Here is a 72,089-nt window from a genome sequence, read left to right as displayed (position 1 = left end):
GTGGAGGAGGTGTTGTTGCCTATCCTTACTGATTGCGGTCTGTGGGTTTGGAAGTTCAGGATCCAGTCGCAGAGGGAGGAGCCGAGGCCCAGGCCACGGAGTTTGGAAATGAGTTTCTGTCTATCTCAAGTCTGTCTATCTGATTACCCGCAATCCCATGTGCTTTAACTTTGCAGAGTAATCTGCTATGCGAGACCTTGTCGAAAGCCTTCTGAAAGTTTAAATAAACCACGTCAGTTTGTAAACCTCGTCTGAACCGTCTCCTGCACATTTACATTCTTTCTTCAATAAGGGGAACAAAACTGCTCACAGTCTTCCAAATGTGGTCTCCCCGATGCCCTGCATGACTGAAGCATAACATCCTCACTTTTATGTTCAATTCCTCTCATAAGAACAATGTGGAGATGCCGGCATTGAACTGGGTTGGGCACAGTAAGAGGTCACACAACACCAGGTTCTCTCCAGTGTATGTCTGCAGGAAACACACTCACACACACACACTCACACTCATACACACACTCACAAACACACACTCACACTCACACACACACTCACACACACTCATACACACAAACACACACACTCACTCACTCACACACACTCACACACACTCATACTCACACGCACTCACACGCACACACACACTCACACACTCATACACACAAACACACACACACTCACACACACACACACTCACACACACTCATACACACAAACACACACACTCACTCACTCACACACACTCACACACACTCATACTCACACGCACTCACACGCACACACACACACTCACACACACACTCACACACACACACTCACACACACTCACACGCTCACTCACAGACACACTCACTCACACATTCACACACTCACTCACATACAAACACACACTCATACACACACACTCACACACATGCACACACATTCACACATACACTCACAAACACACATACACACACACACACATACTCAAACACTCGCACACACACACACACACGCATGCACACACTCACACACACACAGACACGCACACGCACAGACACTCACATACTCACGCGCACACACACACAAACACTCACACACTCACATGGACCCGTACAGAACAGGGAGGAATTGTAGTTTTCTACATAAGACACAGGAGCAGCATTAGACCCTTTGGCCCATCGAGCCCACTCTGTCAGTCAATATGGCTGGTATGATCAGAGCTGCAGCTACGCTTACCTTCCTGTCCCCCACAACTCTATATCCCCTTGTCGATCAAACATCGGTCTGTATCAATTCTCGATATACTGCAAGTATCTGCGACTTAAATCTGCAATGAATAATATTTTCCAAGTTGATTTAATCCGTTTCATTCCAAAAGTGAGAATAAAAGCCACCACACATACTAACATATATACACAAACACACACACACATACACAAAGACACAGACAGATACACACACACATACATAATACACACATGCATACAAACATGCACACACATAAACACATGTATATACAAAGACACACACATACACGCATACATACACACATACACAAAATGCACACATGCATACAAACATATACATACATACATGCATACATAAATACACACATAAACACACACATACACACATGTACGCACAAACACATACGGCACGGTGGCACAGTGGTTAGCACTGCTGCCTCACAGTGCCAGGGACCCGGGTTCGATTCCCGGCTTGGGTCACTGTCTGCGTGGAGTCTGCACATTCTTCCTGTGTCTGCGTGGGTTTCCTCCGGGTGCTCCGGTTTCCCCCCACAGTCCAAAGGTGTGCAGGTTAGGTGAATTTGTCATGCTAAATTCTCCCTCGGTGTACCCGAGCAGGCACCGGAGTGTGGCGACTGGGGGATTTTCACAGTAACTTCATTGCAGTGTGAATGTAAGTCTACTTGCGACTAATAAATATACTTTTAACATACATACAAATATACACGTGCATACATGCATTCACAAACACACACACATATACCCATGCATACATGCACAAAGACACACACAAATACATGCAAACATACACACACATATACAGGCATACATGCACACAGACACACATGCATGCATATGCACTCAGACACATATGCACACTTACACACACAAATGTCCACATACATTCATATATACACACACACACACAAATATGCATATATTCACACCCATCATACATCCGCACCTACACACCCACACATATACACATATATTGACATACACACATACACCCACACATACACGCACATTCATACACACGCCTATTTCTACGCAAAGAGAAGGGAGGAAAAAACAACAAAATAAGCCAATTTTATATCGTCTTAATGACATTACCCTCAATGCAATAACACTGATATGGTGTAAGATTTCCCCATCGTTAATAAATACAATTTATTGACAATTTGTGCATTTTTCTGGTGTGATTTCGCTTGTCCGTTTTCCCCTCGACTTCTAAGATAGTTGAAATGATAAGGATTAGTTTCCCCAGTAATTAATTTCCCCCTTCGAATTGTTTGGGTATTCTGAACACAGTGCCCCCCGAATTTACAGTTCTGTGCGCGCTTTAAAACAGGAGATTTATTCGTGCGTCTGGGAATCCCAGAAACATCCGCATATCGCGCGGGTCCATTGAAAATAAATCCTTCTTGCACAGAAGGCTTGGAGCTTACAACACAAGGGGTCGCCAGCGAACACCTCCCCCACCCACCCACTCACCCACCCGCTCCCCCTCCCTCTGCAAGGCTTCATTGAGAGAATGAGAGGCTGTTTTTCTCACTGAAGACTCAGTCTCATTCATAGAGATTGAGGGTCATTCAAAAAAAAAATATCCGAGATTATTCATCCCATTCAACCTGGAATGTTTCGTACGTAAAAGAAAAAGGTTGTCTGTCCCTTTTAGACTGTATTTAACCGCGGCTTCTTAATTATCACCCTGTTTTAAATTCACAATTAACATTATTACAACGGCAGTGATTTTGAACACTGGCTTCTCAGGAGGTTCCCTGACACTTTCTCCTCCAAACCCCTCTTTTTAAAGCCCTCCCTCCCAACACTCACTAATGATCCCAAAATTCTTCCATCGCTCCACATTTTATCAGTCCCAGTTATGAATTTCTCCCCCAATAGCCGGCGGGAGTGCTGAAATGTAAAAACATGTTGGAGCTATCCGAGAGCTGTGGTGCTGAAAGCTGTCTGGGACTGTTTGCTGCCGCAGCTTACTGTGTCTCCCCGAATGTCTTTGTCCCTCTCTCTCTCTCCTGTGTGTCTGCTTTGTGTGTGTGTCTGTTGTGTGTGTGTCTTTCTCTGTATGTGTCTGTGTGCCTTTCTGTCTGCGTCTGTTGTGTGTGTGTGCTTTTCTGTGTGTGTATTTTTCTGTGTCTTTCTATGTGTATGTCTGTGTGTGTTTTTCTATGTATGTGTATTTCTGTGTGTGTGAACCTTTCTGTCTGTGTGTGTGTGTGATTTTCTGTGTGTCTATATCTTCCTGTATTTGTGCGTGTCTTTCTGTTCATATGTGCCTGTTTCTGTCTGTGTATTTTTCTGTGTGTGTGTGTCCTCTGTGTGTGTGTCTTTCTGCTCATGTGTGAGTGTTTCTGTCTGTGCGTTTTTCTGTCTATGTGTTTTTCTGTGTGTGTATGTCTGTGTGTGTGAGTCTTACCGTGTGCATGTGTGTGTGTGTGTGTCTAAATCTTTTCACATTTTTCTCTCTCTGGCTCTGGGTGCCCCTTTTGTGTCTGTATGTGTCTGTGTGTGTTTCCCCTATGTGTGTGGGTGTGCGGGGTGGAGGGGAGGGGCGTTCTTTCTCGTTTTGCGTGTTCCTCCTGTGTGTGTGTGGGGGGGGGGGGGTCTGTCTGTCTCTATCTCTCCAGATATGTGTGTGCATGTTTGTCTGTGTGTTTGTGTGTGTATATGCTTCCCTGTGTGCGTATCTCTCCGTGTGTTTGTGTCTAAGTGTGTTTTTCTCTCCCCCACTCTGGGTGTTCCTGGTGTCTGTGTGCATATGCCTGTACATGTACTTGCTCCGTGTGCGTGAATATTTCTCTTTCTGTGTCTCCCCCTCTCTTAATACGCATACTACTACACTGTGAGCATACGTAGCTTTAAAACGCTTATTTCTATATAAGGAAAGTAGACTTTGCAATGGTGCAATGGGAAATTCCATATCCCTGCTTACACACACACTCCAAGAAGGCGGATAACAGTGCAGGGAAAACCCGTCTCAAGCGGTTTGCAATCTCTTTACCCTCCACCAATATCTATACTCACAAAGCAACTCTCTGCACACGATTGCCTTCACTGGATAGGGTGCTCTCTCTCTCTCTCGCTCTCTTAGGGGGCTTTTTCTCTGTTGCAAATCACACATTTTCTCAACCACGACTCTTAAGTTGACGCTTTGGCAAATATCAGGGTGGGGCTAATGAATAAATCTGAACGGATTTGAGTGAAATCCAGGAGCATCCGTGTCCAATCGCCTCTTCTGGGGCTAGGGTGGGGAGTTCGTCAAACGCTGTCTTGTCTATCCTGTTGTAATGCTTGTTGCAAAGGACGGGTGGTGGCCTCAGCCCAGCCAGCTTGGTGTTCTGTGTAATACCCCTTCATTCAAATTTGGGTTGAACCCCTTTGCAAACTGAAGGCGACTAAATTCCAATATCGCGTTGCTAAAAAGTTTATTTATTAGTCACAAGTAAGGCTTACATTAACAGTGCAACGAAGTTACTGTGAAATTCCCCAAGTCGCCACACTCCGGCACCTGTTTGGGTCAATGCGCCCTAACCAGCACGTCTTTCAGACTGTGGGAGGAAACCTGGAGCACTCGGAGGAAACCCACAGTCATGGGCGAGAACGTGCAAACTCCACACAGACAGTGACTCAAGCTGGGAATCAAACCCGCGTCCCTGGTGCTGTGAGGCAGCAGTGCTAACCACTGTGCCATCCATAGAACCATAGAACCATAGAAAATTACAGCTCAGAAACAGGCCTTTGGCCCTTCTTTTCTGTGCCGAACCATTTTTTGCCTAGTCCCACTGACCTGCACTTGGACCATATCCCTCCACACCCCTCTCATCCATGAACGCGTCCAAGTTTTGCTAACCATCGTGCTGCCCCACCTCCTCCCTGAAAGAACAAAGGTCTATTGGCATCTACTCCAATTCACTAATGACACTAATATCTTTTTCGTTAATATCGATATGCTCTTATACATACAAGACCTACACCAGCCCCATGATATACTCCAATGGGGAGAATAATAGGGCTGCACGGTGGTTAGCACCACTGCCTCACAGCACCAGGGGCCTGGGTTCGATTCCCAGCTTGGGTCACTGTCTGTGTGGAGTTTGCACATTCTCCCTGTGTCTGCGTGGGTTTCCTCCGGGTGCTCCGGTTTCCTCTCACAGTCTGAAAGACGTGCTGGTTAGATGCATTGACCATGCTAAATTCTCCCTCAGTGTATCCGAACAGGCGCCAGAGTGTGGTGACTAGGGGATTTTCACAGTAACTTCATTGCATTGTTAATGTAAGCTGACTTGCGACACTAATAAATAAAAACGGGATGATATCAGCCCTTCAAACTCCCTGATAATCCTATTTTCCCGAAATGATGAGGATCTGAGGTTAGAATGACTATAAATATATATTTATTACAGATTGATAGATGAAGCACAGACCAGAAATAAACAAGTATTTTTAAAGTTTAATCTATTCATTATTGTCACAAGTAGGCTTGCATTAGCATTGCAGTGAAGTTACTGTGAAATTCCCTTCGTTGTCACACTCCTGTACCTGTTTGGGTCAATGCACTTAACCAACATGTCTTTTGGACTGTGGGAGGAAACCGGAGCATCCAGAGGAAACCCACACAGACACAGGAAAAACGTTCAGACTTCACACACACTGTGATCCAAGCTGGGAATTGAACCCGGGTCCCTGGCATTGTGAGGAAGCAGTGCTAACCACCATGCCACCGTGCTGCCCCAGCAATAGTGGCACAGTGGCACAGTGGTTAACACTGCTGCCTCACAGCGCCAAGGACCTGCGATCAATTCCCGGTTTGGGTCACTGTGCAGAGTCTGTATGTTCTCCCCGTGTCTGCGTGGGTTTCCTCCGGGTGCTCCGGTTTCCTCCAACAGTCCTAAGATGCGCGGATTAGGTTGATGGGCCATGCTAAGTTGACCCTAGTGGCAGGGGGATTAGAAGGGTAAACATGTGGGGAATAGGGGCTGGGTGGGATTGTGGTCGGTACAGACTTGATGGGCTGAATGGCCTCCTTCTGCACTGTAGGGGTTCTCTGATTCTAAAATGTATTCATCCCTTCAAAATCTCTGATAATCCAACTTTTCCTGAAATGATAAGTGTCTGAGGTTAGAATGACTATATATATATATTTATTAATAGATTGGTAGGTGAAGCACAGACTAAAAATGAACCACTATTTTTTAATGTGACTCCCAAATATTTATACCAGCTACATTCTCATCAATGCCCCTTCTTACTCTCCCCCCAGAGGAAAAAAATGTCTTGAATGGAAATGGTTTGTGACATACACGGAGCTGGCAGAACACAATAGCCTCTCCTTAATCCCTACTTTACTTCGCTCCATCTACAACAAGAAAGCCCCTGTTTGCATTTGTTGCTACTGACATTTGAGACACCAACGCAACATTCAAGAAAGAAGCTGTGGAAGGGGTGAGCTGTACGTTCACGCGTGAGATTTTAACTCCTGCACTCACACAATCATTGCAACAGCGACGGGAGAAACAGAAAAAACAAAATAACGCAGCCAAGGCAACCGTTTACCCATCTGGCTGTGAGTGTTTTAGAAACGGCAAGATCAGGACACCACCCTTGTTAGAATTGGGGGTTTAACAGAGGGAGGGTTTACTCTCCTCTACCTTCCTTCACCACCAACCCCCCCCCCCCCCCCCCACACACACACACACACTAATACCACGGAGGATTTGAGTCTTGATTACATGGAGCAAAACAAAATCCATGCAAAACACAGATGTGTGAGCGAATTGAGTAAGAGTTTGAGAAGCTTGACTGAGTGTGCTAAGGGAGAGGGGGGAGGCGGGGGGGGGGGAGGGTTTGCAGAGAGTGGCAGAGTCTGTGATGGGAGAGGTACCTCCCCCTCCCCTGCCTATTTGACCTCTATTGACGTCAAGACATCATTAGCCTCGCCTAGAAACAGCGATTTTAAAAATAGCAACACATTAATCCAGTGCTGAGAGAGTGGGGAAGGAAAGAATGGAGGGGAGGGGGGGGGGGGGGTGAGATAAAGGAGCCAGGGAGGGAGGGGGGAGAGAGAGAGAGAGAGAGAAAGAGAGAGAGGGAAAAAAAGAACCCTAGGAAAGGCAGGGAGGATACAGAGAATGGAGAAAAATAAAGAGATTCTCTTCAACACAGGAGATTGAGCGGAACCCAGATGAAGGAGGGCAGAGAATAGGGCTGGGGGTTGATAACAATTGAGGGGAGGGGAGGCGGTGGGGGGGGGGGGGGTGGATGGAAGAGGGAAGACAGAGGAATGAAATGATGGAGGAAATGGAAAGGAGGAGGGAGCAGAAGGGAAGAAATGACAAATAGAGAAAGAGAGAACAAAAAAACACGCACGGACACACACAGAGAAATAAATGGTTGTACGGTGCAGAGAAAATGAGAGCAAAGGCAAAATGTGCCAAAGGAAAGGAGAGTGGACAGTCTGGGTGTGGAGTGAAATCATTGGCTGGAGTTTTACCGCCCCGCCAGTCAACGGGAATTGGAGCGCACGAGAGGCGGTCAATGGGAATGTGTTTGATTTGATTCGATTTGATTTGATTTATTATTGCCACATATATTGGGATACAGTGAAAAGTATTGTTTCTTGCGCGCTATACAGACAAAGCATACCGTTCATAGAGAAGGAAAGGAGAGGGTGCAGAATGTAGCGTTACAATCATAGCTAGGGTGTAGAGAAAGATCAACTTAATGCCAGGTAGGTCCATTCAAAAGTCTGACGGCAGCAGGGAAGTCAAATCTTTAAGAGATTGAATTAGAGTGTTGTTAGGGAGTTAGAATTAAGTTTTAGAAGCATCCGTTGTCATCAGGCAGATGTTTACGGATTTGGGATGAGTGAGGCTGTAAAAACCCGCCCATTGACTCCAGGAGTGACCCCCATGTGTTGATCTTATCGAATAGCAGAGAAGGCTCGAAAGACCGAATGGCCTAGTCCACCTCTTGATTCTGCGTATTGGCTCTGTATGGGGACAGAGGACTGAATGTTCCTGGTCCACTGGGGTTGGGGTAGGAGGTTGGAGGGCTGACAAAATGGTAGGGGTATGGGGTGGGGGGTGGGCAGAGGCACTGAGAGGAGAGCCCAAAGTTTTCCAGCCCCCATGCCATCTTGTCAACAGCAGAAACCTTGGCAACTCAGACATCTACTGGCTGGACAATTCATCTCCTTAAGTGAGCAATGAAGGGCCACTTCCTACATCCATGGGTATTTTGGGGCGGCACAGTGGCACAGTGGTTAGCACTGCTGCCTCACAGCGCCAGGGACCCCGGGTTCGATTCCCGGCTTGGGTCACTGTCTGTGTGGAGTTTGCACGTTCTCCCCGTGGGTTTCCTCCGGGTGCTCCGGTTTCCTCCCACAGCCTGAAAGACGAGCTGGTGAGGGGGCATTGACCCGAACAGGCGCCGGAGTGTGGCGACTAGGGAAATTTCACAGTAACTTCATTGCTGTGTTAACATAAGCCTTACTTGTGACTAATAAATAAACTTACTTACTTACTTGCCCATGAATGAGAGAGAATGCGCTCTCATATAGGGAGACCACCAGAGTGCTCTCCTTGATGGGGACGCTATGGCCCATGGTTGCAACCATTTGCCCTCAACTGCAATGCCACCATCAGTGTTCCATATCCACCTTGGTAATCGCTAGGGCCTTCCTGCCAAGTCTTGGCTTCCACCAGCCACATTAGCCAGTGTCAGAGGTTGCCCCACCATGGAGGTGCCCTCTCCCTAGTAACGGCCACCATCAGCGGTGGCACCGCAGGGGATATTGTACTGTTGGACCTCTTTGATTGGACCAGCTGCTCTTGTGGGAGTGGGGGGCACTGTCTTTCATTGCTGGGTGGCTGCAGCAGTGGCATCTTCATTGGCCAATGTGGGTAATATGGTGCCTAAGGTCCTGCTACCAGCTGAAGTTCGGGTGGTGGGCTATCACTGGCAAGAACTCAGCCTGGAGTAACACATACCCAGAGTGAATTAAATTCCACTAGGTAAGAATGAGAGAGAAAAAGCAACGCTAGCTCAACTGGCAAATCAGGTTAGGAGACAAGTCAGAGAGATGATGTAATGACCAACATTTAAAGAGATATTTCAGAATAGACACCCTCGAGTGAGAAAGAAACATTCCACCAGGAAAACCCAACATCCATAGTTAACTGAAAAAGTTAAAGACAGTGTCAAACGTCACGAAAAAGCATTTAACTCCTCAAAGACTCCTGGCTCAAAGGAAATAGGTTTTTCGGGGCTGCACGGTGGCACAGTGGTTAGCATGACTGCCTCACAGTGCCAGGGGCCAGGGTTCGATTCCCGGCTTGGGTCACTATCTGTGTGGAGTTTGCACCTTCTGCCCGTGTCTGCGTGGGTTTCCTCTGGGTGCTCTGGTTTCCTTTTATGGTCCGAAGATGTATAGATTAGGTGGATCGGCCATGCTAAATTGACCCTTAGTGTCCCAATCTCTCCCTCAATGTCAGTGATAGTCATCAACTTCAGGAAGTGTAGTGGAGGACATGCCCCTGTCTACGTCAACGGGAATGAAATGAAAATGGTCGAGATCTTCAGGTCTCTAGGTGTCCAGGCCACCAACAACCTGTCATGGTCCCTCCATGCCGACACTATAGTTAAGAAAGTCCACCAGCACCTTTAATTTCTCAGGAGGCTAAGGAAATTTAGCATGTCCGCTACGACTCTCCAATTTTTACAGATGCACTATAGAAATCACCTTTTCCAGATGTATAGTTTTAAGTTAATTTATTAGTGTCACAAGTATATTAACACTGCAATGAAGTTACTGTGAAAATCCCCTAGTCGCCACACTCCAGCGCCTGTTCGGGTACACTGAGGGAGAATTTAGCATGGCCAATGCATCAAACCCGCACGTCTTTGGGACTGTGGGAGGAAACCGGAGCACCCGGAGGAAACTCACACAGACACGAGGAGAATATGCAACCTCCACACAGACAGTGACCCAAGCCGGGAATCGAACCCTGGTCCCTGGCGCTGTGAGGCAGCAGTGCGGACCATTGTGTATCACAGCTTGGCATGGCTCCTACTCTGACCAAGACGGCAAGAAACTACAAAGGGTTGTGAATGTAGCCCAGTCCATCACCAAACCAGCCTCCCATCCATTGACTCTGTCTACACTTCCCGCTGCCTCGGAAAAGCAGCCAGCATAATCAAGGACCCCACGCACCCTGGACATTCTCTCTTCCACCATCTTCCGTCGGGAAAAGACATAAAAGTTTGAGATCATGTCCAACCGACTCAAGAACAGCTTCTTCCCTGCTGCCATCAAACCTTATATGAAGTTGATCTTTCTCTACAGCTTTTTCTATGACTGTAACACTATATTCTGCACCCCCTCCTTTTCTTCTCCTCTATGTACTCTATGAACAGTATGTTTTGTCTGTATAGCACGCAAGAGGCTCATCAACTTCTTGAAGAACAAACAAAGACCAAAGAAAATTACAGCACAGGAACAGGCCCTTCGGCCCTCCAAGCCTGCACCGACCATGCTGCGCGACTGAACTAAAGCCCCCTACCCTTCCAGGGACCATATCCCTCTATTCCCATCCTATTCATGTATTTGTCCAGATACCCCTTAAAACTCACTATCGTATCCGCTTCCTCTACCTCCCCAGGCAGTGAGTTCCAGGCACCCACCACCCTCTGTGTCTTCTGGGACAATAAGTTAGGCTGGGTCACTGCCAAGATATTGGGTTTCCTCCTGAAGGAGGGCGGTCAGTTGCCTTCACACCAATGTGGGGGGCTTTCTATCTTCAGACCCTGCAGCGATACCTCTATGTTGAGCCCCCACCTTGATGGTATGTGCTGGCGACGTATTTCTTCTGCCAGGTGCACGGTCTCAGCTACGACCTGCAGCCCCTGTTTATAGATCTGGGAGGTCTCTATACCTCCTTCTCCTTTCACCTGAAACCAATCAACTTCTGGAACATGCTTGATTCATCCTGGAGCTCTCTCCCAACAGGAATAGCAGCTATTGTCTGAATGTTTGTATGGCTGGAGGAAGAGACGGGGAGGATGCGCAACAAGAACTCGCGTTTGTGGATATCTAAAGGCCAGAACTGCCCAGAGCCCAAAAACCACGGCGCTTGGCCCCAACTGCACTCGAGGTGTCGAGGCAGCTTAAACATGTGATGGAATCCCATCTGGACTGTCCAGACATGGGGAGAATGTGCAAACCTTGCACAGACAGTGACCCAAGCCAGGAATTGAATCATAGAATAGAATCATAGAATCCCTACAGTACAGAAAGAGACCATTCGGCCCATCGAGTCTGCACCGACCACAATCCCACCCAGGCCCTACCCTCATATCCCTACATATTTTACCCACTAATCCCTCTAACCCACGCATCTCAGGACACTAAGGGGCAATTTTAGCATGGCCAATCAACCTAACCTGCACATCTTTGAACCCGGGTTCCTGGCGCTGTGAGGCAGCAGTGCTAACCATTGTGCCACCGTGCCACCCCTGTGACAGTAATAAAAATAAATAATTTAAAGAAACAATGAAATTACTGTGAAAATCCCCCAGTCACCACACTCCGGCGCCTGTTCGGGTGCACTGAGGGAGAATTTAGCACCTAACCAGCACGTCTTTCGGACTGTGGGAGGAAACCAGAGCTCCCAGAGGAAACCCACACAGAGATGGGGAGAATGTGCAAACTCCGCACAGACAGTGACCCAAGCCAGGAATCAAACCCGGGTCCCTGGCGCTGTGAGGCAGCAGTGCTAACCACTGTGCCACCATGCCATCCTGAGGGGCTGCCAACTTGTTCATTTGTTAACTGGTTGATTTGTTAGTTAGTTTATTTGGCGAAGTAGACTGCGCAATTTTAGGTGGTGTAAGAAGAGAGAGACTGGGCGTGTTTGGATATGAATCCTTGGAACTATGAAGGACAGGCTGAGAAATTTGTTAAAGAAGCCTATTGTTGCCTTGGCCTCATTTATAGACATAGGCTGGAATATTCCGGTCCTTTGATGGTGACGCCCCCCCCACCCCCCTCAACCCCCACCACCGCAACCCTCCCACCCCCCTCAACCCCCACCACCGCAACCCCCCCACCCCCCTCAACCCCCACCACCGCAGCAGGTTCCCTGTTTTCGGAGGATATGAGCCACAGAAAAAGCCGATGACTTTGGCGGGACTGGAAAATTCCGCTTCCCGCCAATGGCGTCCCAACTCCTCCACTGCAAAACACACTAGGGGGTGGGGGCTGGGTCATAAGTTCCCACACATAACGAATAAACGCCATGATGGGGGAGACGGTGGGAATCTCACCGGACCAGTAACCCAGAGGCCCCAGGCTAATGCTTTGGGGAACACAGGTTCAAATCCCGCTGGTGGAATTTAAATTCAATCAATAAAAATCCGCAATAAAACAGTGCCCATGACAAGTATCAATTGCTGGAAAAACCCCATCTGGTTCGCTAATGTCCCTTTAGGGAAGGAAATTTGCCGTCTTGACCTGTCTGACCTACATTGACTCCAGACGCACAGCAACGTCCAAGGATGTGGGGGGTTGGGTGGATTGGCCATGGTAAATTGCCCCTTAATGTCAGGGGGATTAGCAGGGTAAATACCTGGCATTGCAGGGATCGGGCCTGAATGGGATTGTTGTTGGTGCAGGCTCGATGGGCCGAATGGCCTCCTTCTGCACTGTCGGGTGTAGAGATTCTATGACTCTTAACTTTCCTCTAAAGGGAAACAATGGCCCAGTGGTATTATCACCGGACCATTAATCCAGAAACTTCAGCTAATGTTCTGGGGACCCGGGTTCGAATCCCGCCACGGCAGAATTTGAATTCAATAAAAAATATCTGGAATTAAGAATCTGCTGATGACTGTAAAACCGTTGTCATAAAAACTCATCTAGTTCACTAATGTCCCTTTAGGGAAGAAAATCTGCCGTCCTTACCCGGTCTGGCCTGAATGCGGCTCCAGAGCAATGAGGCTGACTCTGATACTAATAAATCAAACTTTACTTTTACTTTAATACCTGGGATTGAGATGTTAGAATGATGACAACTTTGTATCGGATGTAATAAGTAAAAAGTAAAGTTTATTTATTGGTAAGGCTGACATTAACATTGCAATGAAGTTACTGTGAAATTCTCCTCGTCGCCACACTCCGGCAGCTGCACTCGGATCAATGCACCTTAACCAGCACGTCTTTCAGGCTGTGGAAGGAAACCGGAGCACCCAGTCACATGTATTGGGACCGGAAAATCCCACCCGTAAGGTTCTCAGGGGCATTGACAGGGTAGGTGCTGAGAAGTTGTTTCCCCTTGTGAATTGATTTGATTTGATTTATTATTGTCACATGCATTGGGATACAGTGAAAAGTATTGTTTCTTGTGCGTTATACAGGCAAAGCATGCCGTTCATAGAGAAGGAAAGGAGAGAGTACAGAATGTAGTCATAGAATAGAACCCTGCAGCGCAGAAGAAGGTCATTTGGCCCAGCAAGTCCCTCTCCCCTCAACCCCATGCATTTACCACAGCTAGTCCCCCTGACACTAAGGGGCAATTTAGCACGGCCAATCCACCTAACCCGCACATCTTTGGACTGTGGGAGGAAACCGGGTCACCCGGAGGAAACCCACGCAGACACGGGGAGAACGTGCAAACTCTGCACAGACAGTGACCCAAGCCGGGATTCGAACCCGGGGCCCTGGCGCTGTGAGGCGGCAGTGCTAACCACTGAGCTGCACATCACCACTCATAGCCTAGGTGTAGAAAAAGATCAACTTAATGCAAGGTAGGTCCATTCAAAACTCTGATGGCAGCAGGGAAGAAGCTTTTCTTGAGTCGGTTGGTACGTGACTTTTTGTATCTTTTTCCCGACGGAAGAAGGTGGAAGAGAGAATGTCCGGGGTGCGTGGGGTCCTTAATTATTCTGGCTGCTTTGCCGAGGCAGCGGGAAGTGTAGACAGAGTCAATGGATGGGAGGCTGGTTTGTGTGATGGATTGGGCTACATTCACGACTCTTTGTAGTTTCTTACGGTCTTGGGTGGGGCAGGAGCCCATACCAAGCTGTGATACAACCAGAAAGAATGCTTTCTATGGTGCATCTGTAAAAGTTGGTGAGAGGCGTAGCGGACAATGCCAAATTTCCTTAATCTTCTGAGAAAGTAGAGTAGGTTTGTGGTGGAGTTACTGAGTCACTCTTGGTGATGGACATTGAAATCCCCCACCCAGAGTATATTCCGTGCCCTTGCCACCTTCAGTGCTTCCGCCAAGTGGTCTTCAACATGGAGGAGTATTGATTCACCAGCTGAGGGGGGGAGGTACGTGGTAATCAGCAGGAGGATTCACTTACCCATGTTGAATTGGTGCAATCAGACTTCATGGAGTCCAGAGTCAATGTTGAGGAACTCCCAGGGCAATTCCCTCTAACCTGTATACCACCGTGCCGCCAACTCTGCTGGGTCTGCCCTGCCGGTGGGACAGGACATTCTCAGGGCGGGTGATGGTGGTATCTGGGACATTATAGGCAAGATATGGTCCTTAACCTTGACTCTTGTCAGGCTGCGGCTTTGCTGGTCTGTGAGACAACTCTCCCAATTTTGGCATTAGCCCCCAGGAGTTAGTAAGGTGGACTTCACAGAGTCAAAAGGACAAGGCTTGTCGTTGTTGTTTCCGGTGCCGAGGTTGATGCCGGTTGTCCGTCTGGTTTCATTCCTTTGTGTGTTTTTTGAAACAGTTGGATACAACTGAGTGTCTCACTTGGCCATTTCAGAGGTCATTTAAGAGTCAACCACATCACTGTGGGTTGGAGTCACATACAAGCAGACATGTGTAAGGACAGCACATTTCCAGGTAAGGTGGCATGGTGGGTTAGCACCACTGCCTCACAGCGCCAGGGACCCAGGTTCGATTCCCGGCTTGGGTGACTATCTGTGTGGAGTCTGCATGTTCTCCCCGTGTCTGCGTGGGTTTCCTCCGGGTGCTCCGGTTTCCTCCCACAGTCCAAAGATGTGCCGGTTAGGTGGATTGGCCATGTTAAATTTGCGGGGTTGCAGAGTGGGGTGCTCTTTTGGAGAAAAGCAAATTACTGCGGGTGCTGGAATCTGAAACCAAAAGAGAAAATGCTGGAAAATCTCAGCAGGTCTGGCAGCATCTGTAAGGAGAGAAAAGAGCTGATGTTTCGAGTCCAGATGACCCTTTGTCAAAGCTTTGTCTGGACTTGAAACGTCAGCTCTTTTCTCTCCTTACAGATGCTGCCAGACCTGCTGAGATTTTCCAGCATTTTCTCTTTTGCTCTTTTGGAAACTCAGTGCAGACTTTAAAGTTTACTTATTAGTGTCACAAGTAGGCTGACATTAACACTACAATGAAGTTACTGTGAAAATACTGTGTACAGTTCTGGTCACCCCATTACAGAAAGGATATTATTAAACTAGAAAGAGTGCAGAAAGGATTTACTAGGATGCTACCGGGACTTGATGGTTTGAGTCATAAGGGGAGGCTGGATAGACTGGGACTTTTTTCCCTGGAGCGTAGGGGTGAGCTTATAGAGGTCTATAAAATAATGAGGGGCACAGATCAGCTAGAAATTCAACATCTTTTTCCAAAGGTAGGGGAGTCTAAAACTAGAGGGCATAGGTTTAAGGTGAGAGGGGAGAGAAACAAAAGGGTCCAGAGGGGCAATATTTTCATTCAGAGGGTGGCGAGTGTCTGGAACAACTGCTGGAGGCTGTAATAAAGGCGGGTACAATTTTGCCTTTTAGAAATATTTTAAAAGTTACATGGGTAAGATGGGTTGGGTATAGAGGGATATGGGCCAAATGCGGGCAACTGGATCTAGCTTCGTGGTAAAAACTGGGCAGCATGGACAAGTTGGGCCGAAGGGCCAGTTTCCATGCTGTAAACCTCTATGGCTCTATCCCCTAGTCGCCGCACTCTGACGTCTGTTCGGGTACACTGATGGAGAATTTAGCATGGCCAGCGCACCTAACCAGCATGTCTTTCAGACTGTGGGAGGATACCAGAGCATCCAGAGGAAACCCACGCAGACAGGGGGAGAACGTGCAGACTCTGCACAGAGTCCGGCCAAAACCAGAATTGAACCCGGATCCCTGGTGCTGTGAGGCAGCAGTGCTAACCGCTGTGCCACCGTGCTGAATGGCCTCCTTCTACGCTGCAGAGATTCTATGGTTCTAAAAATCATTCGTGAGGCAGATGGGTCTGTACGACAATTGACAATGGTTTCACGGTCATCATTCGATGTTTAAATCTAGATGTTTGGTTGAGATTTTTAAATTCCGCCATCTGCTCTGGTGGGATTCAAACCCGGGTTCCCAGAGCATTAGCCTGGATTACTAGCCCCGTGACAATACCACAATGTCACCGCCTCCCCCTAAGTTGGGAAGTTGATTTTGTTTTTTGATGATAAGTGACGAGGAACATTCATACCACACAAGTGCCGGGCAATAACCACCTCAAAGAAGTGAGAATTTGGCCATTTCCCTGTGACTATTAATGCTGTTACCATCGCTGTAACTCATAGAGTCATAGAGTTTTACAGCATGGAAACAGGCCCTTCGGCCCAACTTGTCCATGCCGCCCTTACTCCTCGGAGCACCAGGGATTACCTTTGGCCAGAAACTGAACTACACCATCCATGTAAATAGTTTTATTTATTCGGAGGATGTGGCAAGGTTAGCATTTATTGCCCATCCCTAACTGAATACGCTACAAGAGCAGGTCAGAGGCTGGGAATTCTGTATTGAGTAACTCACCTCCTGACACCTCCAAAGCCTCTCCACCCTTTACAAAGCACAAGTCAGGAGTGTGATGGGATACTCTCCACTTGCTTGGATGAGTGCAGCTCCAACAACACTCAAGAAGCTCGACACCATCCACTGGTGCATCATGGCTGACGTGTGTGCCATCTCCAAGATGCACTGCAACAACTCGCCAAGGCTCCTCCCAACCTTGGACCACTGCGTCCTAGGAGGACAAGGGCAGCAGACACATGGCAACACCACCCACCTACAAGTTCCTGTTGTGCCTGCCGCACAGTCTATTTTAACCTTTATATGATGGACAAAGAATTGCAAGTAGATTTCTTGTTAGTGCAACCAATATTTATTTAAAACACACAATCAATAATCACCCACCCAACCAACAATAAGTTATCTTACAGAAATACTAAAGTTCAAGTCCAATACGAGACCTTGACTTGACTTTGCGTGACTGGCAAGTACCCAAGCAGATATTGGCCTTTATCTGTGCGCTGGTCTCGGTAGTCCTCTGCGTAGTCTGGTCCTTTGGTCTGGTCTGGCACTCTGGCTCTGGTCTTCCTTCCTTCTCGGGTGTGGTGGCTCTCCTCGTGCTGGTCGTTGCTGGCGATGGTCACCGTTGTTGTAGCTCGTTCGTGGGGTCAGAGAGAGAGAGAGAGAAGGGAAGAGAAAGAGAGCTCCTTCTGTTGTGCAACAACTTTTATCCCTCCTTGCTTTCGTGTCCTTTTGGGTGGTCTCCTGATTCTTGTTAATCAATCGATCAGGGCTTGATCACCCTGATCGGTAGAATCCAATCAGGTGCTGCCACACCGATCTCTGGGTGTGTACACAACATGATGTGGAGATGCTGGCGTTGGACTGGGGTGAACACAGTAAGAAGTCTCACAACACCAGGTTAAAGTCCAACAGGTTTATTTGGTAGCAAATACCATAAGCTTTCGGAGCGCTGCTCCTTCGTCAGATGGAGCGGAAATGTGCTCTCAAACAGTGCACAAAATCAAGTTACAGAATACTGATTAGAATGCGAATCCCTACAGCCAGCCAAGTCTTAAAGGTACAGACAATGTGGGTGGAGGGAGCATTAAACACAGGTTAAAGAGATGTGTATTGTCTCCAGACAGAACAGCTAGTGAGATTCTGCAAGTCCAGGGGGCAAGCTGTGGGGGTTACTGATTGAATGGTGGAGTGGACTCGATGGGCCGAATGGCCTTACTTCCGCTCCTATGTCTTATGGTCTTATGGTCTTATAATGTGACATAAATCCAACATCCCGGTTTAGGCCGTCCTCATGTGTGCGGAACTTGGCTATCAGTTTCTGCTCAGCGACTCTGCGCTGTCGTGTGTCGTGAAGGCCGCCTTGGAGAACACTTACCTGAAGATCCAAGGCTGAATGCCCGTGACTGCTGAAGTGCTCCCCCACAGGAAGAGAACAGTCTTGTCTGGTGATTGTCGAGCAGTGTTCATTCATCCGTTGTCGTAGCGTCTGCATGGTTTCCCAGTCATGACTGTCCACTCTGTCCATGCCTCTCATAATCTTGTAGACTTCTATCAGGTCGCCCCTCAACCTCCATTGTTCCAGTGAGAACAAACCAAGTTTCCCCAACCTCTACTCATAGGCTAATGCCCTCCCTGCCAGGCAACATCCTGGTAAATCCTTTCTGTACCCTCTCCACATCCTTCTGGTAGTGTGGCGACCAGAATTGAACACTATATTCCAAGTGCGGCCCAACTAAGGTTCGATAAAGCTGCAACATGACGTGCTGGTTGGGTGCATTGGCCGTGCTAAATTCTCCCTCAGTGTACCGGTGTGTGGCGACTCGGGGATTTTCACAGCGACTTCACTACAGTGTTGACGTTAGTCTACTTGTGACACTGATAGATAAACCTAAAACCCTCTCGCCTGCCCCCCACCCCCTCCCCCCCACCCCCCCCCACCCCCAACCCCCCCCCCCCCCCCCCCCCCGCCCCCCGATGTGTCAACAACGACTATCCCTTGAGAGCAAAGGTCAAGTGAGGGGAGAAACAACAGCGGGGCATTCACTCGTGACATTGCTGTTTCTTGCTCTGTTTCGAGGTGAGCTGTCCCTTTCCAATGTCAGTCACCTCGCTGCCTTTGCCTGATATTTTCAATGCAGTCTAATTATTGCTGGATAGGTGCAGCGCGAATCCAGTGCACATTAGGATGCAGGGCCGCTTCCAACTGCTGAGCGTGAGGAACTAAAAATAGAAGCTTGCTACCTCTTTGCACCAAGCAGCAGTCAGATATTTATAGAATGACTGACTCCCTCCCCCTGACTCGAACTGTTTATCCACCTGCCTTTGTCCCTCACGCTTTTCCCCCTCTTTGCAAATTCCTTTCTCTTCCTCTGTTCCCCTCTCTTTTTCTTTCCCTGTATTCCTCTCCCCTTTCTAACCTCTCCCTTCTGTGCAACGCACACATTAATTTTGGCGTCGCCCTTTACTTTAATCACACCCCACTCCGGGGTAGTTACTTGTGACGTGACAGCTCCCTCTCTCTCGAAGCAATCAGGCTGGTCTGCAGGGAGCTGACGGGATTGCAGATAAAGATGATTCAAGTTGTGGGGGTGGTGGAAAGGACTGGGGGAAGTGGGGAGGGGGGATGGGGGGGGTGGTGCAGAGTGAAGGTAGACGAATCGAGAGGGGGAGAAATGAGCAATACAACGACGCTTACAGTTTAAAAGAAAACACCCCCAAGAAGTATGCGCGTCCCAAGACAGGGAATTTCAAAGTAACTTCATTGCAGTGTTAATGCAAGCCTTACTTGTGACTAATAAATAAACCCTAACTTTACTTTTACTTTTCATTGGACTTTATCAAGCAAAAACAAACACACAAACTGCTGGGGAAACTCAGCAGGTCAGGCAGCATCTGTGGAGAGAGAAACATCACTAGTATTTCGAGTCCATATAGCCTCATTACAGGAAGGATGTGGAAAAGATTGAAAGGGTGCAGAGGAGATTTACAAGGATGTTGCCTGGATTGAGTGGCATGCCTTATGAGGATAGGCTGAGGGAGCTCGGTCCTTTCTCCTTGGAGACTCGTAGGATGAGAGGAGACCTAATAGAGGTATATAAGATGTTGAGAGGCATAGATCGGGTGGACTCTCAGAGGCTTTTTCCCAGGGTGGAAATGGCTGCTACGAGAGGCTTGATGCTCTCTCCACTCACATTGTTTGTATCTTAAAGACTTGATTAGCTGTAAGTATTCGCATTCCAACCATTGTTCATGTAAATTGAGTCTGTGTCTTTATATGCCCTGTTTGTGAATAGAATTCCCACTCACCTGAAGAAGGGGCTTGGAGCTCCGAAAGCTTGTGTGGCTTTTGCTACCAAATAAACCTGTTGGACTTTAACCTGGTGTTGTTAAACTTCTTACTGTGTTTACCCCAGTCCAACGCTGGCATCTCCACATCATGCTACGAGAGGACACAGGTTTAAGGTGCTGCGGGGTAGGTACAGGGGAAATGTTAGGGGGAAGTTTTTCACACAGAGGGTGGTGGGCGAGTGGAATCGGCTGCCGTCAGTGGTGGTGGAGGCAAACTCAATAGGGTCTTTTAAGAGACTCCTGGATGAGTACATGGGACTTAATAGGATGGAGGGTTATAGGTAGGCCTAGAAGGTATGGATATTATCGGCACAACTTGTGGGGCCGAAGGGCCTGTTTTGTGCTGTAGTTTTTTCTATGTTTCTATGTTTCGATATGGTCTTTTCTTCAGATATTAACTTTTCCAATTTACTTGTGGGACACGGGCGTCATTGGCTGGGCCAGCATTTATTGCCCATCCCTAGTTGCCCTTGGAGGGCAGTTGCTGTGGCTCTGGAGTCACATGTAGGCCAGACTGGGTAAGGACGGCAGATTTCCTTCCCTAAAGGGACACGACTGAATCAGATGGGTTTTTCCCGATAGTTTCATGGTCATCAGTAGATTCTTAATTACAGATACTTTTTTTTGCATAGAATTCAAATTCCACCAGCTGCCGTGGCGGGATTCGAACCTGGCTCCCCAGAACATTAGCTGAGTTTCTGGATTGATAATCCAGTGATAATACCACTCGGCCATCGCCTCCCTTCATTAAATGTTAAGACAAGGGACATAGAATCATAGATCCCTAAAGTGCCTTTCGGCCCCTCGAGTCTGCACTGCAATCCCACACAGTCTCTATCCCCATAACCCCATGTATTTATCCTGCTTATCCACCTGATACTAAGGGGCAATTTAGCATGGCCAATTCACCTAACCAGCACATCTTTGGACTGTGGGAGGAAACCGGAGCGCCCGGAGGAAACCCACGCAGACACGGGGAGAACGTGCAGACTCCGCACAGACAGTGACCCAAGCCGGGAAATTCAAATTCAAGTTGTCAAGGCAGCGGGAAGTGCAGACAGAGTCAATGGATGGTTTGCGCGATGGACTGGGCGACATTCAAGACCTTTTGTGGTTCCTTGTTGTGACTTGTGTCACTAATAAATAAACTTGTTAAAAAACTGGGCAGGTCGACGGGACCACAGCTTAATTCCTGATTCCAAAAATAGCACCTTGGTTGTACAAGATCATAAGACCATAAGACATAGGAGCAGAAGTAGGCCGTTCGGCCAATCGAGTCTGCTCTGCCATTCAATGAGGACATGACTGGAATCCTCTGGAATTCTCTGCCCCAAAGGGTGGTGGAGGCTGGGTCATTAGAAGTATTTAAAGTGGAGGTGAATAAATATTTGACAGATCGTGGGATAGAGGGCTATGGGCAAATGGTACAGGAAGGGAGCTGAGGTCAGAATAGGTTATATTGAATGGCGGGACAGGTTTGAAGGGCCTGGTAGCCTATTCCTGCTTCTATTTCTCACGTTCTTGTGACTGGTCTGATGTGATAATCCTCAACGCCACTTCCTGTTTTATCCCCATAACCCTTGATTCCCTGACTGATTAAAAATCTGTCTGTCTCAGCTTTGAACAATCTTAATGGCCCAGTTACAATCCTCTACAGTAAAGAATTGCACAGATTCACTACCCTCTAAAAGAACCATAGAACCATAGAAAATTACAGCTCAGAAGAAATTCCTCCTCCTCTCCGTCTGAAATTAGTGACCCCCTTACTCTAAGGTTATGTCCTCTGATCCAAGACTCTCCCAAGTAGAGTTCTGGGAAATGAGCCCGGTCAGGTCGTCAAAGTTTCGGTAGGGGAGCATGTGGCAAATAGTGACCACAACTCTGTTAACTTTAGGATAGTAATGGACAAGGATGAGTGCTGTCCTACGGGCAGGGTGCTAAATTGGGGGAAGGCTAACTATAGCCGGATTAGGCAGGAATTGGTGGATGTTGATTGGGAGAGGATGTTCGAGGGTAAGTCCGCGTCTGGCATGTGGGAGTCTTTTAAGGAACTATTGATAAGGCTGCAGGATAGGCATGTGCCTGTAAAAAGGAAAGATAGGAAAGGTAGGATTCGAGAACCGTGGATAACCAGGGAAATTGAGGATCTGATTAAAATGAAAATTAAAAACCTGTTGTTTAAGAAGGGTAGCAGGGATAACCCAGGAAATTATAGGCCGGTGAGCTTGACGTCCGTGGTAGGGAAGTTGTTGGAGAGGATTCTTAGAGACAGGACGTATGTGGATTTAGAACGGAACAATCTCATTAGTGACAGACAGCATGGTTTTGTAAGAGGGAGGTCGCGCCTTACAAATTTGGTGGAGTTTTTTGAGGAAGTGACAAAAACGGTTGATGAAGGAAGGGCCGTGGATGTCGTCTATATGGATTTCAGTAAGGCATTTGACAAAGTCCCACATGGCAGGTTGGTTAAGAAGGTTAAGGCTCATGGGATACAAGGAGAAGTGGCTAGATGGGTGGAGAACTGGCTTGGCCATAGGAGACAGAGGGTAGTGGTCGAAGGGTCTTTTTCTGGCTGGAGGTCTGTGACCAGTGGTGTTCCGCAGGGCTCTGTACTGGGACCTCTGCTATTTGTGATATATATAAATGATTTGGAAGAAGGTGTAACTGGTGTAATCAGCAAGTTTGCGGATGACACGAAGATGGCTGGACTTGCGGATAGCGAAGAGCATTGTCGGGCAATACAGCAGGATATAGATAGGCTGGAAAATTGGGCGGAGAGGTGGCAGATGGAGTTTAATCCGGATAAATGCGAAGTAATGCATTTTGGAAGAAATAATGTAGGGAGGAGTTATACAATAAATGGCAGAGTCATCAGGAGTATAGAAACACAGAGGGACCTAGGTGTGCAAGTCCACAAATCCTTGAAGGTGGCAACACAGGTGGAGAAGGTGGTGAAGAAGGCATATGGTGTGCTTGCCTTTATAGGACGGGGTATAGAGTATAAAAGCTGGAGTCTGATGATGCAGCTGTATAGAACGCTGGTTAGGCCACATTTGGAGTACTGCGTCCAGTTCTGGTCGCCGCACTACCAGAAGGACGTGGAGGCGTTAGAGAGAGTGCAGAGAAGGTTTACCAGGATGTTGCCTGGTATGGAGGGTCTTAGCTATGAGGAGAGATTGGGTAAACTGGGGTTGTTCTCCCTGGAAAGACGGAGAATGAGGGGAGATCTAATAGAGGTGTACAAGATTATGAAGGGGATAGATAGGGTGAACAGTGGGAAGCTTTTTCCCAGATCAGAAGTGACGATCACGAGGGGTCATGGGCTCAAGGTGAGAGGGGCGAAGTATAACTCAGATATTAGAGGGATGTTTTTTACACAGAGGGTGGTGGGGACCTGGAATGCGCTGCCAAGTAGGGTGGTGGAGGCAGGCACGCTGACATCGTTTAAGACTTACCTGGATAGTCACATGAGCAGCCTGGGAATGGAGGGATACAAACGATTGGTCTAGTTGGACCAAGGAGCGGCACAGGCTTGGAGGGCCGAAGGGCCTGTTTCCTGTGCTGCACTGTTCTTTGTTCTTTGTTCTTTAGAAAGGGTGGAGAGCTTCAAGCTTTTAGGTGTCCAGATCACCAACAACCTGTCCTGGTCCCCCCCCATGCCGACACTATAGTTGAGAAAACCCACCAACGCCTTTACTTTCTCAGAAGACTAAGGAAATTTGGCATGTCCGCTACGACTGTCACCAGCTTTTACAGATGCACCATAGAAAGCATTCTTTCTGGTGGTATCACAGCTTGGTATGGCTCCTGCTCTGCCCAAGACCGCAAGAAACTACAAAGGGTCGTGAACGAAGCCCCGTCCATCATTCAAACCAGCCTCCCATCCATTGACTCTGTCGACACTTCCCGCTGCCTCGGCAAAGCAGCCAGCATAATTAAGGACCCCACACTCCCCGGACATTCTTTCTTCCACCTTCTTCTGTCAGGAAAAAGATACAAAAGTCTGAGGTCACGTACCAACCGACTCAAGAACAGCTTCTTCCCTGCTGCCGTCAGACTTTTGAATGGATCTACCTCGCATTAAGTTGATCTTTCTCTACACCCTAGCTATGACTGTAACACTACATTCTGCACTCTCTCATTTCCTTATTTATGAACAGTATGCTTTGTCTGTATAGCACGCAAGAAACAATACTTTTCATTGTATGTTAATACACATGTGACAATAATAAATCAAATCAAATCAAATAAAAATTCGGCATGTCTGCTACGACTCTCACCAATTTATACAGATGCTCCATAGAAAGCATTCTTTCTGGTTGTATCACAGCTTGGTCTGGGCTCCTGCTCTGCTCAAGACCGCAAGGAACTACAAAAGGTCGTAAATGTAGCCCAATCCATCACGCAAACCAGCCTCCCATCCATTGACTCTGTCTACACTTCCCACTGCCTCGGCAAAGCAGCCAACATAATTAAGGAACCCCACGCACCCCGGACATTCTCTCTTCCACCTTCTTCCATCGGGAAAAAAATACAGAAGTCTGAGGTCACGTACCAACCGACTCAAGAACAGCTTCTTCCCTGTTGCTGTCAGACTTTTGAATGGACCTACCTTGCATTGAGTTGATCTTTCTCTACACCCTAGCTATGACTGTAACACTACATTCTGCATTCTCTCATTTCCTTCTCTATGAACGGTATGCTTTGTCTGTATAACGGGCAAGAAACAATATTTTTGTCACATGTATGTGAATACATGTGACAATAATAAATCAAATCAAATCAAAATCAATTCACAAGGGGAAATAACCTCTCAGCATCGACCCTGTCAATCCCCCTGAGAACCTTATGGGTGGGATTTTTCGGTCCCGCTCACCCTAAAGCCAGAATATCCCACCAGAGGTCAACGGACCTTTGTATGTTCTGTGTCCCGCCCACTATGATTCCCATGGTGGGCAAGATTAGAAAGTTCCCAATATATCTCAAAAAGGTTGCCTCTCATCCTTCGTGCCATGGGGTGGCACGGTGGCACAGTGGTTAGCACTGCTGCTTCACAGTGCCAGGGACCCGGATTCGATTGCCAACTCAGGTCACTGTCTGTGTGGAGTTTGCACATTCTCCCCGTGTCTGCGTGGGTTTCCTCCGGGTGCTCCGGTTTCCTCCCACAGCCTGAAAGACGTGCTGGTTCGGGTGCATTGACCCGAAAGGGCGCCGGAGTGTGGCGGCTAGGGGATTTTCACAGTAACTTCATTGCAGTGTTAATGTAAGCCTAGCTTGTGACTAATAAGTAAACTTTAACTTTCTGAACTACACTGAGTACAGGTCTGACCTACCTCCCTTTATAAGAAATTCCCTCCATCCCCAGGATCGATCTCGTGAACCTTCACTCGACTGCCTGCCCCACTGGCCGACATTTAGACTAAGGGTGGAGGGGAGGAGGAGTGCGTAAGATTGAGGAACAGAATTCCATCTGGGTTCCCACATGCCCTGACCACACAGTGGGCAAAGGCCTTGGTCCAAATTAAGGCCCTCAAGTGGCCAATTATTGGCCAGTTAATGACCGTTTCTCACCCGTTCTCAATTTTCAGGGGAGGTGGGGTGGGAAGATTTGCCTAGCTTGGGGAAAGCCCAGGACAAAATAGGCGTAGATCTCAGGCGGTAAGGTGGGGGGGGAACCCTCCGTCAGAAGTGACTGTGGACACTCCCCAGTGTGAGGTCAGGTGACCTGTGGACATTCCAACCCCCCTCACCATCCTTTCCACCGATATTCTCATCACCCTCTTAGTTCCTCCAACAGTGGTCTTCCCTATCTTCCCCGCCCCGGGAGCCCCAGCTTGAACCTACTTTGCCCTTTGCTCCCGGGACGTAGGCCCAGCACCTTCTTGAAGTTTCTCCTCTGCCCCCACAGCTCCCGTTGCTGCAGGGACTGGACAGCCAATCAGATCAGCCGGCAGCTCTCTGAGGCGGGACGTTTTCTCCCGCGTGAGGGGTGGGTGTACCGCCGGCGACCTCTCAAAACTCATTCAAGTGGCTGCGGGGTGCTGGGAATCGGCAAGAATGTGTTTGGGGAGGGGAGACCCCAAGGTCAGAAAAATTCAGGCCCATTCAAAGCCCTGCTTTAACTGGAAATTGACCTGTCTGAGGTGGCTCGGAATCCAGTTCCCCCATTTTTGACCTCATCACCCTCTCTTCCTAGCGCCCTGTGGGATTAAATTACTCCCTTCCCATTCTCCCGTCCCCAGTTTCTCCGATCCCTGGAAAGAATGCAACAGCAAATCGTTACGCAGGTGTAGGTCACCCTCTGGTGGCCACACAACACACTACACTGCCAAGACACACACAATTCATAAAGACAGCCCTTCGAATCTGCTCCACAATCTGGTGTGAGCGTCTGAACACTATTCACTCTTCTCAGCTTCTCAAATAACCCTTACTAAAGAAATCCACAAATACCGGAGCCAAGCTCCAGTGCCTGGGCCTCGGCTCCTCCCTCTGCAACTGGATCCTGAACTTCCGAATCCACAGACTGTAATCAGTAAGGATAAGCAACAACACCTCCTCCACGATCGTCCTCAACACTGGTGCCCCGCTGTGTCCTCAACCCCCGACTATACTCCTCTGACTGTGCGGCCAAATTCCCCTCCAACTCCATTTTCAAGTTTGCTGACAACACCACCGTAGTGGGTCGGATCTCAAACAATGACGAGACAGAGTACAGGAATGAGATAGAGAATCTGGTGAACTGGTGCGGCAACAATAATCTCTCCCTCAATGTCAACAAAACAAAGGAGCTCGTCAGCGACTTCAGGAAGTGTAAAGGAGAACATGCCCCTGTCTACATCAATGGGGACGAAGTAGAAAGGGTCGAGAACTTCACGCTTTTAGGTGTTCAGATGACCAACAACCTGTCCTGGTCCCCCCCATGCCGACACTATAGTTAAGAAAGCCCACCAACGCCTCTACTTTCTCAGAAGACTAAGGAAATTTGGCATGTCAGCTACGACTCTCACCAACTTTTACAGCTGCATCATAGAAAGCATTGTTTCTGGTTGTATCACAGCTTGGTATGGCTCCTGCTCTGCCCAAGACCACACGAAACTACAAAAGGTTGTGAATGTAGCCCAATCCATCACGCAAACCAGCCTCCCATCCATTGACTCTGTCTACACTTCCTGTTCCATCAGAAAAGGGCGCAGGACCCAGGTTCAATTCCCGGCTTGGGTCACTGCCTTTGTGAAGTTTGCACGTTCTCCCCGTGTCTGCGTGGGTTTCCTCCAGGTGCTCCGGTTTCCTCCCACAGTCTGAAAGACGCGCTGGTTAGGGTGCATTGACCCGGACAGGCGCCGGAGTGTGGCGACTAGGGGAATTTCACAGTAACTTCATTGCAGTGTTAATGTAAGCCTTACTTGTGACACTAATAAATAAACTTTTTACTTTAACTTTAAAAGCAGCCAGCATAATTAAGGACCCCACGCACCCCGGACATTCTCTCTTCCACCTTCTTCCGTCGGGAAAAAGATACAAAAGTCTAAGGTCACGTACCAACCGACTCAAGAACAGCTTCTTCCCTGCTGCTGTCAGACCTTTGAATGGACTTACTTTGTGTTAAGTTGATCTTTCTCTACACCCTAGCTATGACTGTAACAGTACATCCTGCACTCTCTCCTTTCCTTCTCTGTGAACGGTATGCTCTGTCTGTATAGCGCGCAAGAAACAATACTTTTCATTGTATGTTAATATATGCGACAATAATAAATCAAATCAAAATCCACTCCAAAGCTGCTGAGAGATCCCAGTTGGAAGTCGCCCAATCACAGGGTCCAAACCTTCGACCGATTCGCATTTTGAGGTAGATAGGATTCTGTGGGTGAAGAATTGCTTCCTTACATTGCGTTGACCAGAGTAGCTTTTAACAACAACTATAAGTTACATTCTGGGCGGCACGGTGGCACAGTGGTTCGCACTGCTGCCTCACAGCACCTGGGGCCCGGGTTCAATTCCTGGCTTGGGTCACTGTCTGTGCGGAGTCTGCGCGTTCTCCCCATGTCTGCGTGGCTTTCCTCCGGGTGCTCCGGTTTCCTCCCACAGTCCAAACATGTGCTGGTTAGGGGGATTGGCTATGCTAAATTGCTCTTTAGTGTCTAAGGATGTGCAGGTTCAGTGGATTGGCCATGTTAAGTTGCCCCTTAATGCCCAAAGATGTGCAGGTTAGGGTGGATTGGCCATGCTGAATTTCCCCTTAGTGTCATTGGGACTAGCTAGGGTAAATGCATGGAGTTATAGGAATAGGGCCTGGGTCAGTGAAGACCTGATGGGCAAATGCCCTCCTTCTGCACTGTAGGGATTCTATGGTTCTATGATTCTATTATGCCTGATGCATCGGCAAGTGTGACGCGAGCTACGTAAGGAGCTATTAGTGTCAGATGATAATAATGGTTGAGTCAAAGAGGAAGGTTTTAAGGAGCATCTTAAAGGAGGAAAGCAAGGTAGAGAGGTCAAGTGGTTTAGGGAGGGAATTCCAGAGCTTGGGGCCCAGGCAGCCGAAGGCATGGCCACCCAATGGTAGATGGCAATTATAATTAAGGGGTAGGGGTGGCCTAATGGTGTTGTTGTTAGACTAGTAAACCAAGCACCCAAGATAATGTTCTGGGGACCTGGGTTGAAATTAAAACTCAATGACTGTCGGTGTGGAGCTTCACGTTCTCCCCGTGTCTGCATGGGTTACCTCCGGTTGCTCCAGTTTCCTCCCACAATCAAAAGATGTATAGGTTAAGTGGATTGACCATGATAAATTGCCCCTTAGTGTTCAAAGATGTGCAGGTTAGGTGGATTGGCCATGCTAAATTGCCCTTTAGTGTCCAAAGATGTGCCGGTTAGGTCGACTGGCCATGCTAAATTGCCCCTTAGTGTCCAAAGATGTGCTGGTTAGGCGGATTGGCCATGCTAACTTGCCCCTTAGTGTCCAAAGACAGATGGGTCAGGTAGATTGGCCATGTTAAATTCCCCTTTAGAGTCCAAAGATGTGTAGGTTAGGCAGATTAACCATGATAAATGCGCAGGATTACAGGGATGGGGCAGAGGGGAGGGCATGGATCGGATACTCTTTTGGAGAGCCAGTGCAGATTAGATGGGCCAAAAGGCCTCTATCTGCACAGTCGGGATTACGTGGTCGTATGGTTCCAATGGTGACCAAGAAAGCATTGTCGATTGCCATAGAATCCATCCGGTTCACTCATTTCCTTTTTATTCATTCCTGGGACATGGGCGTCTCGGGCTGGGCCAGCATTTATTATCCATTCCCAGTTGCCTGAGGACAGTTGAGAGTCAACCAATTGCTGTGGCTCTGGAGTCACATGTCGGCCAGACCCGGTAAGGATGGCAGATTTCCTTCCCTAAAGGGACATTAATGAACCAGATGGGTTTTTCCGACAGTCGACATTGGGTCATCAGTAGATTCTTAATTCCAGATTTTTTTTACTGAATTCAAATTCCACCATCTGCCGTGGCGGGATTTGAAATCGGGTTTCCAGGGCATCACCCTGGGTCTCTGGATTAATAGTCCAACAACAATACCACTACGCCACTGCTTCCCCAATGCCCCTTTCGGAAAGGAGATCTGGTCTGGCCTACATGTGACTCCAGAGCCAAAGCAATGTGGTTGTTTCTTAACTGCCCTCTGAAATGGCCTAGCGAGACACTCAGTTCAAGGGCAATTAGGGATGGGCAATAAATGCTGGCCCAGCCAGCGATGCCCATGTCCCATGAAAGAACTTTCAAGAGAATTCTAATTGCCAGAGGTGGGTATTAGCGGAGGGCAGATATCGTGGAGGAGTGTGAGGGCTGGAGGAGGCGACAGAGATAGGAAGGGGCGAGGTCTTGGTGGGATTTGAATAGGGGGTCGGAAACCTTGTGTTCTGATGTCCCAGGTTTGGTGAAGGGTGCAGATGTGGAAGTGCTTTCCTCTGTGGAGGGTATAGCTGGGGTCTCTGAGACAAAACCCCTCCGCTGAATGGATTCTGACAGGGAAAAGCAGGTTCAGTCGGCGTAGACAGCACTGTGGTCTCGGGAAACTTGCTGCTTTCATTTGGTTGGACCACCACGAGCGGGGATTTGAGGGATGCATTCTGCTTTGGAATGAGTGGATTATAAGCATTAGAAATTTCAAAATTTCAAGCATCTTCTTCCTAAATAATCGAATCACAGAATGGTTACAACACAGAAGGTGGTCATTCATGTCATATTGTCTGTAACATTGTCTTAAGGGTGGCACAGTGTTTAGCACTGCTGCTTCACAGCGCCAGGGACCCCGGTTTGAATCCCAGCTTGGGTCACTGTCTGTGTGAAGTCTGCACGTTCTCCCCGTGTCTGCGTGGGTTTCCTCCGGGTGCTCAAGTTTTCTCCCACAGTCCAAAGATGTGCGGGTTAGGTGGATTGACCATGCTAAATTACCCCTGAGGGTCAGCTAGGGGAAATCCATGGGGTTATGGGGATAGGGCCTGGGTGGTCAGTGCAGACTCGATGGGCTGAATGGCCTCCTTCTGCACTGTAGGGATTCTATGATTCTATGAGGGTTGATCTCATTGAAACATACAGGACTCTTAAGGAGCTTGACAGGGTAAATGCTGAGAGGGTGTTGGTCCTTGTGGGAGAGTCTCGAATGGGAGGGCACAGTCCCAGAATAAAGTGGCACCAATTTAACATTGAGATGAGGAGGAATTTATTTTCTCTGGGGGTTGTGAGTCTTTGGAACTCTTTGCCACAGAGAGCTGTGGGGTGCAGAGTCCTTGTGTATATTTAAGGCTAAGAGAGATAGATTTTTGCTCAGTCAGGGAATCAAGGGTTACGGGGAAAGGGCAGGAAAGTGGACATGAGGAATGTCGGATCAGTCATGATCCTATTGATTGTTGAAGTGTTCCCCGACAGGAAGAGAACACTCCTGCCTGGTGATTGTCGAGAACGCCATCCATCAGGTACACGGTATCTACTCTTGCAACTCGGCCAACGTTGTCTACCTGATACACTGCAGGAAAGGATGTCCCGAGGCATGGTACATTGGGGAGACCATGCAGACGCTACGGCAACGGATGAATGAACGCCGCTCGACAATCACCAGGCAGGAGTGTTCCCTTCCTGTCGGGGAACACTTCAACAGTCACGGGCATTCAGCCTCTGATCTTCGGGTAAGCATTCTCCAAGGCAGCCTTCACGACACACGACAGCGCAGAGTCGCTGAGCAGAAACTGATAGCCAAGTTCCGCACACATGAGGACGGCCTCAACTGGGATCTTGGGTTTACGTCACACTATCTGTAACCCCCACGGCTTGCCTGGGCTTGCAAAATCTCACTAACTGTCCTGGCTGGAGACAATACACATCTCTTTAACCTGTGCTTAACCCTCTCTCCACTCACATTGTCTGTACCTTTAAAACTTGATTACCTGTAAAGACTCGCATTCCAACTATTATCTTGTAAATTGAGTTTGTGTCTTTATATGCCCTGTTTGTGAACACAACTCCCACTCACCTGATGAAGGAGCAGCGCTCCGAAAGCTTGTGGCTCGTGCTACCAAATAAACCTGTTGGACTTTAACCTGGTGTTGTGAGACTTCTTACTGCATGAGGGAGGTGCCAGACAGCTGGAGAACAGCTAACGTGGTTCCGCTATTTAAAAAGGATTGTAGGGATAAACCAGGGAACTACAGACCAGTGAGTCTCACTTCAGTGGTAGGAAAACTATTGGAGAAACTTCTGAAGGAGAGCATCTATCTCCACTTGGAGAGGCAAAGCTTGATCAGGGACGGTCAGCATGGCTTCGTCAGAGGGAAACCAGGGAACTACAGACCAGTGAGTCTCACTTCAGTGGTAGGAAAACTATTGGAGAAACTTCTGAAGGAGAGCATCTATCTCCACTTGGAGAGGCAAAGCTTGATCAGGGACGGTCAGCATGGCTTCGTCAGAGGGAGATCATGCCTAACAAATTTGATTGACTTTTTTGAGGAGGTGATCAGGTGTGCAGATGAGGGTAGTGCAGTCGATGTAGTTTATATGGATTTCAGCAAAGTCTTTGATAAGGTCCCACATGGGAGATTTATAAAGAAGGCAAATTCACATGGGACACAGGGTAATTTGATAAAGTGGATTCAAAATTGGCTCAGTTGTAGGAGACAGAGGGTGATGACAAATTGCTGCTTTAGTTACTGGAAGTCATGATGTGGAGATGCCGGCGTTGGACTGGGGTAAACACAGTAAGAAGTTTAACAACACCAGGTTAAAGTCCAACAGGTTTATTTTGCTTTTGCTACCAAATAAACCTGTTGGACTTTAACCTGGTGTTGTTAAACTTCTTACTTAGTTACTGGAAGCCAGTGTCCAATGGCATACACAGAGATCTGTGTTGGGCCCCCTATTATTTGTCATTTACATAAATTACGTAGATGACAATGTGGGGAATAGGATTTGTAAGTTTGCGGAAGACACAAAGATTGGACGGTAGGTTAACAGCGAGATTGAGTATCTTGGGTTACAGGAAGATATAGATGGACTGGTCAAATGGGCGGCTAAGTGGCAAATGGAATTTAACCCTGAAAAGTATGAGGTGATACACTTTGGAAGGACTAATTTGACAAGAAAGTACTCAATGAATGGAAGGACACTGGGAAGTTCTTAGGGACAAAGGGACTTTGGCGTGTTTGTCCACAGATGTCTGAAGGTGGAAGGGTGATGAAAAAGGCAGATGGGACACTTGCCTTTAACAATCGAGGCATAGATTACAAAAGGAGGGATTTGATTTGATTTATTATTGTCACATGTATTAACATACAGTGAAAAGTATTGTTTCTTGCGCGCTATACAGACAAAGCATACCATTCATAGAGAAGGAAACGAGAGAGTGCAGAATGTAGTGTTACAGTCATAGCTAGGGTGTAGAGAAAGATCAACTTAATGCGAGGTAGGTCCATTCAAAAGTCTGACAGCAGCAGGGAAGAAGCTGTTCTTGAGTCGGTTGGTGCGTGACCTCAGACTTTTGTATCTTTTTCCTGAAGGTGGAAGAGAGAATGTCCGGGGTGCGTGGGGTCCTTAATTATGCCGGCTGCTTTGCCGAGGCAGCGGGAAGTGTAGACAGAGTCAATGGATGGGAGGCTGGTTTGCGTGATGGATTGGGCTACATTCACAATCTTTTGTAGTTCCTTGCAGTCTTGAGCAGAGCAGGAGCCATATCAACCTGTGGTACAACCAGAAAGAATGCTTTCCATGGTGCATCTGTCAAAGTTGGTGAGAGTCGTAGCTGACATGCCAAATTTCCTTAGTCTTCTGAGAAAGTAGAGGCGTTGGTGGGCTTTCTTAACTATACTGTTGACATGGGGGGACCAGGACAGGTTGTTGGTGATCTGGACACCAAAACTCTCGACCCTTTCTATTTCGTCCCCATTGATGTAGACAGGGACATGTTCTCCTTTACGCTTCCTGAAGTTGATGACAATCTCCTTCATTTTGTTGACATTGAGGGAGAGATTATTGTTGCCGCACCAGTTCACCAGATTCTTTATCTCATTCCTGTACTCTGCCTCATCATTGGTTGAGAAGTCATGTTGGATAAAAGCAAAATACTGCGGATGCTGGAATCTGAAACAAAAACATGAAATGCTGGAAAATCTCAGCAGGTTGAACAGTGTCTGTGGGGAGAGAATAGAGCCAATATTTCAAGTCCAGATAACCCTTCATCCAGGTTCAGATACCCTTCAGATACTGTCAGACCTGCTGAGATTTTCCAGCATTTCCTGTTTTTGAAGTCATGTTGGAGTTGTATAGAACTTTGGTGAGGCCACAGCTGGAGTACTGAGTGCAGTTCTGGTCACCGCATTATCGGAAGGATGTGATTGCAGTGGAGGGGGTGCAGAGGAGATTCATCAGGATGCTGCCTGGGATGGAGCATTTAAGTTATGAAGAGATGTTGGATAGGCTTTTCGTTGGAACAGAGAAGACTGAGGGAGCCTGATTGAGGTGTACAAGATTATGAGGGAATTGGCAGAGTGGATTAGGAGCAGCTGTTCCGCTTAGTTGAAGGGTCAGTCACGAGGGGTTATAGCTTCAAGGTGAGAGCTAGGAGGTTTTGGAGAGGGTACAGAAAAGATTTACCAGGATGTTGCCTGGTATGGAGGGCATTAGCTATGAGGAGAGGTTGGAAAAATTTGGTTTGTTCTCATTAGAACGATGGAAATTGAGGGGGGGACCTGATAGAACTCTTCAAGATTATGAGAGGCATGGACAGAGTGGATAGTCAGAAGCTTTTTCCCAGGGTGGAAGAGTCAATTACTAGGGGGCATAAGATTAAGGTGCGAGGGGCAAGATTTAAAGGAGATGTACGAGGCACGTTTTTTATAGAGAGGGTGGTGGGTGCCTGGAACTTGTTGCCGGGGGGTGGGGGGGGAGGGTGGATAGTGGAAGCAGATACGATAGTGACTTTTAAGGGGTGTCTGGACCTACACGAATAGGATGGAAATAGAGGGATCTGGTCCCCAGAAGGGTAGGGGATTTTAGTTCAGTCGGGCAGCATGGTCGGTGGAGGCTTGGAGGGCCGAAGGGTCTGTTCCTGTGCTGTAATTTTCTTTATTCTTTGTTCTTTCCAAAACACCATTGTGCTGTCATATCGAATGGCAGAGCAATCTCAAAGAGACAGTTAAGTATAAATACGGACACTAATCCTTTTCCTGATAGTTGGTTTGGTTCAGGATGCAGCAAGACGTATCACTGCCTCCTACCCTATCTTGCGGCAAATCACTGGTCCAATTCAAGTGAGGGACAAATTAAAGGGACACCCCCTTAAAGGGATACTGCCTCAACAAAAACTCAAATCGCAAATTCAACTTAAAACATTCAAACCAAAACATGATTAAGAGGATGAAGAATGCACCTCAGCCCCATGGTGTCCAGCGAGCATGTAAGGCCTCGGAACAGCCCATGAACGCCACACGCTCCCCCTCTAGGGACACCCACTTTGAATGTAGCTGTAGTAGAGTGGCGGACAGTAGAGTCAGACGTCCCTTCACTGCCTACCTACCAATATAACCCAGTCTCCAGCAACCCCTACACCAGGTGGCATGGTGGCACGGTTGTGGTTAGCGCAGCTGCCTCACAGTGCCAGGGATCCGGGTTCAATTCCCTGTGTCTGCGTGGGTTTCCTCCGGGTGCTCCGGTTTCCTCCCACAGTCCAAAGATGTGCAGGTTAGGTGGATTGGCCATGCTAAATTGCCCCTTCATGTCCAAAGATGTGTAGGTTAGGTGGATTGGCCATGCTAAATTGTCCCTTAGTGTCCAAGGATGTGCAGGTTAGGTGGATTGGCCATGCTAAATTGTCCCTTAGTGTCCAAGGATGTGCAGGTTAAGTGGATTGGCCATGCTAAATTGTCCCTTAGTGTCCAAGGATGTGCAGGTTAGGTGGATTGGCCATGCTAAATTGTCCCTTAGTGTCCAAGGATGTGCAGGTTAGGTGGATTGGCCATGCTAAATTGTCCCTTAGTGTCCAAAGATGTGTGGGTTAGTTGGATTGGCCATGCTAAATTGTCCCGTAGTGTCCAAGGATGAGCAGGTTAGGTGGATTGGCCGTGCTAAATTGTCCCGTAGTGTCCAAGGATGAGCAGGTTAGGTGGATTGACCTTGCTAAATTGCCCCTTAGTGTCCAAAGAAGTGCAGGTTAGGTGGATTGGCTATGCTAAATTGCACCTTAGTGTCCAAAGAAGTGCAGGTTAGGTGGATTGGCCATGCTAAATTGCCCCTTAGTGTCCAAAGAAGTGCAGGTTAGGTGGATTGGCCATGCTAAATTGCACCTTAGTGTCCAAAGATGTGCAGATTAGGTGGATTAGCGGAGTGTTGGGTCTGGGTAAGATGCTCTGTCAGAGCATTGATGCAGACTCCACGGGCCAAATGGCCTCCTTCTGCAGTGTAGGGAATTTATGAGTATGCTGATTAAACAAATGAACTTGTAACAAAGTAACCAATCAGTATCATCTTAAAGGGACACTGTAACAAAAGGAAAAGCTCTAAAGAAAACAGAAATAAAATTGAAACCTGATTCTTGGGGCTGATAATGCAGTCCGGCGATCTCTCCTTATTTGTGCTTACGGCGCCGAATCAATCAATAATCTCTATCTGTTTATCCTCAATGTTAATGATATAAGTAACATAACATTCACACTTTCCTGGGATCTTCTACAGCTACCCGGGTGAGCAGTTAACACTTCCGAAAGCTGGCGCGTCTGATCGTACAGCACTCCCTCGGCACTGCAGTGATGGATAAACCTAATTCCCTCAGTATCCAAAAATTTATCTGCGTTCGAGGGTGGGATTTTCCGTCCGTGCTGGCCCCAAAACCGGAAAATCCCGCCCGAGGTCAATGGACCTTTCCATGGTCCGCCCCTCGCTCGCTCCGATCCCCGTGGCAGGCGGGATGGCAAAATTTCAGCCCAAGTCTCTGTGGTCGCAAATGTTTGACTCAGAAAGGGCAGAGTGCTCCTGACCAAGCCACAGGTGATCAAAGGTCGGTGGTCACAGGCAAATGAGCAATGTCCTTATGAGTTGAAAGTTTATTTATGAGTGTTACAAGTTGGCTTATCTTAACACTGCAATGAAGTCACTCTGAAAATGTGATCCGATTTGATTTATTATTGTCACATGTATTGGTATACAGTGAAAAGTATTGTTTCTTGCGCGCTATACAGACAAAGCATACTGTTCAGAGAGAAGGAACGAGAGGGTGCAGAATGTAGTGTTACAGTCATAGCTAGGGTGTAGAGAAAGATCAACTTAATGCGAGGTAGGTCCATTCAAAAGTCTGACGGCAGCAGGGAAGAAGCTGTTCTTGAGTCAGTTGGTACGTGATCTCAGACTTTTGTATCTTTTTCCCGACGGACGAAGGTGGAAGAGAGAATGTCCGGGGTGCGTGGGGTCCTTAATTATGCTGGCTGCTTTGCCGAGGCAGTGGGAAGTGTAGACAGAGTCAATGGATGGGAGGCTGGTTTGCGTGATGGACTGGGCTACATTCACGACCTTTTGTAGTTCCTTGCGGTCTTGGGCAGAGCAGGAGCCATACCAAGCTGTGATACAACCAGAAAGAATGCTTTCTATGGTGCATCTGTAAAAGTTGGTGAGAGTCGTAGTTGGCATGCCAAATTTCCTTAGTCTTCTGAGAAAGTAGAGGCGTTGGTGGGGCTTTCTTAACTATAGTGTCGGCATGGGGGGGGGGGACCAGGACAGGTTGTTGGTGATCTGGACACCTAAAAACTTGAAGCTCTCCACCCTTTCTACTTCGTCCCCATTGATGTAGACAGGGACATGTTCTCTTTTACACTTCCTGAAGTCGATGACAATCTCCTTTGTTTTGTTGACATTGAGGGAGAGATTGTCTCCCAGTTGCCACACTCTCGCGCCTGTTTGGGTACACTGAGGGAGAATTTAGCATGGCCAACACGCCTAACCAGCCCCTCTTTCAGACTGTGGGAGTAAACCGGAGCACCCGGAGGAAACACACCCAGACACGGGGAGAACGTGCCAACTCCGCACAGGCAGTGACCCAAGCCGGGAATCAAACCCGCGTCCCTGGTGCTGTGAGGCAGCAGTGCTAACCCACTGTGCCACCGTGCCCATGCATTATGTATTAATGAAACCAGAAACTAACATCTGCAGTGAATTCTCAGTCGATCAAGTTTGGAAATTCTGAAGGTGGTCAATGGGGTTCACCATATACTGGATTTCAGGCTTGTCACTACCAGAAATAAACACCAGATGGCAGTCTCAGCCTACTCAAAATGCTTCAGTTTAAATGGGCAAATAAAGTCTGCTGGCAGTTGCACAGAATCCGCACCGTACATTCGGACCATTGAGTCCAACTGACCACAATCCCACCCAGGCCCCACTCCCGCAACCCCACATACTAATCCCCTGACACTTGGGTCAATTTAGCATGGCCAATCCGCCTAACCTGCACATCTTTGGACTGTGGGAGGAAACCGGAGCACCCGGAGGAAACCCACGCAGACACGGGGAGAACGTGCAAACTCCACACAGACAGTGACCCAAGCCGGGAATCGAACCGGGGTCCCTGGCGCTGTGAGGCAGCAGTGAAATGTTGCGTTCTAATTTCCACAAATGGGGCACATAAAAGGCAAAACAACATAAATGAGACACAAATCAGGCTAAAACCCCCATATTAAACAATAAACGCTCTGGGTTAGACAATGTGTCCAGTGTCTGCGGGATGATAGAGGGAGTTCATGTTTAGTCAAACTGTGCTGTCTCTAAATGTTTTAACTAACGGATGACCAGTCCCCGCCTGGGGTGAGCTACTAGATTATAGAATCATAGAATCCCTACAGTGCAGAAGGAGGCCATTCGGCCCATCGTGTCTGCACCAACCACAATCCCACACAGGCCCTATCCCCATAACTCCATTTACCCTAGCTACTCCCCCTGACATTAAGGGACAATTTAACATGGCCAATCCACCTAACCCGCACATCTTTGGACTGTGGGAGGAAACCGGAGCACCCGGAGGAAACCCATGCAGACATGGGGAGAACGTGCAAACTCCACACAGACAGTGACCCAAGCCGGGAATCGAACCCGGGTCCCTGGCGCTGTGAGGCTGCAGTGCTAACCACTGTGCCACCGTGCTGCCCGATCCGCTTACATCAGATACCAAAGGATCTACAGCACAGATACACGCCCTCCAGCCACCTCAAGTCTGGGCTCAAGTTCCTTCAAGTCTCCTCTCATATTTTCTTATCTTAATCTAACATCACAATCCGCTGTTCCCATCTCCCTCATAAAACTGACTGAATTTCCCCTTAAACACATTTTATTTCGAATCACTCAGGGCATTTGTTTCCCGTCCCTAATTGCCCTTACGGTGGCACGATAGTTAGCACTGCTGCCTCACAGCACCAGGGACCCGGGTTCAATTTCCAGCTTGGGTCACTGTCTGTGTGGAGTCTACACGTTCTCCCCATGTCTGCATGGGTTTCCTCCGGGTGCTCCGGTTTCCTCACAACTCGAAAGACGTGCTGGTTAGGGTGCATTGACCTGAAAAGGCACAGGAGTGTGGCGACGAGGGGAATTTCACAGTAACTTCATTGCAGTGTTAATGTAAGCCTTACTTGTGACACCAATAAAATGAACTTTAAAAACTGAGTGTCTCACTCAGCCATTTCAGAGGGACAGTTAAGAGTCACGCGCATTGTTCTAGATCAGCCACGTGTAGGCCAGACTGGGTAAGGATGGCAGATTTCCTTCCCATCATCCCTGACCTTGAGAGAGGGGTTAAATCGCCACCTGTCATCATTAGACTTTTGAATTCCAGATTTTATTTTTTATTGAGTTCAAATTTCTCCAGCTGCCATGGTGGGATTCGAAACGGGGTCTCCAGAGTATTTCCCTGGATTACTAGTCTAGTGATAATACCACTACACCACCACCCCCATGCACAATGGTTAGAACTGCTGCCTCACAACGCCAGGGACCCAGATTCAATTCCCCCTTCGGATCACCATCTGTGTGGAGTTTGCACATTCTCCCTGTACCTGCGTGGGTTTCCTCCGGGTGCTCCAGTTTCTTCCCACACTCCAAAGATGTGCAGGTTAGGTGGATTGGCCATGCTAAATTGCCCCTTAGTGTCCAAAGATGTGCAGATTAGGTGGATTAGTGAAGTAAATGCGTGGGGTTACGGGGGTGGACCTGGGTAAGATGCTCTATCAGAGAGTCAGTGCAAACTGGATGAGCCGAATGGTCTCCTACTGCACTGTGGGGATTCTATGATTCCAATGGCTTTAACCACTCCCTGTGGGAGTGAGTTCCTCATTGTCACCACTCTCTGGGTGAAGAAGTGAATTCCCGATTGGATTTCTTGGCGATTATCTTTTCTAAATGGCCTCTAGTTGTGCCCTTACCCAGAACCGGTAACATTCTCTCTGTGTCCGCTCCATCGAAACCTTTCAGAGTTTGAAAGACGTTGGTCAGATAGTGTCCCTCTCAGCATTCTTTACTCAAGAGAAAAGTGATGCAGCCTTCCAATCCGCCCATTCCTGGTATCACCCTTGTCAATCATCACTTCGCTCTTTGCAATGTCTCCAAATCTCTTTTATAATGCGGTGACCAGAACTGAGGGCGGCACGGTGGCGCGGTAGTTAACACTGCTGATTCGCAGCGCCAGGGACCCGGGTTCAATTCAAGCCTTGGGTCACTGTCTGTGTGGAGTCTGCACGTTCTCCCCGTGTCTGCGTGGGTATCCTCCGGGTGCTCCGGTTTCCTCCCACAGTCCAAAGATGTGTATGTTGCGTGGATTGGCCGTGCTAAATTGCTCCTTAATATCCAAAGATGTGCCGGTTAGGTGGATTGGCCATATAGAGAGTGTAGAGAAAGATCAACTTAATGCGAGGTAACTCCATTCAAAAGTCTGATGGCAGCAGGGAAGAAGCTGTTCTTGAGTCGGTCGGTACGTGACCTCAGACTTTTGTATCTTTTTCCCGACGGAAGAAGGTGGAAGAGAGAATGTCCGGGGCGCGTGGGGTCCTTAATTATGCTGGCTGCTTTGCCGAGGCAGCAGGAAGTGTAGACAGAGTCAATGGATGGGAGGCTGGTTTGCGTGATGGACTGGGCTACATTCACGACCTTTTGTAGTTCCTTGCGGTCTTGGGCAGAGCAGCAGCCATACCAAGCTGTGATACAACCAGAAAGAATGCTTTCTATGGTGCATCTGTGGAGGTTACCATTCTTAGCAGTGTAGAGGATCAGAAGGACCTTGGGGTCCGGGTCCATAGGACTCTTAAATCGGCCTCGCAGGTGGAGGATGCGGTCAAGAAGGCGTATGGCGTACTAGCCTTCATTAATCGAGGGATTGAGTTTAGGAGTCGGGAGATAATGCTGCAGCTTTATAGGACCCTGGTTAGACCCCACTTGGAGTACTGCGCGCAGTTCTGGTCACCTCATTACAGGAAAGATGTTGAAGCCATTGAAAGGGTGCAGAGGAGATTTACAAGGATGTTGCCTGGATTGGGGGGCATGCCTTATGAGGATAGGTTGAGGGAGCTTGGTCTCTTCTCCCTGGAGAGACGAAGGATGAGAGGTGACCTGATAGAGGTTTACAAGATGTTGAGGGGTCTGGATAGGGTGGACTCTCAGAGGCTATTTCCAAGGGCTGAAATGGTTGCTACGAGAGGACACAGGTTTAAGGTGCTGGGGGGTAGGTACAGGGGGGATGTCAGGGGTAAGTTTTTCACTCAGAGGGTGGTGGGTGAGTGGAATCGGCTGACGTCGGTGGTGGTGGAGGCAAACTCGTTGGGGTCTTTTAAGAGACTTCTGGATGAGTACATGGGATTTAATGGGATTGAGGGCTATAGATAGGCCTAGAGGTGGGGATGTGATCGGCGCAACTTGTGGGCCGAAGGGCCTGTTTGTGCTGTGACTTTCTATGTTCTATGTTCTATGTTCTATGTTGAAGATGGGTTTTTGGAACTCGCCCCGTCCTCTCTGCTCACTGGTCTTGTAACTCCGCGAAAGTAATAATATTTAAGCTTTTAAGACGGATAGAGATAGGTTGAGAGAGTTAAGGGGGATTGGCCATGCTAAATTGCCCCTTAGTGTCCTGGGATGTTCAGGTTAGAGGGATTAGCTGGGTAAATACGTGAGGTTATGGGGATAGGGCCTGGCTGGGATTGTTGTCGGTGCAGGCTCGATGGGCTGAATGGCCTCCTTCTGCACTGCAGGGATTCGATGATAAATGGTATCCTTTATGAGGAGAGAAATCAAACATTAAAGTCAAGATATTGTGCATCAGTTATTCTGGGCATTGATTGGACCACATCTCGAATACTGTGCGCAGTTTTGGTCTCCTTATTGAAGGAAGGAGGTTGGAGGCCATTCGGAGGAGGTTTACTAGAAACCATCACTGAATCCCCCACTGTCAACATCCTTGGGGTTACCATTGACCAGAAACTCAACTGGACTCACCACATAAACACAGTGGCTACAAGAGCAGGTCAGAGGCTGGGAATACTGCGGTGAGTAACTCACCTCCTGACTCCCCAAAGCCTGTCCACCACCTACAAGGCACAAGTCAGGAATGTGATGGAATACCCCCCACTTGCCTGGATGGGTGCAGCTCCAACAACACTCAAGAAGCTCGACACCATCCAGGACAAAGCAGCCCCGCGTGATTGGCACCACATCTACAAACATTCACTCCCTCCACCACCAACGCTCAGTAGCAGCAGTGTGTACTATCTACAAGATGCACTGCAGCAATTCACCAAAGATCCTTAGACAGCACCTTCCAAACCCACGACCCCTTCCATCTAGAAGGACAAGGCAGCAGATACATGGGAACACCACCACCTGCAAGTTCCCCTCCAAGCCTCTCACCATCCTGACTTGGAAATATATCGGCCGTTCCTTCGCAGTCGCTGGGTCAAAATCCTGGAATTCCCTCCCTAACGGCATTGTGGGTCAACTCACAGCACAGGGCCTGTAGCGATTCAAGAAGGCAGCTCACCACCACCTTCTCAAGGGGCAATTATGGATGGGCAATAAATGCTGGCCAGCCAGCGACGCCCATGTCCCAGGAATGAATAAAAACAAAAGATTGATGCCAGGAATGAGTGGGTTGTCTGAGGAGGAAAGGATGGAGAGACTGGGATTGTTTTCACTGGAGTTTAGGAGAGTGAAGAGGGGAAATTAATTGAAGTTTATAAGATCCTGAACAGTCTTGGCAAGGTGGATGTGGAAAGCATGTTGAGGGCGGCGGCACGGTAGCACAGTGGTTAGCACTGCTGCTTCACAGCTCCAGGGACCCAGGTTCGATTCCCGGCTTGGGTCACTGTCTGTGTGGAGTTTGCACATTCTCCTCGTGTCTGCGTGGGTTTCCTCCGGGTGCTCCAGTTCCCTCCCACAGTCCAAAGATGTGCGGGTTAGGTTGATTGGCCATGCTAAAAGTTGCCCTCAGTGTCCTGAGATGCATAGGTTAGAGGGATTAGCGGATAAATGTGTAGGGATATGGGGGTGGGGCCTAGGTGGGATTGTGGTCGGTGCAGACTCGATGGGCCGAGTGGCCTCTTTCTGTGCTGTAGGGTTTCTATGATTCTATCATTCTATGATGTTTCCTCTTGTGGGTGAGTCTGATATAGGGGGAACTGTTTTAAAATTAGGAGTCACCCTTTTGGGACAGAGACGAGGAGAACTACTTTCTGCCTGAGGGATATGCGACTTTGGAATTCTCTGGGCGGGATTTTCCAACCACGTTCGCCCCAGGACTGGAAAATCCCACCCGTGGCCAACAGATCTTTGCACGGAATGTCTCCCGCCCACTACAGTGGCAGGCGGGACAGGAAAATTCCACCCTCTGTCTCAGAAGTTGGTGGTATATTTTTAAGGCGGAGGTCGATAGGTTCTTGTCAGGCAAAGGGGTCAAAGGTTATGATGGGTCGATGGGAATGTGGAACTCAACACAACCAGATCAGCCAGCCATGATTGTACAGAATGGCGGAGCAGGCTCGAGGGGCTGAATGGCCACCTTCTCCTCCTTTTTCCTCTGTTTCGATAAAGGGAAGTCCTTCCTTTAGCACAACTTTCCTCTCCCCTTCCAGTTATTTCAGGCATTGAGCTCAGGTGTTCTATTTAAACAGTGAAGGTAGGAATTTTCCAACCCCAGTCTTCCCAAAGCTGGAAAATCCCACCCGAGGTCAAGGGACCTTTGCATGGAATGTGTCCCGCCCGCTACAACTCCTGTGGCGGGCAGGATGGGAAAATTCCACCCTTCGTGTGGGAATAGTAAACTGTCACATCAAACATTGACCCAGTAATACCACAAGGGCAGGCAATAAATCATTGAATCCCGACAGTGCAGAAGGAGGCCATTCGGCCCATCGAGTCTGCACCGACCACAATCCCACCCAGGCCCTATCCCCATAACCCCATGCATTTACCCTAGCTAGTCCCCCAAGGGGTAATTTAGCATGGCCAATCCACCTAACCTGCACGTCCTCCGGGTGCTCCGGTTTCCTCCCACAGTCTGAAAGATGTGCTGGTTGGGGTGCATTGACCCGAACAGGCGCCGGAGTGTGGCGACTAGGGGATTTTCACAGTAACTTCATTGCAGTGTTAATGTAATCCTTACTTGTGACTAATAAATAAACTTTACTTTACTTTACTTTATCTGTAAACACTAAGGGGCAATTTAGCATGGCCAATCCACCTAACCTGCACATCTTTGGAATGTGGGAGAAAACCGGAGCACCCGGAGGAAACCCACGCAGACACGGGGAGAACGTGCAAACTCCACACGGACAGTGACCCGAGGCCAGGAATCGAACCCAGGTCCCTGGCGCTGTGAGGCAGCAGTGCTAACCACTGTGGCACCGTGCCATCCCTAAATAAAGATGATGAGGGCCATTCAGCCCATCTTTATTGACCCACAAAGGCTCACCCATGTTGCCATATTGTCCTATTGCCTCAGTGTGTGTTCATACATTTGTGCTTGCATGTTTGTGTTTACAGGTTATCAGTGATAACCTGTACTAGTGATAACCTGTAACCTGACTAGGATCACTAGATCCTATATATGTTCATAGCGACTGGCTGACTGTTCCAGAGTTGCTGCCTTCATCTTTCTGTACAATCCCCGTGTCAACCAAACTTTGAGTAAAGAGCAGATTCCAGCATTCCGTTCCCACCCTGCCTGTCACTACTGATGAACTGTGACCTCTTGTCGCCCTCTGAAGCTGCAATTTGAACCACACTCCAAATAAAACATCATCATGAACAAGAATCACTCATCTGGCTCACGGTAATGACATCAGATCATCAGCAGAGGGCAATAGAAGCAAGGAAATGTTGCTCAGGATTTGATCATCTTTACTCTGTACCGAACTAACCCTGTGCTGTCCCTGTCCTGGGAGTGTTTGATGGGGCAGCGCAGAGTCGCTGAGCAGAGACTGATAGCCAAGTTCCGCACACATGAGGACGGCCTCAACCGGGATCTTGGGTTCATGTCACACTATCTGTAACCCCCACAACCTGCCTGGATGTGCAAAATCTCACTAACTGTCCTGTCTGGAGACAATACACATCTCTTTAACCTGTGGGACGGCACGGTAGCACAGTGGTTAGCCCTGCTGCTTCACAGCTCCAGCGATCTGGGTTCGATTCCCGGGTTGGGTCACTGTCTGTGTGGAGTTTGCACATTCTCCTCGTGTCTGCGTGGGTTTCCTCCGGGTGCTCCGGTATCCTCCCACAGTCCAAAGATGTGCGGGTTAGGTTGATTGGCTATGCTAAAATTGCCCCTTAGTGTCCTGAGATGATGTGTAGGTTAGAGGGATTAGTGGGTAAATATGTAGGGATATGGGGGTAGGACCTGGGTGGGATTGTGGTCGTGGCAGACTCGATGGGCCAAATGGCCTCTTTCTGTACTGTAGGGTTTCTATGATTTCTATGATTTCTGTGCTTAATGCTCCCTCCACTCACATTGTCTGTACCTTTAAGACTTGATCAGCTGTAAAGGCTCACATTCCAATCATTATTCATGTAAATTGAGTTTGTGTCTTTGTGCCTTGTTTGTGATCAGAACTCCCACCCACCTGACGAAGGGACAGCCTGTTCCGAAAGCTCGTGGCTTTTGCTACCAAATAAACCTGTTGGACTTTAACCTGGTGTTGTTAGGCTTTTTACTGTGTTTGATGGGGACAGTGTAGAGGGAGCTTTACTCTGTATCTAACCCCGTGCTGTACCTGTCCTGGGAGTGTTTGATGGGGACAGTGTAGAGGGAGCTTTACTCTGTATCTAACCCCGTGCTGTACCTGTCCTGGGAGTGTTTGATGGGCACAGTGTAGAGGGAGCTTTACTCTGTATCTAACCCCGTGCTGTACCTGTCCTGGGAGTGTTTGATGGGCACAGTGTAGAGGGAGCTTTACTCTGTATCTAACCCCGTGCTGTATCTGCCCTGGGAGTGTTTGATGGGGACAGTGTAGAGGGAGCTTTACTCTGTATCTAACCCCGTGCTCTACCTGTCCTGGGAGTGTTTGATGGGCACAGTGAAGAGGGAGCTTTACTCTGTATCTAACCCCGTGCTGTATCTGTCCTGGGAGTGTTTGATGGGGACAGTGTAGAGGGAGCTTTACTCTGTATCTAACCCCGTGCTGTACCTGTCCTGGGAGTGTTTGATGGGGACAGTGTAGAGGGAGCTTTACTCTGTATCTAACCCCGTGCTGTACCTGTCCTGGGAGTGTTTGATGGGGACAGTGCAGAGGGAGCTTTACTCTGTATCTAACCCCGTGCTGTACCTGTCCTGGGAGTGTTTGATGGGGGACAGTGTAGAGGGAGCTTTACTCTGTATCTAACCCCGTGCTGTATCTGTCCTGGGAGTGTTTGATGGGGACAGTGTAGAGGGAGCTTTACTTTGTATCTAACCCCGTGCTGTACCTGTCCTGGGAGTGTTTGATGGGGACAGTGTAGAGGGAGCTTTACTCTGTATCTAACCCCGTGCTGTACCTGTCCTGGGAGTGTTTGATGGGGACAGTATAGAGGGAGCTTTACTTTGTATCTAACCCCGTGCTGTACCTGTCCTGGAAGTGTTTGATGGGGACAGTGTAGAGGGAGCTTTACTTTGTATCTAACCCCGTGCTGTACCTGTCCTGGGAGTGTTTGATGGGGGACAGTGTAGAGGGAGCTTTACTCTGTATCTAATCCTGTGCTGTACCTGTCCTGGGAGTGTTTGATGGGGGACAGTGTAGAGGGAGCTTTACTTTGTATCTAACCCCGTGCTGTACCTGTCCTGGGAGTGTTTGATGGGGGACAGTGTAGAGGGAGCTTTACTTTGTATCTAACCCCGTGCTGTACCTGTCCTGGGAGTGTTTGATAAGAATATTTTCCTCTGATTCCCATGAGTCCTCCATTGTGTCTGAGCCTTCAGCTGTGTGGACAAGAAGCCCTGGGATTCCTTTCCATCTCTCCCCTCCTCTCTGACTCTCTCCTCCTTTAAGACGCTCCTTAAAACTTCCCTCATGGACCAAGGTTTTGGTCTCCTGTCCTCTTGTCTCTTGGTTTGGCCCAGTCATACTGTCCTGTGAAGCACCTTGAGATGTTTCCCATCTCTGTGGCACGGCGTAGGAGCAAGTCACCACTGCTGTAGTGCATGGAGCCCCTACTGGGACGTGGAGATCGGAAATGACGATGGAACTGGAAACTGCCGCGCTTCCTTCTGCAGTCAAATAGTGACCTGCCTCCTCCACTCCTTCCTAAAATTCCACAATTGCCCAGGGCTCCAAACTGAAACCTGCGGTGTCACAAGTGAGGCTTACATTAACGCTGCCATGAAGTTGCTGTGAAAATCCCCTAGTCGCCACACTCCGGCGCCTGTTCGGGTACACTGAGGGAGGATTTAGCACGGCCAATGCACCCTCACCAGCACGTCTTTCGGGCTGTGGGAGGAAACTCACGCAGACATGGGGAGAAGGTACAGACTGCGCACAGACAGTGACCCAAGCCCGGAGTTGAACCCAGGACCCTGGCGCTGTGAGGCAGCAGTGCTAACCACTGTGACACCCAGTGGTTAGGGTAGAAGGGGTGAGGGGGCGGAAGTAGAGTGGGCGAGTTTCTGAATGCGGACTGTTTAATTGTTGGAGGCTTTGTTGGGTCCATCGTGTGATGGAGCGGTCAAACCCTCTGCCCTTGCTTCATTTCCCCTGAGCTAATGAGTCAGAGAATCATAAAATCCCTACAATGCAGAAGGAGGCCATTCGGCCCATCGAGTCTGCACCAACCACAATCCCACCCAGGCCCTACCCCCACACTGCTTATCCCCCTGACACTAAGGGGCAATTTAGCATGGCAAATCCACCTGACCTGCATATCTTTTGGAGTGTGGGAGCAAACTCCACACAGACAGTGACCCGAGCCCGGAATTGAACCCAGGTCCTTGGCGCTGAGAGGCAGCAGTGCTAACCACCATGCCACCGTAAAGTAAAAGCCTAATGATGACCATGAAATCTTCGTCAATTGTTGCAAATACCTACGTTAAGGGAAGGAAATCTGCCATCCTTACCCGGTCTGGCCTACCATGTGACTCCAGAGCCACAGCAATGGGACTATGGGCGGCACGGTAGCACAGTGGTTAGCACTGCTGCTTCACAGCTCCAGGGTCCCGGGTTCGATTCCCGGCTCAGGTCACTGTCTGTGTGGAGTTTGCACATTCTCCTCGTGTCTGCGTGGGTTTCCTCCGGGTGCTCCGGTTTCCTCCCACAGTCCAAAGATGTGCAGGTTAGGTTGATTGGCCAGGTTAAAAAATTGCCCCTTAGAGTCCTGGGATGTGTAGGTTATTAGTGGGTAAAATATGTGGGGGTAGGGCCTGGGTGGGATTGTGGTCGGTGCAGGCTCGATGGGCCGAATGGCCTCCTTCTGCACTGTAGGGTTTCTATGATTTCTATGAATCTAAAATGTCCCAGCATGCCATTCAGGCCAAAGGGTAACTAGGGAAGGGCACCAAATGCAGGCCCAGCCAGCGACACCCACATCTGTTCCTTTCAAACTACCAAGCTCTTTCAAAGGCAAAGAATCGTCATGGTAACCAGGCCTAACAGGCAGGCCTGTGGCAGGCTCCCAGCAAAGGGGAGAAAGCACTTGCATTTATATAGTGACTTTTACAACTTGGGGATATCCCACAGTCCCTACAGACACCAATGTCTCTTTATCTGGCCTGGCCGGATGTCGGAAAGGAGTCACTTTTCACAGAGCAAGCTCCCACAAACAGACTTGCAATGTTGACGAAAAATCAGCTGTTTTATTCTGGTTGGTGGCGGGGTATATATATCGGCCCCAGTCACTCGGGGAGAATACCACTCCCCCAAACTCCCACCCCCTGACCCGTCACCCTTCAAGGAAAGTGTCACGGAATTTTCTAGCACTCATCTGAGAGCACAGACGTGGACCTGGAGGTCTCCCCGCAAAGGTGGCTCCTCTGACAGTGCTGCACTCCCTCAACGCTGCCCCCAGCGGCAGTGCTGGACCAGATTTACATTCCCCTCACAGCCTTCCGGGACCAATGAGGACAACGCTAAGGTTGACATTGGGGTTGGGGTGGGGGAAGGGGGGGCGGCGTGGTTGCAGGGGAGGGGAGAGGGGGGGGTGGGCGCACGGGAATCTCAGCGAACCTTGCCCCTCCTACCCCCATCACACCCCCCCCCACTAAACCCCGCTCTCCAACCACCCTCCAAACACGGGCTCCAAAGCGGTGAGACCTAAAGGCGGTGGTAGGGGGGGTGGAAGAGCTGCGCTGCCACGGAACCGCGATGCCAAGGCAAGCGGATTGCAGGGAGCCCGGTGCGTGCGAGAGGAGTTAATTAGCCGGGGGATGCTGATATGACAGTCGCCTCGCTACGGGGTTAATGAGAGCGGAGGGCAAAAGGAAAAGGGAAGCAGTTATAATTAATAAAAACATCAAACGCGCTTCTGACCTTTTCCTGAGTAATTAACACTGCGCGGTTCGCCCCTGATTAAAAGCTGCTGCAATCTGTTATTTAGCGGGAGGGTGAGATTTGTTTATCTGTGTCACGCTTGGCTGAGAGTTGGGACAACACTATCTCTAATCTCCGCCAGTCGGCAGTGCTGATGGTCCTTTCGATGGAGTTGAAGGAAAATCTCACCGAGGAATTTTTCCCTCCACAGTAGTGTAAGAACCCGGTGTGAACACTCTTCGTAGGACCGCAAACCCGTTACACTTCTTCCCTTCAGTGCCCGGAATTTCAGAGCAACCCAAAGAACATTTTCACAACTGTCTGACGCTGAATTAACTCCTCAGAGGCCAGTGCCCCTTTGGCAAATTCCCTTCATTTACAAACTTATCTCCACTCCGAAGAGAACTTTCGACTTGATTTCATTTATTATTGTCACATAGAATCATAGAAACCCTACAGTGCAGAAAGAGGCCGTTTGGCCCATCGAGTCTGCACCCACCACAATCCTACCCCCTTATCCCTACACATTTACCCGCTAATCTTCTAACCTATGCATCTCAGGACACTAAGGGACAATTTTTTCGCATGGCCGATTAACCTAATGTTAACATGTATTAACATACAGTGAAAAGTATTGTTTCTTGCGCGCTACACAGACAAAGCATACCGTTCATAGAGATGGAAAGGAGAGAGTGCAGAATGTAGTGTTACAGTCATAGCTAGGGTGCAGAGAAAGATCAACTTACTGCAAGGTAGGTCCATTCAAAAGCAGCAGGGAAGATGCTGTTCTTGAGTCGGTTGGTACATGACCTCAGACTTTTGTATCTTTTTCCCGACGGAAGAAGGTGGAAGAGAGAATGTCCGGGGCGCGTGGGGTCCTTGATTATGCTGGCTGCTTTGCCGAGGCAGTGGGAAGTGTCGACAGAATCAATGGATGGGAGGCTGGTTTGCGCGATGGACTGAGCTGCGTTCACAACCCTCAGTAGGTTCTCTTTCTTATTCAGAGCAGGAGCCATCCCAAGCTGTGATACAACCAGAAAGAATGCTTTCTGTGTGGCCCACCTGTAAAAATTGGTGAGAACCGTAGCGGACATGCCGAATTTCCTTAATGTGATAACCCCCATGATCTGCATGGGCTAATTGAATATGAGCTCCCCAAGGACTGATAATTACCCCACCAGATGGAGCTCGCATCCCAAGCCCTGTATAAAGCAAGACCCCGAGAGGATGCATCAACCGATTAGTCCCGGTTGGGACTTGTTGTGTTCACCAAAGGCTTGTGGTTATTGTTTATTGTCATAAAAGCTCGGTTTCTTCACAGCTGACTCCTGGGGTAATTATACTTAGCCTCCTGAGTAAGTAGAGGATGGAGGAGGAGGGGGTGGTGTGGGGGGGTGGTGTTGCTGTCCACTGAGGATTTATCAGTGTCCTCAAGGTTGTCAATGAACTTGTCCCAAGCGCAGTTCACTGACATGTGACACCCCGGCTGGAATCGGTTGAGGACTCTGGATTTGTACTCGTTGGAGTTTAGAAGGATGAAGGGGGAATCTTATTGAAACTTACAGGATACTGCGAGGCCTGGATAGAGTGGACGTGGAGAGGATGTTTCCACTAGTAGGAAAAACTAGAACCAGAGGGGGCACAACCTCAGACGAAAAGAGACGATCCTTTAAAACGGAGATGAGGAGGAATTTCTTCAGCCAGAGAGTGGTGAATCTGTGGAACTCTTTGCCACAGAAGGCTGTGGAGGCCAGGTCATTGAGTGTCTTTAAGACAGAGATAGATAGGTTCTGAGGGGATCAGGGATTATGGGGAAAAGGCAGGAGAATGGGGATGAGAAAAATATCAGCCATGATTGAATGGCGGAGCAGACGCGATGGGCCGAGTGGCCTAATTCTGCTCCTATATCTTATGGTCTTATGGGTTAGTACAAGAGAATATCCCATCACCCCCAGGCCCCCCCAAACATCCACCCAACATTATAAATCTCGACCACATGTACATTATGAGTGCGAGTAACAGAATGTAGTTTAATAAGCTGGATTTATAGCCCTGTTGACCTTCTGTTATTAACATAAACACAAGATAAATATTAGTTCCTTCGGAAGAGGATTACGGGTGATAATCTTGGAGCAAGTCGGAATATTACTAATGAGCATTTTCTCGTAGTTTTAGCGTTTATTACATTAAAACGTCCCAGATTTATGTTTCTGGTACGAATCAATAATTTGCTTACGGATTTTAATAAAAAGGGACATAAAATTATTTAGGAGCGAAAATGAAATGAAATCTTACGCAAGCAAAATACCGCAGCTGCTGGCATTCTGAAATAAAACAGAAAGTGCCAAAATACTTTGCAGATCTGGCAGTTTCCGTGGAGAGAGAAACACAGTTAATGGGCGGGATTCCATGGCCTCGCTCATCCCGAAACTGTAAAATCCCGACCGAGGTCAATGAACCTTCCCATTGTCCGCCCCTCACCTGCTCCCATTCCCCTGGCGGGCACGACAGGAAAATTCCAACCAATGTTACAAGCCGGAATGAATCTTCTTCAGATCTGAAGAAGGAAGAAATGCAATGAATTATATCGAATCGATATTTTTCGTTCCAATATGTTAGAGTGAGGGGTGTGGGGTATATCAGAGTGTTACAGTGAGGGGTGTGGGGTATATCAGAGTGTTACAGTGAGGGGTGTGGGGTATATCAGAGTGTTACAGTGAGGGGTGTGGGGTATATCAGAGTGTTACAGTGAGGGGTGTGGGGTATATCAGAGTGTTACAGTGAGGGGTGTGGGGTATATCAGAGTGTTACAGTGAGGGGTGTGGGGTATATCACAGTGTTACAGTGAGGGGTGTGGGGTATATCACAGTGTTACAGTGAGGGGTGTGGGGTATATCAGAGTGTTACAGTGAGGGGTGTGGGGTATATCAGAGAGTTACAGTGAGGGGTGTGGGGTATATCAGAGTGTTACAGTGAGGGGTGTGGGGTATATCAGAGTGTTACAGTGAGGGGTGTGGGGTATATCAGAGTGTTACAGTGAGGGGTGTGGGATATATCAGAGTGTTACAGTGAGGGGTGTGGGGTATATCACAGTGTTACAGTGAGGGGTGTGGGGTATATCAGTCTGTTGCAGTGAGGGGTGTGGGGTATATCACAGTGTTACAGTGAGGGGTGTGGGGTATATCACAGTGTTACAGTGAGGGGTGTGGGGTATATCACAGTGTTACAGTGAGGGGTGTGGGGTATATCAGAGTGTTACAGTGAGGGGTGTGGGGTATATCACAGTGTTACAGTGAGGGGTGTGGGGTATATCAGAGTGTTACAGTGAGGGGTGTGGGGTATATCACAGTGTTACAGTGAGGGGTGTGGGGTATATCAGAGTGTTACAGTGAGGGGCGTGGGGCATATCAGAGTGTTACAGTGAGGGGTGTGGGGTATATCACAGTGTTACAGTGAGTGGTGTGGGATATATCAGAGTGTTACAGTGAGGGGTGTGGGGTATATCACAGTGTTACAGTGAGGGGTGTGGGATATATCACAGTGTTACAGTGAGGGGTGTGGGGTATATCAGAGTGTTACAGTGAGGGGTGTGGGGTATATCACAGTGTTACAGTGAGGGGTGTGGGGTATATCAGACTGTTGCAGTGAGGGGTGTGGGGTATATCACAGTGTTACAGTGAGGGGTGTGGGGTATATCACAGTGTTACAGTGAGGGGTGTGGGGTATATCAGAGTGTTACAGTGAGGGGTGTGGGGTATATCACAGTGTTACAGTGAGGGGTGTGGGGTATATCAGAGTGTTACAGTGAGGGGTGTGGGGTATATCACAGAGTTACAGTGAGGGGTGTGGGGTCTATCACAGAGTTACAGTGAGGGGTGTGGGGTATATCAGAGAGTGTTACAGTGAGGGGTGTGGGGTATATCAGAGCGTTACAGTGAGGGGTGTGGGGTATATCACAGTGTTACAGTGAGGGGTGTGGGGTATATCACAGTGTTACAGTGAGGGTTGTGGGATATATCACAGTGTTACAGTGAGGGTTGTGGGATATATCAGAGTGTTACAGTGAGGGGTGTGGGGTATATCACAGTGTTACAGTGAGGGGTGTGGGGTATATCAGAGTGTTACAGTGAGGGGTGTGGGGTATATCACAGTATTACAGTGAGGGGTGTGGGGTATATCAGAGTGTTACAGTGAGGGGTGTGGGGTATATCACAGAGTTACAGTGAGGGGTGTGGGGTCTATCACAGAGTTACAGTGAGGGGTGTGGGGTATATCAGAGAGTGTTACAGTGAGGGGTGTGGGGTATATCAGAGCGTTACAGTGAGGGGTGTGGGGTATATCACAGTGTTACAGTGAGGGGTGTGGGGTATATCACAGTGTTACAGTGAGGGGTGTGGGATATATCAGAGTGTTACAGTGAGGGGTGTGGAATATATCAGAGCGTTACAGTGAGGGGTGTGGGGTATATAAGAGTGTTACAGTGAGGGGTATATCAGAGAGTTACAGTGAGGGGTGTGGGGTATATCACAGTGTTACAGTGAGGGGTGTGGGATATATCAGAGTGTTACAGTGAGGGGTGTGGGGTATATCACAGAGTTACAGTGAGGGGTGTGGGATATATCAGAGAGTGTTACAGTGAGGGGTGTGGGGTATATCAGAGTGTTACAGTGAGGGGTGTGGGGTATAGCAGTGTTACAGTGAGGGGTGTGGCATATATCAGAGTGTTACAGTGAGGGGTGTGGGGTATATCAGAGTGTTACAGTGAGGGGTGTGGGGTATATCAGAGTGTTACAGTGAGGGGTGTGGGGTATATCACAGAGTTACAGTGAGGGGTGTGGGGTCTATCACAGAGTTACAGTGAGGGGTGTGGGGTATATCAGAGAGTGTTACAGTGAGGGGTGTGGGGTATATCAGAGCGTTACAGTGAGGGGTGTGGGGTATATCACAGTGTTACAGTGAGGGGTGTGAGGTATATCAGAGCGTTACAGTGAGGGGTGTGGGGTATATAAGAGTGTTACAGTGAGGGGTGTGGGATATATCAGAGTGTTACAGTGAGGGGTGTGGGGTATATCACAGTGTTACAGTGAGGGGTGTGGGATATATCAGAGTGTTACAGTGAGGGGTGTGGGGTATATCAGAGAGTTACAGTGAGGGGTGTGGGGTATATCACAGTGTTACAGTGAGGGGTGTGGGATATATCAGAGTGTTACAGTGAGGGGTGTGGGGTATATCAGAGCGTTACAGTGAGGGGTGTGGGATATATCAGAGTGTTACAGTGAGGGGTGTGGAGTATATCAGAGCGTTACAGTGAGGGGTGTGGGATATATCAGAGCGTTACAGTGAGGGGTGTGGGGTATATAAGAGTGTTACAGTGAGGGGTATATCAGAGAGTTACAGTGAGGGGTGTGGGGCATATCACAGTGTTACAGTGAGGGGTGTGGGGTATATCAGAGTGTTACAGTGAGGGGTGTGGGATATATCAGAGTGTTACAGTGAGGGGTGTGGGATATATCAGAGTGTTACAGTGAGGGGTGTGGGGTATATCAGAGTGTTACAGTGAGGGGCGTGGGGTATATCACAGTGTTACAGTGAGGGGCGTGGGGCATATCAGAGTGTTACAGTGAGGGGTGTGGGGTATATCACAGTGTTACAGTGAGGAGTGTGGGATATATCAGAGTGTTACAGTGAGGGGTGTGGGGTATATCACAGTGTTACAGTGAGGGGTGTGGGATATATCACAGTGTTACAGTGAGGGGTGTGGGGTATATCAGAGTGTTACAGTGAGGGGTGTGGGGTATATCACAGTGTTACAGTGAGGGGTGTGGGGTATATCAGACTGTTGCAGTGAGGGGTGTGGGGTATATCACAGTGTTACAGTGAGGGGTGTGGGGTATATCACAGTGTTACAGTGAGGGGTGTGGGGTATATCAGAGTGTTACAGTGAGGGGTGTGGGGTATATCACAGTGTTACAGTGAGGGGTGTGGGGTATATCAGAGTGTTACAGTGAGGGGTGTGGGGTATATCACAGAGTTACAGTGAGGGGTGTGGGGTCTATCACAGAGTTACAGTGAGGGGTGTGGGGTATATCAGAGAGTGTTACAGTGAGGGGTGTGGGGTATATCAGAGCGTAACAGTGAGGGGTGTGGGGTATATCACAGTGTTACAGTGAGGGGTGTGGGGTATATCACAGTGTTACAGTGAGGGGTGTGGGATATATCAGAGTGTTACAGTGAGGTGTGTGGAATATATCAGAGCGTTACAGTGAGGGGTGTGGGGTATATAAGAGTGTTACAGTGAGGGGTTTATCAGAGAGTTACAGTGAGGGGTGTGGGGTATATCACAGTGTTACAGTGAGGGGTGTGGGATATATCAGAGTGTTACAGTGAGGGGTGTGGGGTATATCACAGAGTTACAGTGAGGGGTGTGGGATATATCAGAGAGTGTTACAGTGAGGGGTGTGGGGTATATCAGAGTGTTACAGTGAGGGGTGTGGGGTATAGCAGTGTTACAGTGAGGGGTGTGGCATATATCAGAGTGTTACAGTGAGGGGTGTGGGGTATATCAGAGTGTTACAGTGAGGGGTGTGGGGTATATCAGAGTGTTACAGTGAGGGGTGTGGGGTATATCACAGAGTTACAGTGAGGGGTGTGGGGTCTATCACAGGGTTACAGTGAGGGGTGTGGGGTATATCAGAGAGTGTTACAGTGAGGGGTGTGGGGTATATCAGAGCGTTACAGTGAGGGGTGTGGGGTATATCACAGTGTTACAGTGAGGGGTGTGGGGTATATCACAGTGTTACAGTGAGGGGTGTGGAATATATCAGAGCGTTACAGTGAGGGGTGTGGGGTATATAAGAGTGTTACAGTGAGGGGTATATCAGAGAGTTACAGTGAGGGGTGTGGGGTATATCACAGTGTTACAGTGAGGGGTGTGGGATATATCAGAGTGTTACAGTGAGGGGTGTGGGGTATATCAGAGCGTTACAGTGAGGGGTGTGGGATATATCAGAGTGTTACAGTGAGGGGTGTGGAGTATATCAGAGCGTTACAGTGAGGGGTGTGGGATATATCAGAGCGTTACAGTGAGGGGTGTGGGATATATCAGAGTGTTACAGTGAGGGGTGTGGAGTATATCAGAGCGTTACAGTGAGGGGTGTGGGATATATCAGAGCGTTACAGTGAGGGGCGTGGGGTATATCAGAGTGTTACAGTGAGGGGTGTGGGATATATCAGAGTGTTACAGTGAGGGGTGTGGAGTATATCAGAGCGTTACAGTGAGGGGTGTGGGATATATCAGAGCGTTACAGTGAGGGGTGTGGGGTATATCAGAGTGTTACAGTGAGGGGTGTGGGATATATCAGAGTGTTACAGTGAGGGGTGTGGGGTATATCAGAATGTTACAGTGAGTGGTGTGGGGTATATCAGAGTGTTACAGTGAGGGGTATATCAGAGTGTTACAGTGAGGGGTGTGGGGTATATCAGAGTGTTACAGTGAGGGGTGTGGGGTATATCAGAGTGTTACAGTGAGGGGTGTGGGGTATATCAGAGCGTTACAGTGAGGGGTGTGGGGTATATCAGAGCGTTACAGTGAGGGGTGTGGGGTATATCAGAGTGTTACAGTGAGGGGTGTGGGGTATATCAGAGTGAACAGTGAGGGGTGAGGGGTATATCAGAGTGTTACAGTGAGGGGTGTGGGATATATCAGAGCGTTACAGTGAGGGGTGTGGGGTATATCAGAGAGTTACAGTGAGGGGTGTGGGATATATCAGAGTGTTACAGTGAGGGGTGTGGGATATATCAGAGTGTTACTGTGAGGGGTGTGGGGTATATCAGAGCGTTACAGTGAGGGGTGTGGGATATATCAGAGTGTTACAGTGAGGGGTGTGGGGTATATCACAGTGTTACAGTGAGGGGTGTGGGGTATATCAGAGTGTTACAGTGAGGGGTGTGGGATATATCAGAGTGTTACAGTGAGGGGTGTGGGGTATATCAGAGTGTTACAGTGAGGGGTGTGGGGTATATCAGAATGTTACAGTGAGTGGTGTGGGGTATATCAGAGTGTTACAGTGAGGGGTATATCAGAGTGTTACAGTGAGGGGTGTGGGGTATATCAGAGTGTTACAGTGAGGGGTGTGGGGTATATCAGAGTGTTACAGTGAGGGGTATATCAGAGTGTTACAGTGAGGGGTGTGGGGTATATCAGAGTGTTACAGTGAGGGGTGTGGGGTATATCAGAATGTTACAGTGAGTGGTGTGGGGTATATCAGAGTGTTACAGTGAGGGGTGTGGGGTATATCACAGCGTTACAGTGAGAGGTGTGGGATATATCAGAGTGTTACAGTGAGGGGTGTGGGGTATATCAGAGTGTTACAGTGAGGGGTGTGGGGTATATCAGAGCGTTACAGTGAGGGGTGTGGGATATATCAGAGTGTTACAGTGAGGGGTGTGGGGTATATCAGAGTGTTACAGTGAGGGGTGTGGGATATATCAGAGTGTTACAGTGAGGGGTGTGGGGTATATCAGAATGTTACAGTGAGTGGTGTGGGGTATATCAGAGTGTTACAGTGAGGGGTATATCAGAGTGTTACAGTGAGGGGTGTGGGGTATATCAGAGTGTTACAGTGAGGGGTGTGGGGTATATCAGAGTGTTACAGTGAGGGGTATATCAGAGTGTTACAGTGAGGGGTGTCGGATATATCAGAGTGTTACAGTGAGGGGTGTGGGGTATATCAGAATGTTACAGTGAGTGGTGTGGGGTATATCAGAGTGTTACAGTGAGGGGTATATCAGAGTGTTACAGTGAGTGGTGTGGGGTATATCAGAGTGTTACAGTGAGGGGTGTGGGATATATCAGAGTGTTGCAGTGAGGGGCGTGGGGTATATCAGAATGTTACAGTGAGTGGTGTGGGGTATATCAGAGTGTTACAGTGAGGGGTGTGGGGTATATCAGAGTGTTACAGTGAGGGGTGTGGGGTATATCAGAGTGTTACAGTGAGGGGTGTGGGGTATATCAGAGTGTTACAGTGAGTGGTGTGGGGTATATCAGAATGTTACAGTGAGTGGTGTGGGGTATATCAGAATGTTACAGTGAGTGGTGTGGGGTATATCAGAGTGTTACAGTGAGGGGTGTGGGGTATATCAGAGTGTTACAGTGAGGGGTGTGGGGTATATCAGAGTGTTACAGTGAGGGGTGTGGGGTATATCAGTGTGGTACAGTGAGGGGTGTGGGGTATATCAGTGTTACAGTGAGGGGTGTGGGGTATATCAGAGTGTTACAGTGAGGGGTGTGGGGTATATCAGAGTGTTACAGTGAGGGGTGTGGGGTACATCAGAGTGTTACAGTGAGGGGTGTGGGGTATATCAGAGTGTTACAGTGAGGGGTGTGGGGTATATCAGAGTGTTACAGTGAGGTGTGTGGGGTATTTCAGTGTTACAGTGAGGGGTGTGGGGTATATCAGAATGTTACAGTGAGTGGTGTGGGGTATATCAGAGAGTGTTTCACCACGATCTGTCTTTTTAAAGTGGGTGCTTGTTGCTTGCGGAGTGCATCCTATAGCAGAACGGTGTTTGAGTTTGGTGGGGGTGAGGGGAGGCCGAAAGCTCTGAGTGGGTTAGCGACTGGCCCTGTTTAATCTGACGCTATTTCGAACAATAGCCACAATTGGGAGAATTGTTTAGTGTGCTCCTGAACGAGAGCGTGTGTGATATTCTCACTGAACAATAACCGAACACTGGGGTTGCATCCAATTTACAATACTGCCTGCGATGATCCGGAACTGTAAATTACGCGTCAGCGAGAGTGTTTAGTCAAGTCTTCAAAGCTTAACCTTGCAGTGGTGTTTAATTACTTCATCAGAAATACTGTTAAATAAAACAGCATCAGTGAATGCACGGATCCAAGTTCATCTGTTTGGCACCAGCAAGTTGGGATTAATTACCATGTTCCCAGTGTACTGTGTTTGACTGTCTCCCATTGAGTGACCTCGCCTGGGTTGCAAGCCTACAACAACCTGCCTTTATGTAGCACCTTTATCGTAATCAGATTCGCCCGAAGTGCTTCGCAAATGCAATTATCAGCCAAAACAGAGGTGTGGTGGATTGAGGAGATGAGATGGGGTGGCACAGTGGTTAGCACTGCTGCCTCACAGCGCTAGGGACCCGGCTTCGATTCCCGGCTTGGGTCACTGTCCGTGTGGAGTCTGCACCCTCTCCCCCGTGTCTGCGTGGCTTTCCTCCGGGTGCTCCGGTTTCCTCCCACAGTCTGAAAGACGTGCTGGTTAGGGTGCATTGACCCAGACAGGTGCCCGACTGTGTCAACTCGGGGAATTTCACAGTAACCTCATTGTTCAAAGTTTATTTATTAGAATCATCATAGAAACCCCACAGTGCAGAAGGAGGCCATTCGGCCCATCGAGTCTGCACCGACCACAATCCCACCCAGGCCCTACACCCTTCTCCCCACATATTTATCCACTAATCCCTCTAAACTACGCATCTCAGGACACCAAGGGGCAATTTTAGCATGGTCAATCAACCTAACCCGCACATCTTTGGACTGTGGGAGGAAACCGGAGCACCCGAAGGAAACCCACGCAGACACGAGGAGAATGTGCAAGCTCCACACAGACAGTGACCCAAGCTGGGAATCGAACCCAGGACCCTGGAGCTGTGAGGCAGCAGTGCTAACCACTGTGCTACCGTGCCGCCCTGCAGTGTTAATATCAACCTTACTTGTGACAAATAAATAAATTAGTGTCACAAGTAGGCTTACCTTAACACTGCAATGAAGTAACTGTGAAAATCCCCCAGTCGCCACACTCCGGCGCCTGTTCGGGTACACTGAGGGAGAATTTAGCATGGCCAATGCACCCTAACCAGCACGTCTTTCGGACTGTGGGAGGAAACCGGAGCACCTGGAGGAAACCCACGCAGACACGGGGAGAACGTGCAAACTTCGCACAGACAGTGACCCAAACTGGGAATCGAACCCGGATCCCTGGTGCTGTGAGGCAGCAGTGCTAACCACTGTGCCACCGTGCCGTCCTGCAGTATTAATGTAAACCTTACTTGTGACAAATAAATAAATTTACTTGTTTCTCCCGGAAGGTGTCAAATTCACTTCCCGAAAGGCAGGGGAGGCAGAAACTTAAGGCAGGGGTGGATAAATTCCTGGTAAGCAAAATAAGAAGTCTCACAACACCAGGTTAAAGTCCAACAGGTTTATTTGGAATCACGAGCTTTCAGAGCGCTGCTCCTTCATCAGGTGAGTGGACACTGAATCCAAATAAACCTGTTAGACTTGGGCTTTAACCTGGCAGCACGGTGGCACAGTGGTTAGCACTGCTGCCTTACAGCACCAGGGACCCGGGACACGTGGCTGTTTGTGGGAGCTTGCTTTGCAGAAATGAGCTACGTTGCAGCCGAAACCCAACTTCATAAAGTTCTTCAGAGGCTGTAAAGCCCCTTTAGGGGGCGACACGGTGGCACAGTGGGTTAGCACTGACGCCTCACAGCGCCAGGGACCCGGGTTCGATTCCCGGTTTGGGTCACTGTCTGTGCGGGAGTTTGCATGTTCTCCCCCTGTCTGCGTGGGTTTCCTCCGGGTGCTCTGGTTTCCTCCCACAGTCTGAAAGACGTGCAGGTTAGGTGAATTGGCCATGCTAAATTTAGTTTAAGTTGACTTATTAATCACAAGCAAGGCTTACATTAACACTGCAATGAAATTACTGTGAAAATCTTCCAGTGGCCACACTCTGGCACCTGTTCGGTTACACTGAGGGAGAATTCAGCATGGCCAACGTACCTTACCAGCACGTCTTTCAGACTGTGGGAGGCAACCGGAGCACCCAGAGGAAACCCACGCAGACACGGGGAGAACGCGCAAACAGTGACCCAAGCCGGGAATCGAACCCGGGTCCCTGGCGCTGTGAGGCAGCAGTGCTAACCCACTGTGCCACCATGCTGCCCCATGCCGGGGATTAGAGATTGCACCTGTGATCAGGGAGTGATAATTCTGTCTCTCGTAGCCAATTAACAGTTCCCAGCCCCAGCCTATTGCGTTACAGCTCTGTTTACAGACACGTTGTGCAGCTTTGCTCTCTGCTGTGTCAATAAAGAGCCCTACTTTCAGAAGCGCAATGGGTGTCACTCCAACCTCCCACCCCACTGTCAACGTGTATAAGTTCCGGAGAGTGAGACTGACCAACTGCAAGCTGCGGTCTCACGCTTAATTAAATTTTTGATTCCAGTTGGTTTAGTAACGCAAATTACTCCCCTCTCCCTCTGCTCCAGATGCTTGCTGTGCTGTACTTCCGGCCTCTCGCTGTTGAGGGAGAAAAGTGAAAGCTTTCATTCAAGTGGCACCCAATTTGATTTATTATTGTCACATGTGTACAGTGAAAAATATTGTTTCTTGCGCGCAATACAGACAAAGCATACCGTACATAGAGAAGGAAAGGAGAGAGTGCAGAATGTAGTGTTACAGTCATAGCTAGGGTGCAGGAAAAGAATTTAACAACCTTTCCATAGAATCATAGAATCCCTACAGTGCAGATGGAGGCCATTCGACCCATCGAGCCTGCACCGACAACAATCCCTGCTGGCCCCCCTGGCAATAAGGGGCAATTTAGCATGGCCAATCCACCTAACCTACACATCTTTGGACAGTAAGGGGCAATTTAGCATGGCCAATCTACCTAACTTGCACACCTTTGGACCGTAAGGGGCAATTTAGCATGGCCAATCCACCTAACCTACACATCTTTGGACACTAAGGGGCAAATTAGCATGGCCAATCAACCTAACCTACGCATCTTTGGACTGTGGGAGGAAACCGGATCATCCGGAGGAGCCCACGCAGACATGGGGAGAATGTGCAAACTCCATACAGACCAAAGTCGGGGATCGAACCCACGTGCCTGGTGCTGTGAGGCAGCAGTGCTAACCACTGTGCCACATGTCACCGAGAGGTTGGGTAGATGGGAGTTGTCCGACCCAGCTCCCAGGCCATTGCTCTCACCCCCTCCCTGGATCAGGAAAGGGTCCCTCTGGTCTTCCCTTTCACACCACCATTCTCTGTATTCAAAGGATCATCCTCCGTCATTTCTGCCAAGTCCAGCATGACGCCACCACTCAACACATCTTCCGCTCACTCCCTCACTCACGGTCCCAGGGACTGTTCTCTCTGGGACACCCTTGTCCACTCCTCCATCACACCAACACCTCACCCCCCTTCCCCCCACACCTTCCCATGCAATCGTAGAAGGTGCAACACCTTCCCCTTCACCTCCTCCCTGCTCACCGTCCCAGGGCCCAAACATCCCTCTCAGGTGAAGCAGTGCTTCACATGAACCTCCTTCAATCGTATTGCATTCGCTGCTCCCAATATGGTCTACTCTGCATTGGAGAGACCAAACGCAGACTGGGTGGCCTGTTTTTTAGAACACCATCGGTCAGTCCACAAACAGGACCCAGATCTTGTCGCTTGCAATTTGAAATGAAAGGGCTCTGACGAAGGGTCATCCAGACTCGAAACGTTGGCTCTATTCTCTCTCCACAGATGCTGTCAGACTTGCTGAGATTTTCCAGCATTTTGTGTTAATTTTGGATAGACTGTGGTTGTTTTCCTTGGAGCAGAGGAGACTTAGGGGGACATAATTGATATGTACAAAATTATAAGGAGCATGGATAGACAGGAAGAAATTTTTCCCCTTGGTGGAGAGATCAATGAACAGGGGGCTGATAGTGAGCAGAGATTAGACTGATAGTGAGCAGAGGTTAGACTGATAGTGAGCAGAGATTAGACTGATAGTGAGAGAGATTGGACTGATAGTGAGCAGAGATTAGACTGATAGTGAGAGAGATTGGACTGATAGTGAGAGAGATTAGACTGATAGTGAGAGAGATTAGACTGATAGTGAGAGAGATTGGACTGATAGTGAGAGAGATTAGACTGATAGTGAGAGAGATTAGACTGATAGTGAGAGAGATTAGACTGATAATGGGGAACGATGCCTGAGACAGGAATCTGGAAGTGATGAAGCAGCATGTCCAACATCTGCAGGGCCAGAAGCGCAATCAGCATTGGGGTTAAGAAAGAATAGGTCACACCTCATGGAGCTAATGGAATTCCTTGATGAGATAAATTGGGGGATGAAGTATCTGCAGTGAATATGACATGTGTGGCTTTCACGGGGAACTTTCAGCGAGTTCTTTATAAGCTTCACAAGCTGTGTTCGTGAAATAAAAGGGTTGGTGCAATGGCTGCTTCCTATGCAGGGAACTGGGACGGACGGTCCTGTGTTCATTGTCCCCGAAAAGAGTAAGTTCAAAAGAAAACTGATAAAAGTAGCAGTAGAGAAGTGTTGTTGCAATTGTATCGGGTGTTGGAGAGACCACATCTGGAGTATCGTGTCCAGTTTTGGTCTCCTTATTAGAGGAAGGATGTTGCGACATTGGAGACAGTTCAGAGGAGGTTCACCAGGTTGATTCCGGGGATGAAAGGGTTGACGTATGAGGAGAGATTAAACAGTTTGGGCTTGTACTGGCTGGAGTTTAGAAGGATGAGGGGGGGATCTGATTGAGGTAAAATTCTAACAGGAAAGTAAATGTAGACCAAATGTTTGCCCTTGTGGGGTAATCTAGAACAAGAGGTCAAAGGTATACGTTGAGAGGTGGTAGATTTAAAACTGAGATGAGGAGGGTGGCACAGTGATGAGCGCTGCTGCCTCACAGTGCCAAGGGACCCGGGTTCGATTCCCGGCTTGGGTCACAGTCTGTGTGGAGTTTGCACATTCACCCCGTGTCTGCGTGGGTTTCCTCCGGGTGCTCCGGTTTCCTCCCACAGTCTGAAAGACGTGCTGGTTAGGGTGCATTGGCCGTGCTAAATTCTCCCTCAGTGTTACCCGAACAGGCGCTGGAGTGTGGCGACTAGGGGGTTTTCACAGTAACTTCATTGCAGTGTTAATGTGAGCCTACTTGTGACACTAATAAATAAACTTTAAAACTTTACTTCTCGCAGAGGGGGGTGAATTTGTGGAACTCACTGCTCCATAGCGCGGTGGAGTCTGAATCATTGAATGGTTTCAAGAAGGAAATGGATATATTTCTGATACAAAACAGGTTAAAGGGATATGGGGAACAGGTGGGGAGGTGGATTTGGGACCAGGGAGAGATCAGCCATGATCTGATTGAATGGTGGAGCAGGCTCGAAGGACTGGATTTGCCAACTCTGTTCCTAATTCCTGTAGTATCAAGGCAAGGGCCTGAATTTTCATTCTTGCAGATGTCCTGATCATCCTGTCTTCCTGTAAGACCTTCCTCAAAACCTGCCTTCTCGGTCAATCATTTACTCACATGTCCAAATCTCTCCATATGTGGCTCAGTTTCGAATTCTGTTCAATCGCACGGTCCTGTCACCGTCTTGGGATGTTTTATCATCTTAAAGGCTGTGAACCAAGTCAAAGTTGCTGTTGACCGCTTGCCCGATTTCGCAGTTTGAACCTCTAGGCCGCTATTTCCTCCACCCACCATTTGCTTTCTCAATGCCTGCCGCACACGCCGCTCCCTGGCCACTTTCTCCCTCTCTGGGCCACTTGGCCCAGTCTCAGAGGGCACTTGCGGCGGCCATTGAGAGGTGGGCCCCGACACAAGTGGCCATCGCAGAGGGCTCAACCATCATGGGTAGGACGCGGGTTGTCCTCAGGACTGGCAGTGCCAGGTGACGCCGGAGCTCCTGGACCTCACTGCAGAAGCACCGCCGTCCCATGGAGTGACCCAGGGGCCCACAGGAACCCCAAGGGAGCAGGAAGAGCTCGAGCCCATGCCAGGGCCTTCCAGCCAGGAGACTGTGGCTGTGGCTACACCTTCTGACTCCCCCCTTCCTGACACCGGGGCATCTCAGGGGGATGAAGAGGGTGTCATGGAAACATCCGAGACACCTGGAAGCCGGCCAGATCCCTCAAGGTCCAGGGCCTCCAGAGGATTCCCGCCACGCATATCACAGGCCATGGGGCGAGGTAGGCAGCTGGCCCTCTTCACCTCCGATGTACATTCTGGGGAGTCACTGAGACCTAGTGGTAGGCCATAAGACCATAAGACATAGGAGCGGAAGTAAGGCCATTCGGCCCATCGAGTCCACTCCACCATTCAATCATGGTTGATTTCAACTCCATTTACCCGCTCTCTCCCCATAGCCCTTAATTCCTCGAGAAATCAAGAATTTATCAATTTCTGTCTTGAAGACGCTCAACGTCTCGGCCTCCACAGCCCTCTGTGGCAATGAATTCCACAGACCCACCACTCTCTGGCTGAAGAAATTTCTCCTCATCTCTGTTCTAAAGTGACTCCCTTTTATTCTAAGGCTGTGCCCCCGCGTCCTAGTCTCCCCTGTTAATGGAAACAACTTCCCTACGTCCATCCTATCTAAGCCGTTCATTATCTTGTAAGTTTCTATCAGATCTCCCCTCAACCTCCTAAACTCCAATGAATATAATCCCACGATCCTCAGACGTTCATCGTATGTCAGGCCTACCATTCCTGGGATCATCCGTGTGAATCTCCGCTGGACCCGCTCCAGTGCCAGTATGTCCTTCCTGAGGTGTGGGGCCCAAAATTGCTCACAGTACTCCAAATGGGGCCTAACCAGTGCTTTATAAAGCCTCAGAAGTACATCCCTGCTTTTGTATTCCAAGCCTCTTGAGATAAATGACAACATTACATTTGCTTTCCTAATTACGGACTCAAGGCCATGTAAGGTTAGGAAGTTGTAGTTGCACTGAGATGGCACGGGTGAAGGGCTGCACTAGTTAGAAAGATACTTAAGCACCTTAACGTTTTCTGTTCACAAGTTTTTATGTTTGAACATCTTATTTCAACACCTTTATTGCAATTAAATGTTTTTTCACCACCACCTGTGACTAATTTGTCTCAGATTTGTCTCGAATAGGAATCCTCTTCCATTGATGATCGCTGGAGAGATGCTCCATGTTGATGTCAGTTGGGGAGGCCCCTCAATGCTGTGTCACTGAGAGAAGGAAGCCATTGGTTCCCCAGAACCCACGAGCGATTCCCCCCCGTCCCCCACCCACCCGCCCCAGGGCCCCCGTATGGTGGGGTTTCGGACCTCGTACCCACTACACAGACCCAGATGCCAGCGTGCATGAAGGCTGATGTTGCCAGGAACAGGAGGCTTTTATTCGCTAAAAAGGAACGATGTGGAACAGACAATAAACAGAACAATACTGGGCATGAGGATCTCCCGACTGAGGCCGGAGGGGGAGGGCTGCAGCCTTTATACCCTGAGGGCGGGGCCTCCAGTTAAAGGTGCAGCCGAATTAAAGGTGTCAGGGAGTGACTCATATACGAACAGGAGTGGCAACAATATATACAGCTCAACCGTGCCAAAGGCACGACAGTGGTTTACCACAAAAAGCCTATTTGTTCTTGCATACAAACTAGTCTTTGCTCGATTGATGGTGCATCAGTGGGTGCAGTCGATGGCCCCCTGTACATTCGGCATCCCCACAATGGCTGCGAGCCCTGCAGCCCGGGCTTCCTGATGGGCCTGGCCCAGGTTAAATTTTATGTACTGCCCAGCCTGGGCATACAGAGCTTCAGTGACCTGCTTGGTACAGGTGTGTGCAGGGCTGATTGGGAGATGTCGCAGACATCTCTGCCAGGGGTCGGGAAGGAGCCAGTCACATAAAAGTTCAGAGCTGCCATCAAAGTGACAGCCACCGAGAGTGGGTGCCCTCCCGCACCCCGCCCCCACCCCGAGGTGCCAGGTCCTGCAACAGGTTGCACAGGTGTTGCACTGTCTCCTTTCAGAGTCGGAGACGTCGGCAGCACACGGTGTCCGACACCTCTTCAAATGACACACGTGCACGGAACTGCCGGGGTCTGTGCTCCCTCCTTCTCCCCCGTGCCGTCCTCTGGGTGAATGGTGGCCACCTCCTGCCTCTGGTGGTCGTCTCCCTCTACTCCTGCAAGTGGTAAGGCCCGGGCCTCCTGTGCCCATAATTCTTCCTCCAGCTCCTCCTCCTCAGCTCCAGCAGCAACCAAAAGAACAGCAAGATCGATTGGCTGCTTCGCAAAAACCATCTCGTCACTCTGAAGGTTGTGGGGGAGGGTGGGTGCGGCAGGGGGAGATGGAGAGGAACACACGCTGCTTGCCCCTAGCACATCAACAGTCACTGTCCATGCCCCCCAATTCCCCCAGCCACATGCTCCCCGCAATCACAGCCCCCAAACTTCCCCCAGCCACATGCTCCCTCAATCACAGCACCCCCCAATTCCCCCAGCCACATGCTCCCCACAATCACAGCCCCCCCAATTCCCCCAGCCACATGCTCCCTCAATCACAGCACCCCCCAATTCCCCCAGCCACATGCTCCCCACAATCACAGCTGCTTGAAAAGTTGAGAGGCTGCAGCAGTGCAATTTGGAAGGGCTTTGTGCCCATCCTTTAGCTGGAAGTGAGCTGAGTGCACTCGGACCCAGCAGCACCGCAAGACGCGAGGTCAGTGCTGCAAGTCGGACATCGGAGACCCTACAGAGCAACAGCCCCCCCACACCCCCACATACTCGCACAGCCCCCACCGACCCAAGAAAGGAAATGGCCGCAATGAAAGGACCCCCATGAGTAGCAGAGAGCCGTCAGACGCTGCGCACTTACCTCCTCACTAACCCTCACTAACTGGGACGCCCAAATCGGACTTTTGTGGAGCATGTCCGTTTTGCGCCAATTCCAGATTGGTGAATGCGGTGGTAAAGGGGGAAGTGCTGGTAAAGTTGGACGTGCAGCCCATTAATTCAACTCAAATGCATTTAAATGGCCACCACACCCATTTCGGGCGTAGTCCCGCTCGCGTCCATTTTCCGGGCCTTGGTAGAGGGGGAACCGGTGCGGAGGTGGGCGCAGATCGCACTACTCACCTCACGCCCAGCTTTACTAAGTTTTTGCGCCTGAAAACGGGCGCAACTTGATGGTAAAATCGGGCCTTATGACTCAAGGACCAGAATTCTCCTGCCGTTCGCACCCCGCCGCTGTTGCCAGCGAGGACAGACATTGGTTCACTGCAGCGAGATGGGAGAATCCCACCCTGTGACTCTATATCATCGCAAAGGCGGCACTTTCAACAGCGTAATGTTCCCTCCGTGCTCTGTGAGAGTGCCAGCCTGGGTCACGGGCTTAAGTCTTAGGAAACAAGACAAGTGGCACAATGGTTAGCACTGCTGCCTCACAGCACCGGGGACCTGGGTTCGATTCCCGGCTCGGGTCACTGTCTGTCCGGAGTCTGCACATTCTCCCCGTGTCTGCGTGGGTTTCCTCCTGCAGTCCGAAAGATGTACTGATTGGGTGCACTGGCCTTGCTAAATTCTCCCTCAGTGTACCCGAACAGACGCAGGAGTGGGGGGACTCGTGGATTTTCACAGTAACTTCATTGCAGTGTTAATGTAAGCCTACTGGTGACACTATTAAATAAACTTTCTTAATTTCTTTCAATGGGCCATATGGCCTACTGCTTTTCTGTGTGACTCTATTATCACTTGACATCAGAAATGGCCAAGCAAATTGTAATCATTACTAACACTTATCTCATAATTATACTAAATATTCTTCTTCAACTGATTGAGTTACTCCCTCAACCTCTCGTAGATTCATAACATTAAATTGTTGGTGTTAAAACCCTTAAGGCTACTGCAATTGCAAATTGAATGATGGTATTTGAAAAAAAAACATTCTCTCGCAGTTTCCCCGCACTGGATTTCAGACAAGACCGTCCATAATTACTAAGGCCGCATCTCACTGTTCCGTCCAAAAAAATCAAACAAGCATTCACTCCCTCTGCCTCTAACACACAGTGGCAGCAGAGTTTAGAAGGTTTAAGCTTACGTTTTAGTTTATTTATTAGTGTCACAAGTAGGCTTATATTAACACTGCAATGTAGTTACTGTGAAAATCCCCTATTCGCCACACTCCTGCTTAAGCTTAAGTTTATTTATTAGTCATAAGTTGGCTTACATTAACACTGCGATGAAGTTACTGTGAAAATCCCCTAGTCGCCACACTCCTGTTTATGTATTAGTTACAAGTTGGCTTACATTAACACTGCGATGAAGTTACTGTGAAAATCCCCTAGTCGCCACACTCCTGTTTATGTATTAGTTACAAGTTGGCTTACATTAACACTGCAATGAAGTTACTGTGAAAATCCCCTAGTCGCCACACTCCTGTTTATGTATTAGTTACAAGTTGGCTTATATTGACACTGCAATGAAGTTACTGTGAAAATCCCCTCGTCGCCACGCTCAGGCGCCTGTTCGGGTACACTGAGGGAGAATTTAGCACGGCCAATGCACCCTATCCAGCACGTCTTTCGGACTGTGGGAGGAAACCGGAGCGCCCGGAGGAAACCCATGCAGGCACAGGGAGAATGCGCAGACGGTGACCCAAGCTGGGAATCGAACCCGGGTCCCTAGCACTGTGAGGCAGCAATGCTAACCACTGTGCCACCGTGCCACCCCAATGCAATGTAAGTCTCCTTGTGAGACGAATAAACAAATTTTTAAAATGTTTCCCTTAAAGGTGAACGTACCAGATTTTAGATTTCAAAAGGAGAGGGCAGAGATTGTATGTATCTCTCACCCTTCAACAGTAAAACAAAGGGTCTCTTTGCTGTTTTGTGGGAGTGTGTGCTGGATGCAAATTGACTACCACATAATAGTGATGACAATTGGACAGGTTTGTCATTGGCTCTGGGACAACTTGAGACACAATATGCAATAAATCAAGGGCAACTCGATGAGGTTTCAGATCGCAAGGGCTTTGTTGCTAAGCAACAAATAATGCTATATACAAATGAGGTCTGACAGAATAACTATGCAACTATACAATGCTTCCCCTCGGCTCCCGCTGCCAATCATTCCCAGCCCCGGCAAATGTGCCCTCGCACTGGGGAAGGCGGTGGCCTAGTGGTATTATTGCTAGACGATTAATCCAGAAACTCAGCTAATGTTCTGGGGACCCGGGTTCGAATCCCACCACGGCAGCTGGTGGAATTTGAATTCAATAAAAAAAACATCTGGAATTAAGAATCTACTGATGACCATGAATCCATTGTCAGAAAAACCCATCTGGTTCACTAATGTCCCTTTAGGGAAGGAAATCTGCTGTCCTCACCCGGTCTGGCCTACATGTGACTCCGGAGTCACAGCAATGTGGTTGGCTCCGAACTGCCCTTCATGGGCAACTAGGGATGTGCAATAAATGCTGATCAGCCAGCGACGCCCATGTCCCACAGATTCCTGCCTCAACTCTCCATAGCGTCCAGCCCAACCACATGGCCCATGGGGAACACCACCCTTAAAGGGGCCATGCCCCCACTCAATACAAATGCAAGTTATCATGGAATCCCTAAAGTGCAGAAGGAGAACATTTGACCCATAGAGTCTACACCGGCAACAATCCCACCTCAGGCCCCATCCCCATAACCCCACATATTTACCCTGCTAATCCACCTGACAAGAAGGGACAATTTACCATGGCCAATCAACCTAGCCTACACATCTTTGGACACTAAGGGGCAATTTAGCATGGCTAATCCACCTAACCTGCACATCTTTGGACACTAAGGGGCAATTTAGCTTGGCTAATCCACCTAGCCTGTATATGTTTGGACACTAAAGGACAATTTAGCATGGTCAATCCACCTAACTCACACACCTTTGGACACTAAGGGGCAATTTAGCATGGCCAATCCACCCAACCTGCACATCTTTGGACACTAAGGGACAATTTAGCATGGCCAATCCACCTAACGCGTACATCTTTGAACACTAAGGAACAATTTAGCATGGCCAATCCAACTAACCTACACCTCTTTGGACACTAAGGGACAATTTGGCATGACCAATCCACCTAACCTACACATCTTTTGGTCTGTGGAAGGAAACCGGAGCATCCGGAGGAAACCCACGCAGACACAGGCAGAACGTGCAGTCTCCACTCAGACAGTGACCCAAGGTCGGAAGTTCTTTCTTTTACATGGGAGCGTTAGAAATAGGAGCTGGAGCTGGCTGTACTTGCCCCTCAAACTGCTCCGACTGTAATTCCCTCCCTAACGGCATTGTGGGTCAACCCACAGCACGTGGACTGCAGCGATTCAAGAAGGCAGCTCACCACCACCTTCTCAAGGGGCAACTAGGGATGGACAATAA

The sequence above is a fragment of the Mustelus asterias genome, chromosome 21 (assembly GCF_964213995.1).
Source record: "Mustelus asterias chromosome 21, sMusAst1.hap1.1, whole genome shotgun sequence".
NCBI lineage: Eukaryota > Metazoa > Chordata > Chondrichthyes > Carcharhiniformes > Triakidae > Mustelus > Mustelus asterias.
Note: the sequence above shows the minus strand (reverse complement) of the source record.